Genomic DNA, 72,089 nt, shown 5'->3' with positions numbered 1-72,089 from the left:
TAATCTTTCATGCCATTGCCTGGAACTTTCTACCATTTTCTGAAGTATCTTCTTTATGTTTTTGTTGGCTGCCTCAACTGCTTCATTCGCCTTGGGAAGATATGGGGTAGAATTGCAATGTGTAATCTCAAACTGTTGGCATACCTCTTCCATTAATTTACTGTTAACATTAGCACCATTATTCGTAATGATCACCTTTGGGATTCCGAATCGACAGATGATATTTGAGTGAACAAAATCGACCACTGCTTTCTTGGTCACCGATTTGAAGGTTTTGGCCTCAACCCACTAGGTGAAATAATCAATGGCTACCAGAATGAATCTATGCCCGTTGGATGCTGCCGGCTCAATTGGTCCAATGATATCCATGCCCCAAGCAACGAAGGGCCATGGTGCCGACATCGTGTGCAATTCCGATGGTGGAGAATGAATCAAATCTCCGTGTATCTGGCATTGATGACATTTGCGCACAAAACTGATACAATCTCGCTCCATGGTGAGCCAATAATAACCTGCTCGGAGAATTTTCTTTGCCAGCACATACCCGCTCATATGTGGTCCGCAAACTCCTGAATGCACTTCGGACATGACAGTCGTAGCTTGTCTAGCATCTATGCATCTTAACAACCCAAGGTCTGGTGTTCTTTTATACAAAACTCCTCCACTTAAGAAGAATCCACTTGCCAACCGTTGAATTGTTCTCTTCTGATCCCCCGTGGCTTGCACTGGATATATCCTCACTCTGATGTACTCCTGGATATCATGAAACCATGGTTCGCCATCAAGTTCTTCTTCAATCATGTTGCAATAAGCATGTTGATCTCGTATTTGAATGTGCAAAGGATCGACATAGGCTTTGTCCGGATGGTGCAACATTGACGCTAGGGTAGCTAAAGCATCGACGACCTCATTATGAACTCTAGTAATATGCCTAAACTCTACTGATCAAAACCGTTGACAAAGATCATGCAAACATTGTCGGTATGGTATGAGCTTCAAATCTCGTGTTTCCCATTCTCCTTGAATTTGGTGTACCAGAAGATCCAAGTCTCCCAAGACCAAGACTTCCTGGACATCCATGTCTGCAGCTAGCCTTAAACCCAAAATGCATGCTTCGTACTTAGCCATATTGTTGGTACAATAGAAACGAAGTTGAGCTGTAACAGGATAGTGATGTCCTGTTTCAGAAATAAGCACGGCTCCTATCCCCATTCCTTTCATGTTAGCAGCCCCATCGAAGAAAAGTTTCCAACTTGGTTTTTCGGCCTATTCTAGCTCGTCAATATGCATTACCTCTTCATCAGGAAAATAAGTCCTCAGTGGCTCATACTCTTCATCGACCGGGTTTTCGGCCAAATGATCGGCCAATTCTTGGGCTTTCATTGCAGTCCGAGTCACATAGATTATGTCAAACTCTGTGAGCAAAATTTGCCACTTCGCCAGTCTTCCTGTCGGCATAGGCTTTTGAAAGATATACTTCAATGGATCCAAGCATGAAATGAGGTAAGTAGTGTAGGATGACAAAGAATGTTTCAATTTCTGTGCCACCCAAGTTAGGGCGCAACATGTCCTTTCCAGGTGAGTGTACTTAACCTCATAAGCTGTGAACTTCTTGCTAAGATAGTAGATGGCTTGTTCTTTCCTGCCGGTGACATCATGCTGCCCCAGTACACAGCCAAATGAATTTTCCAGGACAGTCAAGTAAAGAATCAAAGGTCTCCCTGGTTCTGGTGGTACCATCACAGGTGGGTTAGACAAGTATCCCTTTATCTCGTCGAATGCTTCTTGACACTCATCAGTCCACTTGATCGCAGCGTCCTTCTTCAACAACTTGAAAATAGGCTCACAAGTTGTCGTAAGCTGAGCAATAAACCTGCTGATGTAGTTCAACCTTCCTAAAAGACTCATCACTTCAGTATTGTTCCTCGGAGGTGGCAATTCTTGTATGGCTTTGATCTTTGATGGATCTAACTCGATGCCTCGTCGGCTGACTATGAATCCCAACAGTTTTCCGGATGGAACACCAAATGCACACTTGGCGGGGTTAAGCTTGAGGTTGTACCTGCGAAGCCTCTGGAAGAATTTCCTCAAATCCCTGATGTGGTCGGCCTGATGTTCTGATTTTATGATCACATCATCTACATATACCTCAATATCCTTGTGTATCATGTCATGAAACACAGTAGTCATTGCCCTCATATAAGTTGGCCCAGCATTCTTCAAACCAAATGGCATTACCCGGTAGCAATAAGTTCCCCATGGCGTGATGAATGCAGTCTTTTCTACATCTTCTTCATCCATTAGAATCTAATGATACCCGGCGTAGCAATCCACAAAAGATCCAATCTCACGCTTGGCACAATTATCAATAAAAATGTGAATATTGGGTAGTGGGAAGTTATCCTTCGGACTTGCTTTGTTGAGATTGCGGTAATCGATGCATACTCTGATCTTGCCATCCTTCTTCGGCACAGGCACGACATTAGCTAACCAAACAGGATTCCGAGTGACCCGAATAACCTTTGCATCCAACTGCTTGGTAACTTCTTCTTTAATCTTCACACTCATATCAGTTTTGAATTTCCTCAACTTTTTCTTGATGGGAGGAAATGCTGGATCAGTGGGCAATCTGTGGACCACTAAATCAGTGCTTAAACCTGGCATGTCGTCATATGACCACGCAAAAACATCTTTGTACTCGATGAGTGTTTTGATAAACTTCTCCCGGATTTTCGGCTCGAGGTGGACACTTATTTTAGTCTCTCGTACATTGTCTGTGTCCCCTAAATTGACGGCTTCTGTGTCATTCAGGTTGGGTTTGGATTTTTCTTCGAAGTGAATTAACTCCTTACTAATCTCTTCGAAGGTTTCATCCTCATCATCGTATTCTGATTCGTAATCACAATCTACTTCTTGAACTAATATTTCGGAATCAGATTGATTTTTAAGACTGGGCTGAGGATTCCTTATGCATACCATGTCATTAGAACCAGCGTAAAAAGAACTGTATAGAAAATAAAAGAAAACAAAAAGGACAACCATCAGGAATGATGAAGAAAGGGAAATTGTATTTTATTGAATGATAAAAGATAACAAGGTTTGCACACTCAAATAGACTGAAAAATGAAATCCGGATTACAACCCTGGAATAATCCGTACAAACTTAAAGGAAAATCAAAGCAAACTACCAAGACTCCTTCCGAGTAGGGAGAGGAGTAGCCTTCCAATTATTAAGCTTTGTTGTTGGCCCGACAAATTGCACTTCCGCATTGCTAGAACTTTCTCCAATTTCCACCATATTCACACTGTCGAACAACTTCTCAAATCTTTCAATTAACTCCTTGTCCGGATCAATCACAGAACTGGGAATCGGGGTCACTGGGCGACTCCTCGTACCGGACTTGACAAATGATCTGGAAAGACATGGGACCGGCTTTGGAAGGACCCATGCCCTTTGTTTTAATTTCCTGGCTCTTTTTATGTCTGCGGCTGTGGGCTTGAATCCTAGACCAAATGTTCCCAAGTTTTCGGGAAGAGACAGGGGCTGTATGATGCCTTGCAGAGCTGCTCCCAAACCCTTTCCTGGTACAAAATAATTCTTCAACATTTCATACGCTACCATGACTGATGCGGCGGTTATCTTCGAATTTGGGATACACTTTCCTTCTGGAAATTTCTCGACTGACATCGCGTCAAAAAATTGGTAAACCCATGGTCCCTTGTCATCTCCAACTTCAATAAATGGCACAATGGTGTTGCCGTGAGCGCACAAATTATCTTCGCCGTGCACAACTATTTCCTATCTGTCCCATTCAAACTTGACCATCTGATGGAGTGTTGATGGTACTGCTTTAGCGGCATGGATCCATGGTCGCCCTAATAGCAAATTGTAGGAAACAGCTATATCCAGCACTTGGAATTCCATTGTGAATTCTATTGGACCTATAGTCAGTTCCAACATTATGTCCCCGACCGAGTCTTTGCCTCCGCCGTCAAATCCTCGCACACAGATACTGTTCTTTTGGATCCTCTCATCTTCTACTTTCAGCTTGCTTAGAGTGGAGAGAGGACAGATGTTCGCACTTGAACCATTGTCAACCAATACCCGGGTAACCACGGAACCCTCGCATTTTACTGTCAGGTAAAGGGTTTTGTTGTGCTCAGTACCCTCTACGGGCAGTTCATCCTCGGAAAAAGTGACTCTGTTTACTTCAAAAATCTTGTTGGCTATCTTTTCCAGATGGCTTACCGAGATCTTGTCGGGGACATGTGCCTCATTCAAGATTTTCATCAGCGACTGACGGTGCTCATCTGAATAGATTAGCAATGAGAGCAATGAGATATGGGTGGGCATTTTCCTCAACTGTTCTACAACAAAATAGTCGTGCACTTTCATTTTCCTCAAAAATTCCTCTGCCTCTTCTTTAGTTACAGCTTTCTTTACCGGCGTTGGATTATCTTTAGCTCTTCTTAACTCCTCGGGAGTAAAATACCTTCCTGAGCGAGTCAAACCTTGTGCTTCACAAACTTCTTCTTTGATTTCTTTCCCTTTGTAAATCACTGTCACTCGTTCATAATTCCAAGGAACAACCTTGCTGTTGATCACTGGAAGCTGAGTTATTGGTTTTATAATAACAGGCTTTGTGCGAGCCCCCTTCACGACCACAACAGCTTTACTTGCAACCCCTGGTACTACCACTTTAGCTTTCTCGGGTTTCACTGCAACAATGCTTGATGACCCTTTCTCGGCTACCACAACTAGCTTATTGCCTACCCTTTTCAACTGGACCATTGATTTCCCACTAGTTACCTTTTCCTTTGAGCTAGTTTTACTGGAACGGATCATCATTACCGTCTGCGAGGGCTTCTTGGGATCCCCTTCTATGTGTATCAACTCAATCATATGGGTCTCATGGTGAGTTGGCAGTGGATTCTGATTGATATTTGGTGCTTCTGGGGCCTGAACCTCGATCCGATGAGTATCAATAAGCTCTTGCACAGCTATTTTCAGTTTCCAACACTTCTCTGTATCATGCTCCGGGGCTCCTGAACAGTACTCACAACTCACCGAATGGTCAAGATTTCTAGGAGGAGGATTTGGCATTTTAGGCTCAATTGGATTCAGCATGTCCAATTGTCTCAACCTGTGGAAAAGACTGGTATATGATTCCCCCAGTGGAGTGAAAGTCTTTTGCTTCTGTAACCTCTCATTCTTGAAGGCTTAGTTTTGTCGGAAACCCGTTCCGGGGGGATTCTGTAGGCTCTTGGGGATGGATATGTGTTTTGTGAAGCTGGGTATGGATTTTTTGGAGCCGGCGTACGCCATTGTACGTGTGCCAGAGTTTGGGTATAAGTTTGTGCATGATGGACGGAAAAATGGGGATCTGGCGGTGGGTAGTAATGTTGTGGAGGGATATATGGAGTGTGGGGGTAATTTTTGTGGTAGGGTCGTGGTTGGCTATAGTAGGGTGACGGGCCTCTAGATCCGAACCAGGCTCCGGACTCAACATTCGTGACATCTTCTTTCTTCTTCTTCCCAAGTACACCCTCAGTGTCGCTTTGAATGGCCTGAGTGGTTGCCTTGATCGCTGAATAACTCATGATTTTGTTGGACTTAAGCCCCTCCTCGACCATGCCTCCCATTTTTACAACCTCATTAAAAGACTTGCCAATTGCGGACACCAAATGACCAAAGTAAGTTGGCTCCAAAGCCTGCAAAAAGTAATCAACCATCTCGCTCTCTTTCATTGGGGGATCTACCCTTGCTGCTTGCTCCCTCCACCGGAAACCATATTCTCTAAAGCTTTCACTGTGCTTCTTCTCTAGTTTAGTCAAAGATAGTCGGTCTGGAATGATCTCAAGATTATACTAAAAGTGACAAGCGAATGCTTGTGCCAGATCATCACATGTGTACCATATTCCGTGATCTTGGCAGGTGTACCACTCCAATGTTGCTCCGCTCAAACTCTGACTGAAGTAAGTCATTAGCAATTCATCCTTTCCTCCGGCTCCCTCATCTTACTGCAAAAACCTCTCAAATGAGCCACCGGATCACCGTGTCCGTTGTACAAGTCGAATTTGGGCATTTTGAACCCTGCCGGTAGTTGTACATTTGGGAATAAACACAGGTCTTTGTAATCCACGCTTACCTGATCTCCTACCCTCTCATATCCCTGAAGGATTGTTCTATGCTTTTTATTTTTCTGAACATCTCCTCATGTTCAGAATTTTTGGCTGGTCTCTCAGCTTCTCTCGGGAGATCAGAACGTGGATCATAGGGGTAGGTTTCAGGAGCTTTGAAGGTGGGCTCCGGGGGATAATACTGGTTGTCCTGAGTTTGGAACATAGGTTCACTCGGGGATCTATGGAGTGCAGCTGGTGGAGATGCCACAAAGACAGGGGTGACTGGCGGAGGAGGGTATGGAATTGATTTTGGTGGCGGAGCTTGTGGCATATGAGAAGTAGTGCCATGGTAGTGTTGATAAATGGGAAAACCTGGATCGGTGGCGGGATGATCCTGAGACTGAGCTAATGGTGGGGTAAAAGTCGGGTTGGATGGGTAAGACGGCGGTGATTGCCCTTTGGACCAGGCTTGGTACATTTCGGTCATCTGTTGCTTAATTTTGAGCATCTCCTCTTTCATTTTATTGACGTCCAACTCCTCTACCTCAACACTAGTGTCGACATCCGGGATAGACATGATTTCTGGTATTGGTCCCTTTGATCTGGTTTGGTAATTATAATGTGTCAGTATCCTCTAAATAAACTAACTGCTTGAATTCTCTGGAAAACAACAAACTTGTTAGTTTTTAGAGTTTAACACATATGCAATTACACGCTGGGATGCAATGCACCTAGGCAATTAACCATTCTCTACCATGCATTTGCTTCGGTTGCGTGCGTCATTCCGACCTCTCATAATTGTGCCCCTTCCTTTATTCCATCCTCCTTTATTTATTTTTCATTTCCCCTTTTTCTTTTTAGTGGTGGTCGAATCCTATAGAGATTGGCTACGTATCATGTCCCTGCATGAATCAGACTGTGCGTAGTTCTAGCAGATAAGTGTGAAAGTAAATAAAATATTTTTGGGATTTTCAGCTTTTATAAAAACAGATGCTTCGATCATAAAGACTCAATACTAAAAAATTTCAAAAGACTAATAGACTCTGATGCAAAGACAAAATACAGACTCTGAAATTAAGCTATCATACTTTAAAGAAATACAGACTCAAAACAGAGAGAAAATATAAACCCAACATGCCTTAAGACTCTGACAGAAAAGGAAATACAGACTCAAACTGAAAATCATGAGTACATCAATGCTCCTGGTGTCCGTGGGACATCATTCGGTCTCGCCATGTGCCTATGTGCAAGATCCCTTTGAAGTCGGTCCAACCTGTACATTATTTGTTTAACAAAGGTCATCACCTCTGCAAAGAATGTAGTGCGAGTCATATCCTCACAAATGTGGCACTTCATAACGATGTAGTCAGCGATGTTTCTAATTCTCTCTCTTATGACGCCCTTTTCTTGTAACAAACGCCCAATCTACTGGGCCCTGGCCTCCAAAGTTTGCTTGGCTACATAGTTTTGTTCCTGAAGTTGTTGCAACTCTATTTCTAACTGCGTCAATGTTGTGTAACAGTGTTCCCTTTCAACCTTGAAGTCTTTTGCCTGCTTGATCATTTTGTTTTCCATGGCGATGACCCTTTTCTTCAACCCCGCGACCTCATCATCGTACCTTTCTATTAACTGCTTAACCAGGCATACCCGTTCATCTACATTTTTAGCCAATTGTTTTTGAGCCCTGGCCAGTTCACTTTCTGCTTTGTTCAAATAGAAACTATAGTTGCTTACTTTCTGCTTTAGGTTAGCTACGAGCTTTTCATCTTTGTTACTTCAGACTGGATTTTCTGCTGCTACTTTCAGTTTCTGCATTTGAGCTCGAAGGGCCTCATTTTCTTTGGCTAGCCTTTTCTTTTCACCCTCATCCGCCGCTGCTTGTAAGCCATTCTCGAATTGAAGGTCTTTGACTTGCTTCTCCAACTTTACTATCGTGTCCTTGTACTCGTTTTCCTTGGCCAACCAAGCCCATGGTTCTTGCGATGCCTCGACGAATTCCTGAATGTGCGGTTTTTTGGCCGGTCTTTCTGATTCGGCCCTTGCAGTGTTCTTCTTTCTATACCAGGCAAGGTAGGCGGGTGAGACCTCTCCTTTAGATAGGTTCCGCACTCGGGTGCTTGCCGTCAAATATTGGCACTCATTCCAAATAGAACGAACCGTTTCTTCGTGAAATTGGCTGTCGGAGCTAATCTCAACCGCGTGGATACTGAGATCTTCATCTGGATGCATCACCTGACACCTTCCTAATTGTCTCATCACTCGGTAGGGAGCGTAAGGCTGAATACCTCGAAGACCCATTAGGAGGAAGTAAGGACCTGTGGCGGGTATATACACAATTTCTTCAACAGGAAGCCAACCTAGTGTCCATTCTATTTGTCCCATAGTGATTGCGCGAAGGCGGGCTATCCATTCTCCAAACCCCTCCAGTAACTTGAACCCTGAAACCCTTGTGTTGAATTCTTCAATGCAGCTTTTCTCTGTGGATCCATAACTCATATACTGAGGGTGGTGGCACAAGTGCTCGATCATCCACATTTGTAGTAGCAAATTGCATCCCTCGAAGAAGTCTGCCCCAGCTTTACAAGCTGTGAGAGCTCGGTATATCTCAGACAATATCATAGGGGCGAGAGTGCTCTTGGCGTTGGTAACCAGGACCTTGACAACTCCAGCCACCCACAAATCGATATCCCCGTCTTTTCGGGGAAACACCACAAGGCCTAAGAATGCTACCATGAAAGTGAAACGCCTATGCTCGTCCCATTTTGTTCGGTTTCCTTTACTACAAACCTCGCTTTCTGGATCATTGAACCCTCCTACATGCCCGTACTTCTGGTATATAAAACGTAGAGTGGAAAAAACCCCTTCCAACTCGGAATATGGGATTCCCTTGTTTATATTTAGCAAATCCATGAATTTGTGAGAGTTGACGGCCCTTGGAGCGATCAGATACTTATGTCTTAAACCTGCAGTACTTTTCATATAACTGTTACCGGCAAATTCTGACTCGTGCTCATTCTGCATGTTTATTGGGGTGTTTTAGGCAAGATTTAAGACTTATTTGACTCAAAATAAAATTAACACACATTTTTCAAAAATAAAAACCTGATTTCGCAAATACGGCCTTTCAGCACTTCGAGAACAAAGATTTTAAGGCTGTGTTGGCTCATTGGTGAAAACCTTGAAAAACAAATGACCACAGGTGGCTGTTCTTGCAAAAACGGCCTTCCGGCGCCCTTTTTAAGGACATTCGGCTATTTCTGACAAGAATGGCATCACCCTAACTATTTTTCAAATAAAAGTAAAATTTTGTTCTTTTGGCTATTTTTGCAAAAAGGAAGTTGGACCCGATGAGGGTTGCCTATGTATCTCACACCCTGTGAGAATCAAACCGGCGTAGTTCGGACAAATAAAATGAACTATTTTCGAAAACAAAACTCCTTTCTCATTTTTAAAAAATTCGGCAGAGTTTCAACTCCATTTGGACACTGGTTTTTCTTTAAACATGTGATTCACTCTCTTAACCCTCTACATTGCTATTTTTTTCCCAAATTCTCTCCTTTCATTCCAAAGCCGGTCAACATGCAAATTCGAAGCAAATAAATGCGCAAGTAGCAAGTAAGATGCATCAAGATGGTCTTTTTATTTCGAGTGCACCTGTCCTAGACAGACCCAACCCTTGTGTTGAGTCTCCAAAATCAGAATGCACATGGTGCAAACAAACGTTCCTACTAGGGATCCGGCATGAGATATTGTTATACTAGGTTTAAAAATCTAGGTTTATTTGTTCTAGACCTGGCTTACCCGAGCGGACAACTCGAGCCGAGGGGGCTGCGTACCGGTAACCAAAAGATCATCCGGCTTTGCAACTTGTCCGAACCTCGTTCTATTTGGGATTTGACACTAACAGAAAGAAGTCACGACCAGCGTGCACTCCTCAGGAGGGAGAAGGGAGGGGTTTCGTAGCAGTTTATATATACAGTTCAGATAATATCAAAGCGGTAAAAAGCAACAATTAGCACATCAGGCCCAAACATGTAATAAAATCAGATAATGAATAAAGCCAAATAATAACAATTATTCTAAGCTCGAATTCTGAACCCTGAACCAGAGATTCTGGGTTCGTCCCCAGCAGAGTCGCCAGAGCTGTCACACCTCCTTTTTCACTACACCCCCCGGAAGGGATGTATAAAAGAGTTTTTTCCAACTTAAAGTGACAATCGAAACGGGATTATTTTATTAAAAATTCAGAGTCGCCACTTGGGAGATTTATGGTGTCCCATGTCACCGGTTCCAATCCCGAATCGAGGAAAAGATTGACCATGTTTAATAATCCGCGAACCAGAAATCCGAGTAAGGAATTCTGTTAACCCGGGAGAAGGTGTTAGGCATTCCCGAGTTCCGTGGTTCTAGCACGGTCGCTTAACTTTTATAATTGACTTAACTATCTGATTTTTATACATGTTTTGGCCTATGGTACATTTATCTTATTAACCGCTTTAATTATTTTTAACAAAAATTACAACGTCGTTTAAAATACGTCTCGAACCATGCCACATAAATGCACCCGAGGCTCTCGACATATTTTATCTAATATTATTGAAATTTGGATTTGGATCACATAAATGCGCACCCGAGTTTATGAAAGTAAATTATTAAAATAACGCGCCTAAGGTAACTACGCGTTTGCAATTTGCGAGGGCCATGGAATTTTAACTAAACGGCACGCCTCGAATTCTAATGATCAGTACAAGATTAATTAAAGGAGGGCCATGCAATTATTATTATTATTTTTTTGTTCGGCATAACACACCTTAATTCTAAATTAAAAGGATTAATTTAACTACATTCTGAATTTTAAACTATTTGTATTATTTAGAATGGCCCACCTCCAATCTTCTTTTAAAGGAGCTGATTGATTAAGGAAGGCTTAAAAAGAGTTCAAATTTATTTTAGGCTAATGTTCAAACTAATTTTAATAATTAGTGGACTATCATTGAGTGAAACCATGCCTTTTGGTTGTTTAAAAGGGCATGAGCTGGCTGTAGGCCCAATTGTTGTGCGCCGGCTTCTAGACAAGCGTAAGAACAAAGCTGGGCTCAACCTGAGGACCAGATTGAAAATAACATCGATAATGGGATGACTTAGGTGTAACTGGGCCAAAGACAACAGCCCAATTGCACAGCCTGAGCGGGGTCACTTGGAATTCACATTGGGAAAGGGTAATAGGAGATAAAACGGTCAGGCCCCGGCAAGACCCAACTAACTACACTACACACAGCAACATACCAACTGAACTTCGAAAGTCATATTGCAAGAATAGCCGAGTTACCGATTATTGAAACAATGTTATACTTCACACTAACCATATGGTCCAAATTATAAAACTACTTGTCAATCTTAAAAATGATTTACTAAACATGCTATTCATCACGCTAATATCACCTTTTAAGATTCATTCAAAGATCAAACATTGTAACATCCACATTTGTACTCATACTTACAATATTAGCGCTGAATTCTTTTCGTCTAAAACCAAGTCTTGAAGGAATAATCTCAACTAATTTCTACTAAGCATAATTACTGCTAGGTGCGATAAGATTAAGAAAACTCATTATGGGCTGATTATCCCTACTAGTTTGAAAATAATTCAATCAAAATCTCTCCAAAGAAAATGCTACGCTATACAACAATCTGTGCTGTAATCAGTCCAAATTAAGTACATGGCTAAAAAATAGTTCATAGACAGTTCAAATGTACTATCTAAACATAGATGATTATAGTAAAGTTCGAGAAATTAAGGTTGCTTCAATAAAGAACAAACAAGTGAATCTTTGAAGAAGTATATGCTATTGTTCAGTGAACATTCATCTATGACTAGTTAAACCAATTACAAGGCTTCCAAATACACTTCTCATATTAGCAAGATCCAAATAAGTACCTGGATGTTGAAAGAACAAAGAAAAGATGAGGATTCAGCAGTGAACAACAACGGAAATCCACCCAGATTCAGCCAGTAATAACAGTGAAATCAGCTCAGCAGGAAGAAACCAATCCTCAAGTTTAAACTTACTCTTTCAATTCCCCAAAATCATTCCATTTTTAAACCTCACATAGAATCAGAAACTGTGCAGTAATGAAAACTTCAAGATTCAAAACAGGAAACTCAATGGAACAGTATTATCTACTCGTTTGTCTTTTCTGTATTTCAGCTCTTAAAAAAACTTAAGCTCTCTCTCTTGCTTCCCTCAATTCAGTACCTATCTTCCTCTATCTCCCTCTCAATGCCTATCTCTCTCTTTTAGGTCTGTATCTGTTTCCCTCTCTCAGAAAGTTCCTAGCTATATACTTCATAAACTATCCCTTTCCAGCTCCTCTTTTTTTTTTACAATTGCATTATTTCAGCTTTTTGAAATGTTCCCCCATGTTACCTTACTTTCCAACTCCTAAAAGGGCATTAAGCTGACCATTATCAGTCTCCTTTTCATTTTTAATTCACTCCACTAACCTAATGTTTTTAATTAATTCAGTAGTGCGCCACTACCATTTGTTAGCAGACTTAATTAATGACCACTTGCATTAAACTTATACTAGTCAGTCGATTATTACACTCATTTAAACAAGAAGTTATACCAAACTATTAATCTAATCCTAATCATTCTGACTAAGTGAAAAACGAGATATGATTTCAGAGTCTTTAAACAAACTGATCACACAAACCTAATGAAACTAGGAACAAATTCACCAATATTCTGAAAAACAAAACAACGAACATAAGATAGTTTATACCAGAATGATTAGTCGAGTTTTCACTTGGAATCGACTAGAGAAAAGAAAAAGAGACGAGGAAAGACGAACATCAGAATAACACCAATAAACTATAAATATAAAAATAGGACAGAAAACTCACCGGTCAATAGTAACTGAAGAAAAACTTCGAATCTTCAATTCTTAAACTAAATTTGGACTTTAACTGTGTGTTCTTATCAAGAACACGCAGATAAAGTCCAAATTAGCTTAAAGCATCAACGAATCTTGACTCTACAGTTTTAGGTTTAAAACTTAGATTCATTATTCGACAACTTCTGGTTTGATTAACGGACCGTGGATTAGGGAAGAGGGGAGTGAGGTGGCTGTAGGGTATTAATTTGGGAGGGATTGGGGGCGCCGCCGCCACCGGAGAAAGTTAGGGCGGCGCTAGGGTTCATCCCTTTGATTCAATATTTGAAGAGTTCCAGGGGTATTCGAAAGAATTGGAGCAGGAATTTGGGAAGAGGAGGTCGAGGGGGTTCTGGGGTGTATTTTTTGGGGGTGATTGGGCCACCGGAACCGCCGTGAGGCGATTTCCGGTGGGAGGAGGAGGGTGGTGTGCGGCGGTGTATGTGTTGGGTCTCTAAAGAGAGACGAGTGGGTGGGGTTTGGTATATTAGAAATGAGGAGTTAACTAGAGCCATTGGATTAATGGGGATCGATGATCCAGATCAACTAGGAAGGGGGAAAACGGGGTCGTTTGGAGTTTAATGGAAACCGGATACGGGGAAACGGGTTGGGGCGGGTAACGGGTAAAGCTCGGGACCGTTCGATCAAAGGAGATCAACGGCCCTGATCAAAGCATGTCCAAACGACGTCGTTTGGTTCTGGTAGGGGCAGACCGGGTAATGAACAGGTTTTGGGCCGGTTTGGGGTGGGTTTGGGTGTATTTGATTTGGGCTTTGGGGATTAAATTGAGTTTGGCCCAATTAGATTTCCTTTTCTCTTATGAATTCTTTTTCTACCTAAATTGTCTTCAAAATTAAAACCAAAAAATCCTAACTCAAATTATAAAACCAAAATTGACTTAAAATACTAATCTACTTTAAATAATATTTATCACAAGTAATTAAATACTAAAAGATAAAATAATCACACAATTTGACATTAAACACTTTAAAAATGCAAAATACGTTATTTTTTGATTCTTTCATTTTTGTAAAAATAAATAATTTACTACTCAACTAAAAAAATTATAAAAATTAAATCCTAAATGTAAATGCAATCTATTTATTTTTTATTTATTTTTTGTATTTTTCATTTATTTAAACATATAAACACGCACGAACTCATGCAAATAATAACAAAAAATACTATAAAAAATCCACAAAATTGCAAACAACGGAAAAAATTATTTTATTTTGAATTTTTTGGGAGTGATTCTCATAGGGCAAAAATCACGTGCTCACAATGGTTATGCATATTTTTGATTTATTACTCTATTTTTATAAGTTTACCGGTAGGCTACTACTATTTTTCCGCAGATACAATAATTGATTAGCAGTCTATTGTGTAACGGATGGCCATTGGTATTTGCTGCAAATGAAGAAAAGAATAATGACAGAGAAACCCAAAAAATTTCTAACACCACTTTGTAGATTAAGTTAATGGTTGGAGATGAAAACGCTTTGGTGGTGTTAAATATCCAATCCCACGTTCACGGCAGCCATAATACACCATTTATTAGGACCCCAATTAAATAGCCAATTTAATTTTCAGTTCACAAAAAATAATTTGGCAAAAGTATCATACATTTTAGGTAGAAGTTAATTTAGAGGGTATTTTGATCGTTTAGCTTTTAAAGGATATTTTAGTAAAATAATTTCATACTAAGGTCTTCACACTTATAATATAGTATGATATGATATGATAGATTCTAGTAAGCTTTCAAAATTATTCTTTAAAGACATCATTTTTATTTTTGGGAATCTTTAGGCACGAGCTTGTTCACAAGAATCCCTTTAATATTTGTGATTGACAATCAAATCACGGTCACATGTACAACTTTGTAACTCATTTTAATCAACCATATATACTCAAATAAGACCTTTTTTAATGTACATAAATGAATGTGTTCTCATCATTTTTTCCGCCCATACATCCTTTTACAATTGATAATTTTTTAATACATAATTTCCTTGACAGAATTGAAGCTCTTTCCCCCAATATTTTCGAAGCTAATAAAAATTTTGGTAAGTGAATTCTTTCTAAGGGATTTTCTTATCTTTTGTTTGGATGATTGTTACATATCGTTTCGTAATATATCATATTGTATTGTATTGTATCATTTGATGAAAATAATGTTTGGATAGATTGTATTGTTTGCTGTCGTGTTTTATAATATCACACACCAACAATATGAAGAATAAGTTTGCAATATTATATTAAAAAAAATTATGATACGGTATATAAAAAGGTAGGGTAAATGATAAAATAAAATTATTTATTAATATATAATAAAGGGTGATTGAAAGAAAAAGACAAGGTAACGACGCAACCACACCAAATCGGTTGTTACATAAAGTGGCACATTTCTTCGTTACGTAATGACAGATTTAACGATACGATACATTAAAATTTAAGTAACAATCAAAACAAATATCGTATTTAAAGTAACAATACGACACAACACAATAGGTAACAACCATCCAAACAAGCTGTAAAACTCATTCATTGTCACGACTCGGATTTTCCACCCTCGGGATTCGTGATGGCGCATACTTGTAGAAGCTAGGCAAGCTGCGACATATAGAAATTCTAACTCTTTCATTTTAATCCTTTTTACGCTTTTGATTTAACAGTTAATCAACATTTAAATATTAACGATAAACAGAACAAGCGGAAGACTTAAACAACTAAAGATAACCAAGCCAGTACTACAATGCCAATATACTCCTCTACCCGGAATCTGGTGTCACAATATTCACGGACGGTCTATGAGTACTACATACAAATATTTGAAAGAAATACAATCTGTCTCGAAATCTAATGAAAACAGAGTACATAATAAAGTAGAAGAGAGCGTCAGGCTTGCGGATGCCTGCAGGACTACCTCGGGATCTCTGGCTGGACTGAAGGCAGGCTCTCCAAGTGCTACTGTCCAAAAGCTGCTCCGGAATCTGCACATAGTGCAGAGTGTAGCATTAGCACAACCGACCCCATGTGCTGGTAAGTGTCTGGCCTAACCCCGACGAGGTAGTGACGAGGCTAGGACCACACTCCAGATAAACTTGTGCAGTTATATAATATACAGCGGAAAATAAACAGGAATAAATAATTAACATGGGAGGGGGTACATGCTACGGGGGAAATATCAAATCCAGCAGAAACTTAAGAGAAATATAGGGAACAATTCAAGATCTACAACAAAACAATAATAACACGGTTGCGGCGCGCAACTCGATCCCTATAATTTAACACTGTTACAGCGTGCAACCCGATCCAACTGCATCACTGTTGCGGCGTGCGACCCGATCCAATATAACATTGTTGCAGCTTGCAACCCGATCCAATATAACATTGTTGCGGCGTGCAACCCGTTCCATATATTTATATACCTTTAGCAACAACCATACCAAGAGTCCCGGCAAGGGATCAACAATAAACTACACTATCCCGGCAAGGGATTCGACAGTAAAAGTAAATACGTCCCGACAAGGAAAAAAACAGTTATAACCAATCTTAACCCAACTTCTACTCATCTCAGCTAATATCAATACTCAATCATAAGTAATTTCCGCGAAAACAAACTTAATCCTTGCTCAGTATCGAGAATCATCAATTAAAACATCCGTAGTATCATTTAAGAACACAACAAATTACAATTTAAGACTCACAGTCATGCTCGACACCAACATATAGATACTCGTCACCATGCCTATATGTCATACTCAGCAAGAAGCAAATAGCAAATAGCAAATAGTACACAACTCCTAATCCCTCAAGCTAAGGTTAGACCAAACACTTACTTCGAACTTCCACGGCCAACTCAAGCCTCAAACACCGTCTTTCCTTTTGAATTTAACTCCAAATCAATTGTATCTAGACATAATCGACTTAATAACATCAATAAACGCTAAACAATTCAATTCCAATGCTTAATTATAGCTTTCCCATCATTTTTCTCAAAAAGTCAAAAATTGACCCCGGGCTCGCTTGGTCAAAATACGAGGTTCGGACCAAGATTCGACCACCCATTCACCCACGAGCCCGAATATATATTTTATTTTGAAATTCGACCCCAAAATGAGGTCAAATTCCCAAATAATCAAAAAGCCCTAACTCTACCTAAATCCCTACTTTTCTACTCTTAATCTCATGTTTTAGGCCTAGAAATCTAGTGGGTGTTGATAAAAATGGAAGAAAATGCGCTTAGGATTACATACCTATGAAGCTATGGTGAAGTTCCTCTTCAAAAATCGCCTAAGAGGTGTGGAGAAGATGAAGTTTATGAAAAATGGTGGAATTCCCGTAATGCATTATGTTTTTGAAACTTAAAATAACTGGGCGAATTTGGTCTTCGCGTTCGCGATGAGTTAGGCCTAAGAGACTTTCGCGTTCGCGTAAGTGGGCTCGCGATCGCGGAGTACTAACTCCTCGAGCCCTCGCATTCGCGTCCAGGCGGGCGCATTCGCGTAAGTATAATACCCCTCCCCCTGCCCAAGCTCATAAGTCATCGCGTTCGCGTGTGCTGGGTCGCGTTCGCGAAGGGTATCCCCCCTTAGCCTCGCGTTCGCGTCACCAGCTTCGCGTTCACGAAGAAGAAATTTGGCACCTGGGAGATTTGCCTTACGTGTTCGCGAGTGTGCCCACGCGAACGCGAAGAGAAAAATCCCTGGGCACTGAACAGCAAAAACCTGCAACTTTTATGAGTTTAAAAACCTTCCGAAACACACCCGAGCCCTCGGGGCTCCAAACCAAACATACGTACTAACTCAAAAACATCATATGAACTTATCCGTGTGATCAAATCGCCAAATTAACCCCTTAAACAACGAATTAAACCTCAAAATCAATGAAATATTTCAAAACTTCTTAAAACATAAAATTTTGCATTTAAGGTTCGAATCACGTCAAACGGATTCCGTTTCTTACCAAACTTCACAGAATTATCTTAAATCACATATAAAACCTGTACCGAGCGCCGGAACTAAAATACCGGGCCGATACCAACATGTTCTAATCAAAATTCATTTCCAAATCCTTTAAACAATTTCTAAAAACAATTTTCTTTAAAGAATTCATTTCTCGGGCTTGGGACCTCGGAATTCGATTCCGGGCATACGCCCAAGTCTTATATTTTCCTATGGACCCTCCGGGACCGTCAAATTATGGGTCCGGGTCCGTTTTCCCAAATCGTTGACCGAAGTCAAACTAATTCATTTTATAGTCAAAATTTATCTTTTTTCACCGATTTTCTCATATAAGCTTTCCGGCTACGCGTCCGGACTGTGCAAGCAAATCGAGGTGATGCTGAAGGAGATTTTTAAAGTTTCGAAACGCAAAAGTTCATTTTAAAACAAGACTAGAGTATTTAAAATGGACGTTTCTTGAGAAAAAATTTCCCAAAGTAATAAATTCCATTTTTTCGCAAAAGAAGATTTTTTTTAAAAACAAATTCATCGCTATTTCCGGGGCAAAGCTGATATTTAAATCCACACTCCAAACTAACGTTCCCTCTCTATCACCCCCCCCCCCATAGGTCCCAACAGTGGAAAACGGACGGGTCGGGTCTGATATGATTGGTCGAAAACGGGTAATGAAAAACGGATAAAATAATCCGACCCGACCCATATTTAATACGGATAAAAACGGGTTAACCGGCGGATAATATGAGTAACCATATTATCCATGACTTTGCATATGATCACTTTTGGGAGAATTCTTCGTCTCCCTAACTTGAGAAATCCCCAATTTTTTAGGCTTTACAAATGTAAAAATTAGATCCAATAGTTACCCCATTGGTTATCCATTTTTTAAATGAATAATATGGTTATTATTCATATTTGACCCGTTTTTAAAAAGTTTATTATCCAACTCATTTTTAGTGGATAATATGGGTGGTTAACTATTTTTTTAACCATTTTACCACCCCTAGTCCCAACCGTCCCCTGCACTTTCTTTAAATAGGCAAAAGTCACTCTCCTCTCTATGTATCTGTCTCAAAATTAAGGCTGCAAGCCTGCAATTATTAGTTGTGCATGAATCAGATCAGATCTAACATATTTCAGATTCGGATTTCTAAAAAATGCAATCCGAATTCAATCCGAACTTCGGATCAGATCGGATTCTAAAGTTCGGATCGGATCAGATTATTATGCTTCAAAGTTGTAAATTCATATATATTTTCTTTGTAAAAGAGGCAATACAGTAAGAAAAATTCATGTTTCTGCAATTATGAGAGTACTATGGTGCCATTAAAGTTTAGGTAATAACTTGGAGGAAGATGTAAAGGAAGTATCGACTAACCGAAATTAAAGTTTAGTATTTATACATGTCCTAATAATTTCGGATTTCGGATCGGATCGGATCCGAAATTGAACGGATCGGTTCGAATTTCGGGTATCCGATCCAAATGAACAACCCTAATTACTAAGGACCTTAATATTAGCAATTCAATTTGTTCCTCAAACTCCCACCACTTGTCACAAATCTTTACTAAGAAAGATCACCCTCTCTTAGGGTGGTGGGGAGGGGATGGGCTAATGGTGTTGTGAAAGTTTCAAGAATGATAAGATAGAATTTATGATTTGGGACAGAGGGGTCTTTAATAGAATCTTTTCTTGAATTTTTGGACAAACATGGATACTAATTACTTTACTATTCCCTCTTATTCAAAATAAGTAATTTTTTGGTTGTTTTCACACATATTAAGAAATTCACCTTTTAACATTAATTAGTAATGAAATTGACCATATTAGCCTTTACTATTTCTTCAATTAAACATTCCTAACACATACTTCATCATTAATTACTCCAAAGGCAATGTAGGAAAAAAATAATTAATTCATTGTTGAAATCTGAAAAAATCACTTATTTTGGATCACAAGAAAAAAAGCCAAAAAATCACTTATTTTGGATCGGAGGGAGTATTATTTAGAAACGGGAGTTGGGGTGTACGAACAGGGCAACTTAGTAATTATGAATGTCTGTCATGGGCTTTCTGGTACTTTCATTTTTAATTACTGTCTTTTAGGTTTTCCTCATGTCACCGACACATGTTAGCCTTTTTTTTTCTCTCTGCGACACCTGTCTTCTATTCCACTTCATTTCGATGTTTCTAATTCTTTCTTGGTTCTTCAGGGCATTATTGCTCTGTAAATTTTCTTTTGCTTTCATTTTTTGTCCTTCCTTAAACGATGGAACAAAGATAACTAAACAAGACATATATTGCATGCCTGTCTTTGCTGGTAAGTTTTCCTATGATCTTATTTCTATTTTAATGCACATTGTTATTGTTAATGAGATTTTAATGGGTATCTGATACTTCCTCAGTTTTTTTGGAATTTTTGCTTGATTTTCACACTCATGGCGTTAGTTGTATCAGATTTACACACTTATGCACCGAGAGTGTTTAATAATATGCCAAAGCCACTAATTGTCTTAAACTTTTTCTCATTTGCTTGCCTTCTGTTAGATTTTTGTTTTTCTTTCTTTTTAAATATAATTTCTCACAGAAATATGAGAAGCTGAAATTAAAACCTCTGCAAGATAATCTTAAAAGCGCCTGGTATTAGAGATTACTTTTGATAGTTATAGCTATAAGTTTATTAGCGCACATTGACATGTAGTAAGATTTCTCCATGAATTTAGTTGTTTCCTCTGTATAAGCGTTATGTATTCTGGCTTACGTATCTTTGTGCGACATCAGGTTCATATAAATGACTTTTAGTACTACTGCATTGTGCAAATTCAAAGAATTTGATCATATAAGTGAAACCACTAACTATATTTTATTTTATTTCTTTTTCAACATATTCTCCACAACATTCTGATCTATCATTTAACAACTCAAATGCTACATTGTTAAGTTCTTATTAGTTGTATCATATGATTTACATGTATGTCATTTGTTGCCATCTGCATTTCCATTAGAATATGTCTACTATTTACCTAACTTTATTTGTGTTAAAAAGAGAATTAAATATACCATATTGGTTTTAGGATTTATATCAACTTACAGATTAATTTGTAAAATTGTAAACAACTTGCAATACTTGCAACATGCATATCCGGAAACGAGGATACTATAGATTTGCTGCGTAGACCTTAAAAGATTGAGGAACATTGAATTGTTAATCGAAATTTGTGACGTCGCGGTAGATATGCACAAATATATCTGAGAGAAAATAATTATTTTTGTCCCATCTACCAATTAAAAGAGTTGGATAAAAAAGGAAACACCATCAATATTCAAATAATACACTTTCCTGATGTATAAATCGGGTAGAAAGCTTTGGGTTTGAGATCTGAATTTGATAACAATAGTATACATTCAAGTGGAAGAGGTAGAGAGGCGAGCTGAGATGTCAAGCTCAAAAATAGTGAATTTTTCAGGTTATCAAAAGATTTGAGTGGTAAGTTTTAAAAGTTATTTCGGTGTTTAAATCATATAAACTAGATTAAACTTTTTGCTATAGTGTTGGGAAACTTGAGACTGGTTTGATTATTGATTCCATAATGTGAAGCAAATAGAGAATTTGTCACAATTCCCCTCTCTTTATTGATGTACTTCAATACTCACTTACATGCTTCTTATTGTTGGAGAAAGTTTGTTTAGCTAACATTCTATTTTGATTTTATAAGAAATGTGTTAGTCTGGCATAGCAAAGTTAAGGTCCTTTCTTTATGGCACTTTAAATATGTTATGAAAAGATAAGGACTCTTTACAGATATATCAAATAACTTTTGTCGTGTATACTTGCCAGGCCATAATTGTTAGTATAACAATTGAGAAAGTCAAAGGAAGATGTTACATGTGAAATGCCTTACTTCCATGAGCAAACAAATAAAATGTAAAGTGAAAGAAAGAAGTATGCATAAAGTTTATGTGAACTGTAACTCTTTAAGTACTACTTTCTATCAATGTATCACTTCTCACGTTAGTGCAACTTTGACCAGAATTTTGTGTTATTCATGTGTTACAGCTTCTCTTTTTTCCTCTAATGCTTGAATTTTTCGTTCTTTCTTTCTTTCATTTTCACTTTTGCCTATGCAGTTTGTTACCTCATTATTTTGATATATCTTTATACAATGGAAAACAAGATTCTTAAGGGGTTTTACACATGTATTCTGGGAGCCAAATTACATTAAATTGAAGAATTCTCAAATGCGCTAAAAACTTTGGATCCAAAATTGTATATATAAGTGTTATAGTTTTGTATAGTGAAAAAGGCGAATAACTTGGTAAATGATTCTCTTTCATTAGGTTGAGTTACAGATAATTGGACTGATAAATTCAGGGTTCACACATAGTTGTTATAAAGGTTGTAATTGCTTAGAGTGCATCAGTTTTCGAGATTGATAAAAATGAGAACTTGGACAAACAATTAAGGCATAATTTATGATCAATAAATATTTGATACATGCCCTTTATAGATTCATAATACACATAGAGTACCATTGCTCGCAGCTGATAAGAATATTGCACTTCAATCCAGTTTTATTGTTCATAACAAGTTAGAACTTTCTATTTTTGTAGTAGAAACTCCTTTTCATGTTGTAGTATAGCCTTTTGGTTGCCTACTAACCAGAATTTCATTGTTTGATGTTTGACTAATAGAACTGAGAAAGAAGGGGAAATTCTTGGTGTGCTCAGCCGGACAATGTAACATCTGAGGACTACTTTGCAATCCTTTTGTTTATCAATTTAAAATATAAAACTCAATAGCTTTTCAATAGCATTTCTGAGTTCCTTTCAAGGGCTTTTGCAGATGTATATGATGTTAAAAATTTTTATTCAGTACAATTGTTTGTTTATTCTAATAATCCAGCAAATTTTTATTTTTCAAAGCACACATCAATTTTACTGTTCGCACGGGCAACCACTACTAGTTACTTGCTAACAAACAGTTGTTAAGGTTGTTTTCGCTTTTGACTTTAAACATGGATCTAGCTAGTAATGCAGTATCGGTCCACATTGGTATTGTTACGTTGGATTTTGTCCTCTATTCAATTGCTCTTCTTATAATCTTCCCTTGGACTCTCTGTTTCATGCTTGCTGATGATTAAGGCTCATAAAATATTTTGTGAGTTCCTTGTTTCTTCTATTCTTTTTTATTTTTCAACTGCATTTTCCCTGTTTTATGATTATTAGATCATAGATATTTTCTTTTTCTTGTTTATGATGCAGAGAAGGAGAAAATAATAAGTTTTCGCGCTTATATAGAGCAATTGTCTTTGCTTTTGTATTTTATAGAGCAATTGTCTTTGCTTTTGTATTTTATAGGACTTTTCTGGATAAAGGTGGTGACCATACCAACTTGCATGCAACTTGACTATTTTATCAGGTACCCTACATTTCACTCATCTACGAAAAAATAATAAATAATCTTTGTCTTTGTTTCCTTAGGGCCCTATTGTTCTTAGCCTGTACTCTCTATTCTTTTTTTTTGGGGGGGGGGGGGGTGGGGGGTGGGGAGGAGGTTCATAATTGGACCTTGAACCCATTTCATATGATCGGAGTTGCCGGTGTATTGGGTGCTCCCCCGGGTAGGGAGTGTGGGTTCTTTTCCAGGTGTGATTGGGTAGGGCAGGGGCGGAACTAGAGTGCCAGGAGCGGGTTCGGCCAAACCCAGTAGCTTCGGTCCATTCCCTGTATTTGTCTTAAAAAATCTATTGAATATATACAAATTATTAATTTAGAACCCAATAACTTAAAACGATTAGAATTACGAACCCATATGCTTGGAATCCTAGAGCCGCCTTCAGTAGAGGGTTATTTTTGGTAATCTTTTTTAGTATAAGCTGACTGGATATGATTTTTTCACAGGTCATGGTTGTAAATTAAAGTACATCTTGTGTGGTGCTTAAATAAGTAAGTTTCATTAGGCTATTCAATATTGCTTATTGAAGTACAAATTTTAATTTCCTTGTGTTTGTTTATGTGAAATCAGGAATTTTTGAAGGTTTTTTTTTTTTGGTAAAAAAGAAACTAATATTATTGCTGCTAAAGTTTGCTACAGTGCATAGCTAAGTTGCTCCGACATGACAGTTTAGGTGCCACACCCGTATCGATACAACACTAATATGGGTGTGGGTATGGGATCCGTATTGGATATGGTCAAACAATTTTGGGTACTTTGACCACAACAGACGAAAACATTCGAGACGAGATACAATTTGTTTCCCGAAATAAGAACCAAAACTTGGGTAAATTTGAAGAAAATAGCATACTTTATCTGGTAAATCAATCATTTACTTATCTACAATTTGAGAAGAAAAAAAAATTCATACTTTACATGCTATACGTAAGTATTCCATAAAATTTCTCATAATTTAGAGATATTTTATATATTTTTATTTTTAAATTATTTTTAGCCGGATCCCCACACCCGTATCCGTACGAGGATCCATATCCTCGAATCTTAGAATTTACATCTCGAAGGATCCGACCTCTAGATTCGCACCCGTGTCGGACACCCACACCCATGTCCGAGCAACTTAGGTGCATAGTTTGATTTGTCTAGGACACATAATTCCTATTCAATCATTTTCATAAGAAAGCAAGAAAAAGGGTACATCATAGAACATTAAGCTTTCAAAAACTTCCAAATTACTTCCATGCTTTGCTAGTCATTCGCTAGCTTGTTAGCTTCCCTTAGTATATGCTGTCACGACCCATTTTCTAAACAAGCCGAGACCGGCACTCGATCACTAAACCTGATCGAGCGAACCATCTCTGCTTATTCAATGTATTATAGCTCCACACTTTATATGCAACAAAGCAATACTCTAACCAAATACTCTTGATTAATTCAAATATTTAAATAAATCAACTCCAAAACTTTATTCATAGTAACTACTGAATTATTGCTAAGTTATTATAAAATAACATATGAATTTCAACCCAATGACTATGTCTATGAAGCCTCTACCGATAAACTGACGCACTGCTCAGGACATGAGATTTCCTGGCCAGTTCTCTAAATAAATAAAGAAATAGCTAAATGAAAATGACTCTAAGAATACTCCACGAACAAAAGCGGAGCTCACCACTATCACTGGAAGGGAAGGAAGTCCTAACTCGTAGCCTGCTCGCCTGCAAATCCGGTTCCTACGTTGTACCGCAGACCAACGTAGGTTCCTAAAAGAGAACGTCAGTACCATCCACTGTACTCAGTGAGTCTCAACAACAGGGGAGAAACTTTAATAACATATACATTACGAGCAAAGGTTCTAAATGCATGTAAAACATAAAGCTTATAAGAATAATTCTAAAATAATTGCATAGTAGCAATTTATGAATATTCTAAAAGAAATTCTTTTCTTTTTTCTTTCTTTAAAAAAAAAATACTTCACTTTATACTTTGGGAGTTCCAACTATCCTGACTTAATTCTGTCTCAGTCACCGTGTGATCGGCACGGGTTCGATCCCAACCTGATCGAATAGGTCCAATCCACGAGGTGCCACTCGCTTCATGGTTCTCAGCGCTCATGTATCATACCTTAGCATGGCTAAGTAAATTCTCAGCAACGAGCCCCTCGGCTCACGTGCTGCACAAGTAGTTTCAGGAAGTCAACGCCTTGGTCAGGACCCTCGGCCTGTACGATGACCCCTTCTTAGAATAAAGGATACTCCCCAAAATCTTTTCTTTCTAAAACTTCTTGTGACTTTTCAAGTCTAAATCTTTTCTTTATAGAATATTATGTACATGCTCATATTGGTGTCCTTAAATGTAAAGCATGACATAAGAATGAAATAAACATATAAAAATATTTTCAAAGATCCTTTCTTCTTCATAATTTTTCAATGAAAATAGCATATAAGAACAACACAAAAATCTGAAAATTTAAGCACATATAGTATAATAGATCATCTAAACTTTTGCTAGAACAATTCTAAATTAATGGGTACTTACTCGCTCTAATTAAATAAAGATAAACTCTTTTAAGCAATTCATCAAACACCTTGTATGCGTGCTTTTGTGAGTTAAACCACTTTAGTAAAGGGTTATATCAACTCACCTCAAAACTTCTCAAGCCAATACGTAGGCCCCAATCCAATTGACACCAGTCAAACAATCGATTCTACAACAACCGATGTATTATAATCAATTTAAAGTACTACACCTAAATATGAAATTTATTGTTGATATAGAGGAAGAAGGGAATTAACTATTCTATTCTTACTACTGTAGAGTAATTGACAACAGGAATATTATATACCTAAGTTCGAGAATTAGTGATTTGTAAAGAACCCTAGGATTTCTGTTGCCTGCGTGCTAGGAAGCCTCTGTTGAGCGAACTGTTCTGTTTTTTTTTGTTTAAGGCAAAAGCCTTTCGTCCCTTTTGGGTGAATGACAGAACGTGGGTATTCTGTTTTTATTAAGGCTTAGAGCCTTTGTTTTCCATTAGCCCTTTTATGGGCTTTTAGGCTTTTTTTTTTTTTTTTTTTTTTTAACTTAACTAATAATTAATGATACTCACTTTTAATAATTAATAATATTAAAATTATTAATCTTTTCATAATTGTATATCCAATTATATATATATAGGCAAGGTAAAAATAATAAAAATGGTAATAATTTATTTCTATACTTAGCGTGTCTCGAAACTTTTAAAAAAATTGAGAAATGTTACAATCTTCCCTCCTTAAAAACATTCGTCCTCGAATGTTGCTATGGCCTTATTCTTAAGCTAACAACCATCCTTTAGGTCTTTGAACCTCTTAAGTTTTCTTACCACTACTCATTCTTCTAAGGGACTCAAAATTTTGGCTAACTCCCTAAATTTTCAAAAATTTCGGCAGAGTTTCCCTTGTAAATTGGACTATCCAAAAAATATCCCTGTCACAAATATCACAACTACACCAACAACAACCAAATATACCATAACAGGCCATTCATAGGCACCATACACAACCCATAAATTAAGTACTCACGCTCCGGCAAGGAGGTACCACAATAACTAACAATTATCTAAAGCACAACAACTCTAGCACAAGTAAATCACTTTAATAAATTAAATATACTATGGCATAAACTAAATTACTACAACAACTAAGTATAATCTAAGAAGGACATAAACACTTGCTAACTTGTATTAATAAATGAAATATAAATGTCAAGTCAAACCTAGGTTCACATACCTTGTTACTCAAATAAATAAGGATACTTCTTCCTCATATCTTCCTCGACCTCCCACGTAGCTTCTTTTGAATCATGATTACTCCACAAAACTTTTACCGATGCTAATTCTTTTGTTCTTAACTTTCTTACTTGCCTATCGAGAATTTCTATAGGTACCTCTTCATAAGTCAGGACTTCCTTAATTTCTATGGTATCGATAGGTATTATATGCGACTCATCATGGATGTACTTTCTAAGCATAGACACATGAAAGACAGGATGAACAGAGGACAACTCAACGGGTAGCGCTGGCTTATAAGCCACATTTCCTTTCTTTTCTAGAATTTCATAAGGTCCGATAAATCTAGGGCTAAGTTTCCCTTTCTTACCAAACCATAACTTCTTTCATTGGTGAAACTTTCAAAAACACCTTATCACCAACCATGAACTCTAACTCACGATGCCTCTTGTCAGAATAAGACTTTTGACGACTCTGTGCCGCTTTAAGTCTTTCTCTAATTAGCTGAACTTTCTCCAAGGCCTCACAAACAAACTCTGGACCAATCAACGGCACCTCTGCTGGTTCAAACCAACCCACCGGAGACCTACATCTCCGCCCATACAATGTTTCATAAGGAGCCATACCAATGCTGGCCTGGTAGCTGTTATTGTAAGCAAATTCTATTAGTGGCAAGTGATCATCCCAATTACCTCCAAAATCTATAACACACGCACGCATCATATCTTCGAGAGTCTGAATGGTCCTTTCTGCCTGGCCATCGGTCTGTGGATGAAAAGCGGTGCTTAAATTGACCTTGGTACCTAATCTTTTCTGAAATGCCTGCCAAAAATTTGTCGTGAACTGAGGGCCTCTGTCAGATATGATTGAAACTGGAGTACCATGCAATCGGACTATTTCTTTTATGTACAACCGCGCATATTGCTCTGCGGAGTCTGTCGTCTTTACTGGTAGGAAATGCGCGGACTTTGTCAGTCGGTCTACAATAACCCAAATTGAATCATGTTTACGGTATGTGCGAGGTAGACCTACTACGAAATCCATATTAATCATCTCCCACTTCCACTGTGGTATCTCTATATCTTGAGCTAGGCCACCAGGCCTCTGATGCTCGGCTTTGACTTGCTGACAATTTAAACATTTAGCCACATGATCTGCTACTTGTTTCTTCATGCCTTTCCACCAATACAACTCTTTCAAATCTAGATACATTTTGGTAGCACCTGGGTGGATAGAGTATCTCGAACTGTGAGCCTCCTCCATTATGGCCTTCCTAAGACCATCTACATCAGGCACACATAACCGATCATTCAACTTCAAAACTTCGTCACTTCCTAGAGTGAAAGCAGTGATTTCTTTGCTTCTGACTCCTTTTAATTTCACTAAGTACGGATCTTCGTCTTGCTTAGCCTTAACATGCGCAACAAGGGAGGATTGCGCTAAGGCATAAGCAGTTATGTCACCTTCTTCGGTCTCATCCAATCTAATTCCATCATTTGCTAGTTTTTGAATTTCTCGACCCAAAGATCGCCTTTGTACTGCAAGATGGGCCAAGACACCCATTGACTTCCTACTAAGTGCATCTGCTACCACATTAGCTTTGCCCGGGTGATAAAGGATATTGATGTCATAATCCTTCAATAGCTCGAGCCACCTTCTCTGTCTCAAATTTAGTTCTTTTTGCTTGAAAATGTACTGGAGGCTTTTGTGATCTGTAAACACTTCAGAATGCTCACCATAAAGGTAGTGTCGCCATATTTTTAATGCAAACACCACTGCTGCAAGCTCCAAGTCGTGTGTGGGGTAGTTCTTTTCATGATTCTTTAACTGCCTGGAAGCATAAGCAATAACTTTTCCATTTTGCATAAGAACACAACCAAGGCCCACTCTGGAGGCATCACAATACACTGTGAACCCACCCGAACCTGTTGGCAAGGTTAGCACAGGTGCAGTGGTCAACCTCTTCTTTAACTCTTGAAAACTCTGCTCACAAGCGTCTGACCATTGGAACTTAACTGCTTTCTGAGTCAACTTAGTTAATGGAGCTGCAAGTGAGGAAAACCCCTCTACAAACCTTCTATAGTAGCCAGCTAACCCCAAGAAACTCCTGATTTCGGTTGGCGTTGTCGGCCTGGGCCAGTTCTTGACTGCTTCTGTCTTCTGAGGGTCTACTTTTATTCCTTCACTAGATACCACGTGTCCTAAGAATGCTACTGACTGCAACCAGAACTCACATTTTGAAAACTTGGCATAAAGCTCATTCTCCTTCAAGGTCTGCAAGGCTATTCTAAGGTGTTCTGCATGTTCTTCCTTGCTCTTAGAGTATACCAAAATATCGTCTATAAACACGATAATAAAGGTATCCAAGAATGGCTTGAAAACTCTGTTCATGAGGTCCATGAATGCAGCTGGAGCATTTGTCAACCCGAAGTACATTACTAGAAATTCATAGTGCCCGTAGCGAGTTCTAAAGGCTGTTTTAGATATATCCTCCTTTCTGATTCTCAACTGATGGTATCCCGACCTCAAGTCTATTTTTGAAAAGTACTTTGCACCCTGAAGTTGATCAAATAAATTATCAATTCTTGGCAGTGGGTACTTGTTCTTAATGGTAACTTTATTCAACTGCCGATAGTGGACACACATTCTGAGAGACCCATCTTTCTTTTTGACAAACAGGACCGGGGCACCCCACGGTGAAACACTCGGCCTGATGAAGCCCTTGTCAAGAAGGTCTTTCAACTGTTCTCTCAACTCATTAAGTTCTGCTGGAGCCATCCTATAGGGAGGTATAGATATGGGCTGAGTGCCTGACATGAGATCAATGCCAAAGTCTATGATTCTTTCGGGAGGAAGTCCGGGAAGGTCATATGGGAAAACTTCTGGAAATTCTCTAACAATTGGCACTGACTGAAGAGCTGGTGGTTCTGATTCTGGATTAATAATGTGAGCCAAATAGGCGAGACACCCCTTACCGATCATTCGTTGTGCCTTAAGATAAGAAATAAACTTACCTACAAGCGATGCTGAACTACCCTTCCACTCTAAGACTTCTTCATTTGGAAATTGGAACCTGACTATCTTGGCATGACAATCTAACATGGCATAGCAGGAAGACAACCAATCCATACCCATGATCACATCAAAATCCACCATTTCTAACTCTATGAGATTAGCTTTGGTGTTGCGACCTTGGACTGAAACTGTACAGCCTCTATAGACTCTGGTGACTTTCACTGACTCGCCAACTGGAGTAGATACTAGGAATGGCTCACTAAGTTGTTCAGGTTCTAGTCCGAGGTTAATTGCAAAGTATGGAGTCACATATGAAAATGTTGAACCTGGATCCATTATGGCATAAGCATTATGTGAGCAGACTAAAAGTATACCTGTAATAACTTCTGCAGATGCCTCTGCACTCTGACGATCAAGTGTAGCAAATAAACGGGGTTGTCCCCCTCCCTGAGTAACTCGGTCTGCACCTCTGCCTGCTCCATGCCCGGACTGATTATGAGAACCACGAGCCTGAGGTGGTGCAACTGCAGTAGCTGAGGAACTAGAAGGACGAGTTGATCCACCACTGAAATTACGTTGCAACTTTGGGCAGTTGGCCTTTATATGACCAATGTCTCCACAATGGTAGCAACCATGAAACCCGAGCTTGCACTGACCTGAATGTTGCCGCTTACATGTTCCACAAAGACTTTGCTGGTGTGAATGTTGCTCAGCATGACTCTGGCTATGTGAGGATGATGTCCTAAAATTCTGATTCTGGCGAGACTGATTTCCATTACTCTGAGTATGTCTGAAGGAAGACCCACCACCTGACTGATGACTGAACTGATCTGGTGCTAATGACTCCTTATTAGAGGAATTCCTTCCGCCTCTGCTGGATGTACCATTAAACCTGCCCGTTGTCCGGGATTTCTTGTTATGCTCTTTCTCTTCTCTCCTTTGTTGTCTGTCTTTTTCTAAGTGTTTGGCGAACCCCACAACAGATGAGAAAGCTGTCATTCCCACCGCTGCAGCTGATGTCGTATCCTTAATGTGGTAAGCCAAACCGCCAACAAACCTGCGAATCTTTGCTTTTTCTATCTTAACCATGTGAGGAGCATGCTTAGCTAACCTTATGAATTCCATGTAGTACTCTTGCACACTTTTATTCCCTTGCGTGAGTTGTTCGAACTCTGTAGCCTTAGCTGCTATATCTTCTTCTGGGATAAAGTTAGCCATGAAGGCCTCTTCAAATTCTTCCCAAGTAGGTGGATCATCATCTTCATCTCTCTCTTTTTCCCACATCTCAAACCAAGCGCCAGCCACATCTCTAAGCTGGTAAGCAGCCAACTCCACAGCTTTGTCATCAAATACTTTCATCACTCGGAGGGCTTTCTTAACACCCTCCATCCATAACATTGGATCTTCATCAACTATAGAACCATGGAACACTTGAGGACTCAACTTCAGAAATTCATTCACTCTTGAGGGCTCAGAATTGTTCTGCCTATTTGTTTGAGGTGGAATCTTATCTCTTTTCTCGTTCTGGTTGGCCATAAAGGCCTTAAACATCTCCATAGCACTGTTGACTGCATTAAACATCTGACCCACCTCTGGGGATATAGTTGTTTGAGTCGGAGCTGCTGTTGGGGTTGGCGTTGGATCCTGAGGTACTTGCTCATCATGCTCCACCCCTTCTTCATGTTCAACCTGGGGTACTTGAACCCCCTTGTGGATTTACCCTTCCTTTTCTGAGTTCGAGCCTTTTTAGTTATGCCTTGAGCCACAATAGTAGCAATAGTTTCTTGAGCCGCATCCTGAGTGTCGGTGTCAGAGTTACGAGTACGAGTCATTTCTGCGAGTTTTGGAGAAAAGAATACATTAGATAATTTCTTAGAGGTAGGCTCTACTGCACGATCTAAAGTATGAAAAAAAAGATTTTTCCTAAATGCTTGTAGCCTCATGTTTATAAGTATGGCGCGCTTCATACACATAAACAAGACTCTACTAACACGGCTTCATAGACCCCTAGGACTCCATAAACCTGAGGCTCTGATACCAAGTTTGTCACGACCCATTTTCTAAACAAGCCGAGACCGGCACTCGATCACTAAACCTGATCGAGCGAACCATCTCTGCTTATTCAATGTATTATAGCTCCACACTTTATATGCAACAAAGCAATACTCTAACCAAATACTCTTGATTAATTCAAATATTTAAATAAATTAACTCCAAAACTTTATTCATAGTAACTACTGAATTATTGCTAAGTTATTATAAAATAACATATGAATTTCAACCCAATGACTATGTCTATGAAGCCTCTACCGATAAACTGACGCACTGCTCAGGACATGAGATTTCCTGGCCAGTTCTCTAAATAAATAAAGAAATAGCTAAATGAAAATGACTCTAAGAATACTCCACGAACAAAAGCGGAGCTCACCACTATCACTGGAAGGGAAGGAAGTCCTAACTCGTAGCCTGCTCGCCTGCAAATCCGGTTCCTACGTTGTACCGCAGACCAACGTAGGTTCCCAAAAGAGAACGTCAGTACCATCCACTGTACTCAGTGAGTCTCAACAACAGGGGGAGAAACTTTAATAACATATACATTACGAGCAAAGGTTCTAAATGCATGTAAAACATAAAGCTTATAAGAATAATTCTAAAATAATTGCATAGTAGCAATTTATGAATATTCTAAAAGAAATTCTTTTCTTTTTTCTTTCTTTAAAAAAAAAATACTTCACTTTATACTTTGAGAGTTCCAACTATCCTGACTTAATTCTGTCTCAGTCACCGTGTGATCGGCACGGGTTCGATCCCAACCTGATCGAATAGGTCCAATCCACGAGGTGCCACTCGCTTCATGGTTCTCAGCGCTCATGTATCATACCTTAGCATGGCTAAGTAAATTCTCAGCAACGAGACCCTCGGCTCACGTGCTGCACAAATAGTTTCAGGAAGTCAACGCCTTGGTCAGGACCCTCGGCCTGTACGATGACCCCTTCTTAGAATAAAGGATACTCCCCAAAATCTTTTCTTTCTAAAACTTCTTCTTGTGACTTTTCAAGTCTAAATCTTTTCTTTATAGAATATTATGTACATGCTCATATTGGTGTCCTTAAATGTAAAGCATGACATAAGAATGAAATAAACATATAAAAATATTTTCAAAGATCCTTTCTTCTTCATAATTTTTCAATGAAAATAGCATATAAGAACAACACAAAAATCTGAAAATTTAAGCACATATAGTATAATAGATCATCTAAACTTTTGCTAGAACAATTCTAAATTAATGGGTACTTACTCGCTCTAATTAAATAAAGATAAACTCTTTTAAGCAATTCATCAAACACCTTGTATGCGTGTTTTTGTGAGTTAAACCACTTTAGTAAAGGGTTATATCAACTCACCTCAAAACTTCTCAAGCCAATACGTAGGCCCCAATCCAATTGACACCAGTCAAACAATCGATTCTACAACAACCGGTGTATTATAATCAATTTAAAGTACTACACCTAAATATGAAATTTATTGTTGATATAGAGGAAGAAGAGAATTAACTATTCTATTCTTACTACTGTAGAGTAATTGACAACGGGAATATTATATACCTGAATTCGAGAATTAGTGATTTGTAAAGAACCCTAGGATTTCTGTTGCCTACGTGCTAGGAAGCCTCTGTTGAGCGAACTGTTCTGTTTTTTTTTTGTTTAAGGCAAAAGCCTTTCGTCCCAAACGTGGGTATTCTGTTTTTATTAAGGCTTAGAGCCTTTGTTTTCCATTAGCCCTTTTATGGGCTTTTAGGCTTTTTTTTTTTTTTTTTAACTTAACTAATAATTAATGATACTCACTTTTAATAATTAATAATATTAAAGTTATTAATATTTTCATAATTGTATATCCAGTTATATATATATATAGGCAAGGTAAAAATAATAAAAATGGTAATAATTTATTTCTATACTTAGCGTGTCTCGAAACTTTTAAAAAAATTGAGAAATGTTACATATGCTTTAAATCCGAACTTCCTTCCTCAAGCATTAACCACCTGCAATCCATTTGAATTCTTGGTTTTGGGATTAATTATATTTTCCTTGAATATAGTCCAGGAAAGCATAAGAGGAAAGAGCAAAATCTTATTCTGTTTCTTTGTGATTTGATATGATTTGGATAATTTAAAACTGCTAAGAGAATCATTATGGATGCAGTACATACCTCAGAAAACAAAGTTGTAGTTTTTGCATATAAGAATCTCTCTTCCTCAGTTTCTGTTCAAGGTGACATAAGTTGTATTCCAAAGAAGTTGTTTCTTTTTTCTTCTGATTCTGATGGATTATCTTCTTGAAAATAGTCGTTGTAGACCTCACGTCGTTTGAGATGGAAAATGAGAAACATGATGATTCTTCTCCTATAGGAATTATTGAAGCGTGCATCAGAAACCAGGAGAATGGCTCCGATTCTCCTAAAGCTAAACCCTCATGTTCTCACTTCTGCTTGTCAAATTCACAGATGCCCTCTCCATGGCACGAATTCTTCAAAATGTGGAAGAGAAGCTCCATCAAGAGACTACCTACCTTTCCACCTTTAGCCGTTTCGAGGATATCGAGATGGAAAAGCAGAAGTGTGAGGGAGAGTGTAGCAACAGGTTTCTATCACTTCAAATCCTCCTGGAAGAACTTCAGCCTATCTGACCTAAAAAATATGCTACGAATAATTTTAGCGAAGGTTTGTAATCTAGTTTAGCATCTCTCTGTTTTTCGCATTCAGGCTAATACATTTCCATATGATTATATTTAATACTTTTTCTTGAGCATAAATGTGTATCCTAGAGTTGATCTCCTTGTTTGACAGAAAACTTGATTGGCAGAGGAGGGTATGCTGAAGTTTATAAGAGTTGTTTGCCTGATGGTCATCTTGTCGCGGCTAAGCGCCTCAATAAAGATACACTAAAGGATGCCTTTTTTTTTTTGTCTTTTCAGGCTCAAAGGATAAACTAGATTGGGCTGCCAGGTACAAAATAACTTTTGGTATAGCAAATGGCCTACTTTACCTTCACGAAAATTGCTAAAGGCGGATTATACACAGAGATATTAAAGCTGATAACATTCTACTTACGGAGGATTTTGTGCCTCAGGTACTATACTTGCATTTAAGATTGATAATTAAGGGAAGAAAAGATTATATCCAACATATATGTTGAGATCATCTGTGTTACATAAGTAGGTTTTTCCATAGTTGCTCTGCATATATATGTTTTTTCATATTAGCCTGAATGCTGTGAAGAGAGATGTTAAAACAGATCACGTACCTTCGCTAAAATTAATGGTAGCATTCTTCAGGTCAGATAGGTGAAGTTCTTCCACGATTATTTGAGTGGATAGGAACCTATTGGTACATTTCCCTCACACTTCTGCTTTCTCTTCTTGATATCCTAGGAACGGCTAAAAGTGGGAAGGAAGCTAGTCTCTTGATGGAACCGCTTCCACATTTTGAAGAACTTATGCCAGGGATAGGGAATAGTGAATTCGACAAGCAGATTTGAGAATCAGAGGGTTAGCTTTAGGTGAATTAGAGTCATTACTCAGCTTCTTATGCATGCTCCAATAACTCCTCTTGGAAGAATATATTCTCTGCTTGTATATGGTCAAAAGTACTTAACTTTAAGACTGACAATTAAGTGCTACACAGTAAATTTCTTAACTTTGTAGGTTAGGAGACCTTGGCTCATAAATGATTGAATGTGATTGTTGGTTTGTGGTGGATTTTGTTAATGATTATTGGCGGTGGATTTTGAGTTGTTGATATAGGCAATAGTTGGAAGAAAGTAAGAAAAAGAACACAAGATGTTTTTAAGACAAGCAAAAGTCAGTCAAGAAGATTAAGATTGTAGCTTGTTATGTATTTTTTTGGTAATGAAGATATTTATTCCGCCCTGTTGTAAGAGTTATTACAAATTGGAACTTTTCTAGGACACAAAGTTCCTAGCTTGTCCAGTTCAAAAGTAGAAACAGCAAAAGGGGGCGGGGAGAAGTACAACATAGGATTTCCAAAAAAGTTCGATTTGCTTCCATGTTTTGCCATAGCGTCAGCCACTCCATTCGCTTCTCTGAAGACGTGAGTGACCTGAGGCTCGCCTGCTCTAGTAAGCATCCATCTGCAATCAATAATCAAATTTTGATACGGACTATTGTCGTTAGTAAGCATGTTAACTAAGATATTGCAATCTGTTTCAACCACTAGTCGCCTAATGTTTTGTTGTATTGTTATTTTTAAACCCTGTATAAGTGCAAGGCCTTCCATGTATATGTTTGTAGTGTGGGGGATGGACATGTTAAAGCCTATAATCCAGCTGCTTTCCCAGTCTCTTCTAACCCCTCCAATGCCACCCCTCCCAGGGTTGCCTAAGCTAGATCCATCTATGTTTAATTTATAAATTCCCCGATCAGGTGGCTTCTATTTTATGTAGATGGTCATCCTGGGGTTAGGACTCTGGAAAGACTCTGTTAACAACTTAAATTCCGTTGCACTCTTAACGATATTTTTTAAGGAAAGGGGAGATTTTTTGTTGTTAAAGATGAAATTGTTTCTGTGAATCCAGATGTGCCAAAGGGTAAAGGGAAGGATATCTGCCTTAGATAAAAATCTGTTGAAAGATGATTTATTGTGGCAAAGGGGTTTTAACCAGTTATGCATAGTAAGCTCATTGCGAGGTTGATCCGGATATTTGTAAGAAATTCCCAATTGGTCCCAAATAGGTTTTGAGTGCCTGTAATTAAAGAACATATGTTCCATGTCTTCTTCTTCGTTTTGGCAAATATTGCAAATGCTGGAGGTAATGATTTTCCTATTATGTAACATTTTGGAGGTGGGTAACCTGTTGTGGACAACTGTCCATAAGAATGCCTTTTTTTGCTTGAAGTATCAAGCTTCCATAACCACGAAAAGTAAGTCAAGTTTCCTTCTTCTTTAGGCTGGGCTTTGATAATGTTGTAGGCAGCCTTCGTCGAGAAGGAACCATTAGGTCCCTCTTCCCAAGCAAATTTATCTATTGCCGACTCACTTTGTTTAATATAAGTGCTAAAAATTTTCCTACGGATGGTTTTAGGTAGTTCGAAAGAGAGGGTATTGATATTGAAAAATCCCTACACTAGAATAGAACTTAGGGATAAATTTAATTCGTTGAGGGGCAGAGGCCCCTGAATGAGGGAACGTAGGGGCCCCGAGTCTATGATCCAGGCATCATGCCAGAGGTTGATGGATTCCCCCATTCCCTACTTCCTAGTGTATGCCCTTTTCGCAGATTTCTCCTCCAATACAGATATTTTTCCAGATGTGAGTTCCTCCTTTTTTCTCTAAATCCTTCCACCTGGAAGGATTCATATTGATGTTGTATCTGTTTTGAAGGACTTGAACCCAAAGAGATTGTTTTTCTCTTGCAAATCTCCATGCCAGAGTTGCATTGAATGATTGGTTCTTCCATTTGGCTTTATACAACCCCAGACCTCCTTCTTTTTTGTCCCTAGTTACTATGTTCCAATTAATAAGGTGACATTTTCTCTTCTCAGATGTGCTCCCCCACAGGAAGTTTCTTTGTATTGTGTCGATAGTTTTTAGGGTAGATTTTGGGAGGCTATATATTTGCATGATATGGTTAGGGATTGCTGCAAGAGTGGATTTTATTAGGGTAGTCCTACCTGCTGTGGTCAGGAGATTTACTTTCCATCCTTGCAGTTTACTGTTAAGGTTATCAATGATAGGTTGGAAATCTTTTTTGGATGGGTTTGAGTTCAGGATTGGGAATCCTAGGTATTTCCCTATTTCATTTGAGAGTTTCATGGATAAACATTGGCTGATGTATTCCTTGTTTCTGGAGGAGGTATTTTTGGAGAACATAATTTTAGACTTATGAAAATTAATGGACTGTCCCGAATAGTTGCAGAATTTATTAAGGGTATCTATTATTGAATTACAGCTTTTCTGGTTGGCTTCTGCCATTAAGATTAAGTCATCTGCAAAGAACAGATGAGATAACTATGGTCCTTTATTAGACAATTTGATGGGTGTCCATCTGCAGCAGTCAATTTCATGATGTATCAGTCTAGATAGCATTTCCATACAGATTATGAAAAAGTATGGGGATAGGGGATCCCCTTGTCTAATCCCCCTTGTTGGTCTAAAAAACTCCGTACTAGACCCGTTTATCAGGATTGAAGTTTGAGTGGTCGAAATGCAGGACATTATAATAGCAATCATATTTTTGGGAAAATTTAAAGATATCAGAGAGAATCTTACGAAAGACCATTCTATTTTGTCGAAGGTTTTTTCCAGGTCTATTTTAATTAACATTTTCCCTTTCTTCCCTTTAGTTCTTTTGAAGTAGGACACTACTTCGTTCACAATGATGGCATTATCAGATGCTCTTCTCCCTTATAGGAAGCTTGTTTGAGTGGGGTGTATGACTTTTGAGAGTAGAGGTTTGATTCTATTAACCAAAGTTTTTTTAATAATTTTGTAAGCAGTGTTGCAGAGGCTTATAGGTCTAAATTATTTTATTGTTTCCGGACTCTTACATTTTGGAATTAAACAGATGTAGGTTTTGTTCATTTCCTCTGTCATTGATTTATTTCGAAAAGTCTCTTTACAAAAATTAATTAAGGCATTTTTTGTTTCATTCCAGAACTTTTGGTAGAAGAAAGGGTGGAGGCCGTCCAGTCCTGACGATTTATAAGGTTTAAAAGAGTCCCGTAGGTCAGGTTCTATGCTCAGTGCAAGGTGGTCCCTAATACTGAGAGTAGTATAGTGAGACACAGGCGTTTGGTTAGTCATGGAGGAAATATGACTAGTTGTAAAGAGATTTTGGAAAAATTCAATAGTATAGCTTGTTATGTCACTTCTCATGTGGAATATACAAATGAGGTAGAAACATTACTTGAATTTATAGAGTCCCTCTAAGTTTAGAAGAGGATATACTTTTCGATTTTTTCTCACATGCTTAACGTTCATGTGATCACATGTATAACGTTCAAATGATACCTCACGTGTATAACCTTCATGTGATACCTCACGTGTATAATGTTCAAATAATATCTCACATTTATTATCAATCTTTTATGACTGTAATTATTACCGGTTAAGAAAGAAACAAATTTATGTTGTATCTCACATGTATAATCTGTCCTTTATGAATATAACTATTATCGGTTAAAGGAGAAAAAATAAATTCATGTGATATCTCACATGTATAATGTTCAAGGCGTAGATAATATTCCAGAACTACTTTTATGACTTTTATCAATATAATTATTACTGTTTGAGAAAAGACAAACTCATGTGATTTCTCACATGTATAACATTCAAAACACATATTTCAAAAGCATTATTTTGAATAAAAGACACAGTTGCATAAAAAAGATTTTTTTGGTGGAGATTAGTAAGACAGATAAAGAGGAAGTGTATTAGTGGGAACACAAAAATGGATAAAAACAAAGATGTCAAGAGTTAAAATAGATTAACATTCAAAACACATGAGATGCGTCAACATTCGTGGGAAAGGGAAATATAAAAGTACAGAGATAGCAGGAAATAAAATATATGAGCACAAACTTATGTGAGACACATTGTTTATAACATTCAAATCACGTGCTTCAAAAGCATCCTTTTGAACGAAAAATAATTTTCATAAAAGAGATTCGTTTAATAGAAATCAGCATGAGATGTGGCCGGGAGAGGTAGTATATTAGCGGAAAAGGGGAAATAAAGAAGAACAAAGATAGCAAGAATCAGGGGCGCATGCAGGAATTTTTCATGAGCGGTGTCGAAATTTTGAAGAATTGAGCAAATGAACAAATAATTGAAACAATATCATATTTTAAAAACATAATTCAAATTATACTAATACAACATAACTCAAAATATATTACTACAACACACTTCAATAAATTCTCCTTTTTTAGAATGTATTCGTAATAGCCCATGATACACTTATCTTAGATATTTTTTGTGAAGAGTTCGTTTGACAAATAGATCTCTATATTCTTCTAAAGTTCCCGTGTATTCGGAGCCTGCCCTATTTTGAAAAAAATATTAAAAGTACACCTATTTACAAGGAATTCAGACTAACTATGCTAGAAGTCACTTGTAAGTTGCTGCAATTTGATTTTAAAATATGGAGATTCTTTGTAGCTGTCACGACCTAATTCCCACAATAAATTGTGATTGCATCCAACGCTACCGTTAAGCAAGCTAAGTGAACCACCAACACAATAATCCATTCATAGAACTTTTTAAATCAAAAACTACATTAATAAAGTGGAATTAAGTTTAGAAGCCATGTTAAAATACTTCCATTCTTACTAACTCACAAAGTATAAACAAACATAAAGCAAAAGAATGATAATGTTAGGTACAACTATGAACATCTACCGAAAATCCTCAAAACTTGGTGTCACAAGTATATGAGTATCTAGTAAAATATACAAAACCACTATAGCTACTGTCTGGAATGAAAATAGGCAAATAAAATAAACACAAGGGGGAAAGAGACTCTGCGGGTCGAGGCATGGATAATAACTCACCACTAAGTCTCCAACATATGCGACTACGCACCCCAGTGACCAACCGATGTACATATCTCAGTACCTGCACATTTAGTGCATAAGTGTAGTATGAGTACGTAAGTTAATGCGTACTCAGTAAGTATCTAGTTTAACCTTGAAGAAGTAGTGAAGAGAGATCGACATCCACACTTACTAGTGGTCCAATAGCAATATATATAAAAGTAGACAGATATGAAACACAACAAGTAGCAACGAAATAAGTAGATATAAATAACATGATTTTCAACATAAGAATAGTATGGGTTGGGGAGGCAGGCCTATTTGGGAGAGTTGTGCTATGCGATCGCAAAAGGACTCACGCGATCGGGGAAGAGGAATCTGCTGAGTAAAGAGAGTCGCGATCGCAGAGCTGGAGCAGGTTGTTCTTCGTGTTTGCATGGGCAGAGTCGCGAAAGCGGTGAATTGTGGAGGCAGACCTGTTTTGGAGAGTTGTGCTATGCAATCGCGGAAGGACTCACGCAATCGCGGAAGAGGAATGTGCTGAGGTTTGGGAAGATTGTGCTTCGCGATCGCAAGTAGGACCACGCGTTCGCATAGGGTAATCTCATGGGCGAGGCAGGTTGGCATTCACGACCGCAAAGAAGGGAGTTGCTGGGTAGACTTGTTTTATTTCGGGTTTTGGTTCATTTCTTCCACTTCTCTCATCGATAGGGTGATTTTTGGAGTTCTTCAAGAGGGGATTTTCATCATCTACGGCAAGGTAAGTAATTCCCACATTTTGTAAGTTAATTACATATATTCTATAAGGATTTAAACATGAAAAGTTATGGAAATTGTGATTTTTTGGTAGAAAATCTAGAATTTGTTATTTTGGAGTTTTGACCACGAAATTGGGGATGGAATTAGAAATAAATTATATATTTGAGTTCGTGGTGTTAAGTAGATTATCTTCAAAAAAATTTGAAATATAGTCACATAGGCCCGAGGGTTGACTTTTCAAGCGGAATTGAGAATTGATATAAATTAATTAATTATGAGTGTTGGGTAATATATTTATTGGTTTTCATGTTGTTTGACTAATCTCAGATTGTTTGGCTTTGAATTGAGGAGTTAGAAAGGCATTGAAGCCGGTCATGAAACTTCAGAGCGAGGTAAGTCTCTTGTCTAACTTTGTGCGGGGGAAACTACCCCATAGGTATCAAATTGTTATGTGCTACTAGTTGTGGGTGTTGTGTACGCACGAGGTGACGAGAGTCCATACGTATCTAAAACATATTTATGTCCATGTAGACTTAGGATTTTATCATGTAATATTTGAATTATTTGAACTCAATTTGCTAGCTTAATTAATTAAATTTATAATTGAAATTGATTTATATATATATTAGGCCGATCTTTATCACCTTGAGTTCTGGGCAAGATATTTGATAAATGCTAAAGGTTATATTCACTTTATGCTCATGCATCTGTGTTGTAAGCACGTGACTCGTAATTCGATAAGTTTCTTCATTTCTTGTTAATCGGGTCGACCGACTCAGTAATATATTGAGATGCATCTCTGGTTCGCGTCAGTCGACCCCGACAGTGTACATGCCACTCTGGATCGGATCGTACGACCTCGGCATAATCGTGCGTTATACTGCTAGCAGTCCGGATATTCACGAGATTCCCCTTCTATTGAGGCCTGGCATTTTTATATGGTATTCTTTATCCGTTTGAGATTGCACTTGATATCTCTGATCTATGGATATAGCATATGAGATTTGAGAAATTTATATCGTTAAAAGAAATATTGGAGGACTATGTATTACATTTTTTATCTCACTACTACTATTGTGCTTCATAAATATTTATGAATTATCATATTGATTTATTAGACCACTAGTAAGTGTCGATGTCGACCCCTTTATCACCACTTATCTGAGGTTAGGCTAGATACTTACTGGGTACTCGTTGATTTACTTCTGCACTAAATGTTCAGGATCTGACAGGTTCATTTGGGCATGTAGGCGCAGATGCTGAGGGGACTTTATGGTGAGTTCTATTTCATGCTACGATTCGCAACATAGAGTCTCCATCATATTTATTTACTTTATTCTATCTATCTTGTATTCCAGACATACGTTGTATTATTATTGTACTTTCTAGTAGATGCCCATGCACTTGTGACACCGAGTTTTAGGATGTTCTAGAATTTGTTTGTGACGTTGCTTCACATTGACACACTTTTACTATTTATTCTATTTGAGTTGAAGTTTTCCACGATTTTAATGCATTAATTTCTTTATCTAATGAGATTTATGATTTCATAAATAATAAAATAAATAATTAAGTTGGTAGTTCACTGCTGACTTGCCTAATGACGACGTTGGGTGCCATCATGACCTATATTGAGATTTGGGTCGTGACAGCTTGGTATCAGAGCTTTAGGTTCAATTAGGTCTCACAAGTTATGAGCAAGTCTAGTAGAGTCTTGTGGATCGGTACGGAGATGTGTCTACTTATCTTCGAGAGGCTACAAGGTTATTAGGAGCACTTCCCTTCTTGATTCCTCATCGTGCGATTTGATTCCTTTGAGGCTTATAACTTTATTTCCTTCCTACTCAATTTTATGCAACATGGAATGCTTGGTATTGAGGAGTTGTAGTGGTACTGCAGATGTGGTGCATGATGTTTTTCCCTGCATACTCGAGCGAGTTATTATCGTCATCTTGTGGAGGGGCGTCTAGTGGTTTCAGCCCAATGTTAGTGTTGCCTACAGATTCGAGGCTATGCACAGTGTATTATGATGTTCATGCGCTATTATCACGCAGTATTGGTGTAAATAGTAGAGTGCTTATGTATGTATCGTTGCAGTGAACCGCTTGAAAGGAAGATTGCTCGGTTCATGGTTTAGAGGTTCGACATTTAACTCCAGCGGAGGAAAGGCAATTGAACTACGGATGTTCAGGCTCTGGTTGATGGAGTAGCGAGACTTGATATTCTCGAACGTGGTGGAATTCTCATTTGTGATATAGTATCGTCCTTGTTGGAACGCATTAAGTCTTATCGGTGTTATGGTCTTCTTTGATTTGCCTCGGGGCAGGGAGTTGTGAAATGGTGCCTAAGAAGCGGTTGTCAGAGATGGCAGGGTGTAACAGTTTCAGAGTCGAATCGGTGTTTCTAATGTTGATGGCTCGAGAAAAATAATTTTCAAGGAGTCTTAGAGTTGGTAGCAGTTTATTAGTTCGAGTGATACAAAGATGGATTTTGATTTGTGGCAGTATTTGGGAAGCGAAGGAAAATGAAGGACATGGTGGGAGGTGTCTCGCAGAGGTTGAATTGCTAGAGGTCGAGTAGTTCGCTTCGGAAGATGGTTAACTCGGAGCGGGAATGTTGGCGTATCGTATAGATTTCGTGGTAGGATGGCCACATGCTTCCAGAAAACGTGGTGCGATTATGGTCATGGTGAATAAGGGACTAAGTCTGAGTATTTCGTTTGAGATGGTGGCTTTGTGCTTCGAAAATAGAATATGACGGAAAGAGTTTGCTTGAGATGCAACATGAATCCGAGTTTTGGAACGTATTGTTGGACCTGCAGTTGATGCTAGTGGGGAATGAATAGGCTCTTACAACTGGTGGATGAGCGTGGGCTCAAGAGGGTTCATTGATTTCGTAGTTGCACCCAAGGCAACATCGTTGGAAGATGTCGATATGGAATTCCACAGGTGGGCTATCTCCTGTGAGCAGGTTAGCGATTGCATGATTTTGATGAAGTTCCTACAAAGAGTTCTACTTACTACCCACCAGGAGGTCGAATGTGTGATTGTGGCTGATAATTCGGAATGTTTCATGAAATATTTTGATAAGAGATTGCAAAAAATTTGGCGGTTAACAGTACGAGATCATGGTAATTGAGAAGGAGGATTCATTGTGGGTTTTAGATTTATATGATTGTTGCTTAAAGCTAAGTGGGGGAGCCCACTGCCTACGGTGGGGTCACGTGGTAATGTGCCTTGGCAGCATTGGGTTATCAATACATTGGTGGATCAGTTAGGACTAAGGAAGGAAAATATCAAGGGAAATTTGGGCAAAAAAGCGCCTTATAGATTCATGTGCAGATTTTGGGATGGCTCAGAGTTTATGCTTCTTATGGACGTGATGTACAAGGAGAAGAATTCATCTGGTTGCTTCTTTGGGAGTGTTCATATGCTGACAGCGCAATAGAGTTTGGTTATACATTCGGGACTAGGTCAGAATGGGTGACTCTCAATAGTGGTTCTTGTGGGTTTAAGAACTTAAGCACGGTGTCTAATGATTTTGGGTTCATTATGTGGTTGAATACCGGAATTTTGTAGCAGAGTGTGAAGAGTACTTGGAAAATTTTCTATGTTATTATCGGGTCTGCAGTGCAGTATCGGAGAAATGGGAGAAACAGCTTCGGATTCGCGGAAGGTCTTTCAGAATGGACGTACCAATTGGAGATACTATTGTGTGCATGAGGAGGGTATGAGATGGTTCATAGGTATCTAGACGATGTGGTCTTGTGATTTGGGTCACTCGGGATGAGTGTTGTTGAGTTTCGTTATGTTTTTTAATGGAGCTATTATTATTTCAAAGGCAAGTCAAGAGGAAATGGGAAGAAGTTGGGTCAGTTAGTAATCGTTTGAACAAGCATGATGGTGGAAACGATCAGTTCCTTCTGTGTGTTAAACTATACATGTGATTCGTGGATGTATGCGTGGGCTTGACATCCACCGTAATTTGGTTGATTTGGAGGTACTGGATGCTGGTGTCCTTGTTATGTGTAAATGGATCCCATTTAGAGTTATAATGGTTTAGATTTTGACTTGAGGGTGGCATTTTCTGCAGTTATAGGATTTCAGTTGCATGTTGCGTAAATGAGGTAAGTAAAAGGTTTCTAGCTAACGAAGTGTTTATTTGGTTCAGGGGTTATGGTGAATACTAACTCTTGCGTAGCAGCATGATAGGTGAAGTGAGCGGTATGGAAATTGGAAGTGGAGGATCAAGGTTGTGGTTCAGTGTTGATAAGAAAGTCCCGAGCTCGGAGGAGCGGTGGAAGATTTCATATATTCAAAGTATGCCGACGCCATCTTAGTGTCGCCTAAGAATGGTGTCCTATGTAAGAGGCACTTTGTATTGATTTGCGGATTCTTGATTTGCATTACAGAATTAGTATGGTTGGTGGTATGGATGTGTAGACTTTGCAATCTGGTACGGAAGGTCGTGGGAGTATATGCCAAGGGAAGATCGTATAAGTGTGACATGTTAGTCCCTTGATTGTTATAGGTTGAAACCAAGTATGGAGATTCCGGTACTATTGCTAATATGAGAGTTCATGCCTGAAAGGCGCTTTATTCATTTGGTTATGGACTGTGGGAGTTTGTTTTGAATTGGAAGGCTGCTCATGTGTGTCATGAATAGGGTCATTGTGGATCCTTGAAAGGTTATTAGCCCAGTATGGGATGATCAGGACCGGCTTGAGGTCTATTGGTAGATCTAATGTGAATATATGCCCTACATCAGGTCGGATGTGTTTATTCGGCATAGCATTGCTTATGGAGGAGTCTTTGGGCGTTGGATGTTATTCATGTCGTTAGTTATTCTACGCGATATTCTATGATGCCTTGTGGGTTATGAGGCGGCTTGATTATTCGCACATATATTGTTATCTCGTGTAGCTTGTGGTGTTATATGAGCGAGATGGCTCTCGAGATGCAGGTCATTTATTGCACCTTAGTCGTGCTTGAATTTTTGTAGCGCATAACACTATCTGTCTCCCCAGGGTTGTATTTATGCACGTGACGTGCTTGTGTTCGATATTCGGGTATTTTATAGGTATGAACATTATGGCGTGATGGATATTCCTTATTGATTGTTATGTGTGGATCGGGTGGCACGCCGCCCCGGGTATGTTGTTTGGATCGGGTAGCACGCCGAAATAGTGTCATGTTTGGATTGGGTCACACGCCGCAACGGTGTCATGTTTGGATCGGGTTACACACCGCAACGGTGTCATGTGTAGATTGGGTCACACGCCGCAACGGTGAGATGTTGAGTACGGTTCCTTATTATCATTTTGTGTGTCTTGTTCCTCATTTCTGAGATAGGTTCATAGCATCTGTTTGGCCGCTCTATTCGTTGTGCGGGCTGAGTAGTTCTGTCACGACCCAGATTTCCCACCCTCGGGAGTCGTGATGGTGCCTACTCGTGAAAGCTAGGCAAGCCGAGCGTTATAGATCTAATTACCCTTTTTCCTTAACCTTTTAACAATTTCAAATTAACATGCGATCAACAACGGAATAATAATAATAAAAGAAATGCGTAAGGCGAAATCTGATAATTAACCAAATACTAGTGCAAAAACTCCAAAATACAACTCTACTCAGAACTAGTATCACAATATCACGGACCATCTACGAATACTACAAACAGTGGTTTGAAAAGAAAGATACAATCTGTCTCTGAAGTAAATGAAAACAGAATATAAAAGATAGAAGGGTACGCCAAGGCCTGCGGACATCTGCAGGACTACCTCGGGTCTCCGTTGGACTGAAGGCAGCAACCTCGCTATGGTCCAAAAGCTCCGGTACCGAGATCTGCACACAGTGCAGAGTGTAGTATCAGCACAACCGACCCCATGTGCTAGTAAGTGTCGAGCCTAACCTCGGAGAAGTAGTGACGAGGCTAGGACAAGACTACCAAATAAACTTGTGCAGTTAAAGCATATACGACAAGCAATAATAACAGAAACTAGCAGTAAAGATGGGAAGGGGAATATGCTGCAGGGAATATCAAGTACCAACAGAATCTCAGGAGAAAAACATAAAAAACATCTTAAATTTCGCATTAGTAAGAATAAGGAAAACAGTAACGAATAATGTCCACTTTTATTCTTTATTGTTGCGGCGCGCAACCCGATCCAAGTCATATAACACTGTTGCGGCGTGCAACCCGATCCCAATATACAAATCAACACCAATCAAAAAGAATCCCGGCAAGGGAACAATAAGGAAACAACAATATCCCGGCAAGGGAATCAACAACAAGAATAAAGACATCCCGGCAAAGAAACCAACAGTAAGAATTAAATACGTCCCGGCAAGGGAATTAGCTATAACCAAACTTGTACCAACAATTAACTTCACAATTGAAACCTCAACTGGAGCCAACGCTCAACAATAAACAAATACCATGAAGATAATCATAATTCTTGCCAACATAGAGAATCAACAATTTAGGCATTTGTAGTACTTATTAAGAAACATAATGATTACAATTTAAGACTCACGGGCATGCTTGACAACGACGTATAGATACTCGTCACCACACCTATACGTTGTACACTACACTAGCACATAGCAAATAAAGCACAATACATATTCCCTCAAGCTAAGGTTAGACCAAACACTTACCTCGAACTTCCACGACCAACTCAAGCCTCAAACACCGCTTTTCCTTTAGAATTCGCCTCCAAGTTACTTGTATCTATCCCAAATTAATTTAACAACATCAATAAATGCTAAAGAATTCATACTAAATGCTTAATTATAGGTTTTCTTTCATTTTTCCCAAAAAGTTAAAAATCGACCCCGGACCCGCTTGGTCAAAACTCGAGGTTCAGACCAAAACCCGATCACCCATTCACCGACGAGCCCGAATATACAATTAGTTTCGAAATTCGACCCCAAAACGAGGTCTAAATTCCAATTATTCAAAAAGCCCTAACTCTACCCAAATTCCCAATTTCTACCAAGAAAATTCTTGATTTTTGTTTAAAAAGTGATGAAAAACGTTGGGTAATTGAAAAAGTGAAGTTTAGAATTGATTACCAACACTTTGGGGATGCATTTGTGTGAAGAAAATTGCCTCTAGGTCTTGGTAATTCGAAAATATGATAAAAAATGAGTTCTGCCCGTTTTTGGTTCTGTTTTAAAAAGACTGGGCAGGCCTTCTTCGCATTCACGAAGGGCCTGTCGCGTTCGCGAAGAGCAGCCTTCCTCAGGCTTACGCGATCGCGAGATCTCGTATGCGTTCGCGAAGGGTAAGCCCCCTAGCCTTCGCGTTCGTGGACAACAATACACATTCGCGTAGAAGAAATGGCAAATTTCCAGCCCACCTCCATTTTACACTACGCGTTCGCGTGACACCGGTCGCGTTCGCATAACATCGGTCGCGTTAGCGATGAGCAACCCCCCAGTGCTCTGTGTTTGCGACTGTGGCTATGCGTTCGCGATGGACAAAACCCTTCCCAACCCAGCTTGTACTTCACATTCGCGTGAGCTGCATCGCGAACGCGAAGAATAACATATCATTACACCAGAAACAGCAAAACAACAGAAAATCCTATGTTCCAAACACCCCGAAATCTATCCAAAACTCACCCAAGCCCTCGAGGCTCCAAACCAAACATGCATACTAACTCAAAAACATCATATGACTTACTCGTGCGATCAAATCACCAAATTAACATCTTTAACAACGAATTTAGCATCAAAATAAAAGAAAAATCTCAAGAACTCTTAAGTTCAAATTTTAACAACCGAGGATCCGATTCACGTCATATCAAGTCCGTTTCTTACCAAATTTTACAGGCTCGACTTAAATACCATATAAGACCTGTATCGGAATCTAAAACCAAGATACGGGCCAGATACCATCAAAATTCAAATATTTTTAAATTTCCAAAAATTCTTATAATTTCAGTTAAACAATTTTCTTCAAAAATTCATCTCTTGGGCTTGGGACCTTGAAATTCAATTCCGCGCATACGCCCAAGTCCCATATTTTTTTACGGACCCTTCGCGACCGTCAAATCTCGGGTCCGGGTCCGTTTAACCAAAATATTGACCGAAGTCAACTTAAATTCCATTTTAAAGGCCAAATTCGCATTTTTATCAGATTTTCACATAAAAGCATTCCGAATATACGCCTGGAATGTGCACGCAAATCGAGATGAGATAAAAGGATTTTTTAAGGCCTTGGAACACAGAATTTACTTGTAAATCAAGTGATGACGTCATCATAAGTTCTTGCTAGATTTTTTTCTTCATTTTAGGTCATATTCGAGTTGTAGCTTGTTGGTGCATTGGTGGCATCATATGAGATTTTTTACTGTATTTGAGGTGGATTATTGCTCGGGCAGTTTGTACAGGGTAAGACGAGGTTATTGAACTTGGAACCAATGCAATCAGACATGTATAATGTATGTTAGAGGGAAAATGTCACTAATCAGAGTAGAATGGGCAATAGTTCTTTCAAACGGTGAGACTCCCTGAGCGGTTGATGTGGCAAGTGATTATGAGTTTCTACATATCACTTTCATCGTGGTTGTATTGCGAGAGTTAGAATAGGGCTTATATGTTAAAAGGTGTATTACGGGCATCGACTTCATGAAATTGCAGCAATTATGGTTGGAGGATGTTATTATTGGGCATACGACTTGTGTGGTGCATGTAGTGATTTTAGAACGGGTGCATGATCATGTTTTTGTATAGGGTGTAGAGATTGATGTGGAATTTGTATGTTAGAATTAGACTTGGTAGAGAATTCCAAATGTTGGAATTTGGTTCTAGGCTTGAGGGCTAAGGTAGCTGGAAGGATCTTCAGTTTGGCTCAGGCTAATGCGCTCGCAAAGGCTATGGTGGCACAGTTAGGTTCACGAGGTGTTAAACAACAATTTTGAGCAACTTCATAATGAATCTTGGCACGTTCGAGGACGAAAATATGTTTAAGTGGGGGAGAATGTAATGACCTGACCGGACATTTTGAGCTCTAGCGTATTGTTCGGCAATTTGAGGCCTTGATTAGCTTTACTTCATGTTTTATAACTTGTACGCGTAGTCAGAATTTAATTTCGGGAAGTTCGGAGTTGACTCAAATGGAAATTCTCAATTTGAAAGCTCTAAGTTGGAATAGTTGACGAAGATTTAACTTTTGAGTAAATGATCTCGGAATCAGGATTTGAAGGTTTCAATTGGTTTGTATGATGATTTCGGACTTGGGCATATGTTCGGGTTGAGTATCGGTGGCCAGGGAGCATTTCAGTGCTTATTGTGGAAAGTTGGCATTTTGAAGGTTTTAGAAATTCCTAAATTTGATATGAAGTGGACTGTGGCATTATCGATGTCAATTTGGAATTCCAAGCCTTGGAATAGGTTCGTATCGTGATTTGTGACGTGTATGTGAAGTTTGGCGTCATTCCAAAATGTTTAAGTATGATTCGGACGCGTTCATCGAAGTTTGAATGTTTGTAAGTTAAAAGAAAGGTTTTGATCATTGATTCATAGATTTAAAGTTATTCATGGCGTTTTGAGCCTTTGGATAAGTTTGGTAAGGTATTGGAACTAGTTGGCATGATTGGACGAAGTCCCGGAGGCCTCGGGTGTGTTTCGGGATGAGTACGGACCATTTCTCTATGTTGCGTAGCTGCTGGTTTTTGGTGTGTTATGTATTCATCGCGATCTCGAAGGTAGGAACGTGATCGCGAAGGGTTAAGTGGATTGGTGGCATTTTTGTTCATCGCGATTGCGTAAAGGGAGTCGCAATCGCGGAGCTGGAACAGGTTGTTCTTCGCGTTCGCAAGGGCAGAGTTGCAAACGCGATGGGTTGTGGAGGCAGGCCAGTTTGGGAGAGTTGTGCAATGCGATCGCGGAAGGACTTACGTTATCGCGGAAGAGGAATCTGCTGACCCCTGGGTAGGCTATGCTTCACGATCGCAAGTAGGACCTCACGTTTGCATAGGGTAATCTCATGGGCGAGGCTGGTTGGCCTTCGTTATCGCGATGAGGTTTTAGGAATCGCGAAGAAGGGAATTGCTAGGCAGACTTGTTTTATTTTAGTTTTTTGGTTCATTTCTTCAACTTCTCTCATGAATTGGGTGATTTTTGGACCTCTTCAAGAGAGGATTTTCATCATCTATGGCAAGGTAAGTTATTCCCACATATTGTAAGTTAATTACATGGATTTTATAACGATTTAAACATGGAAAGTTATGAAAATTGTAGGTTTTTGGTAGAAAATCTAGAATTTAGTATTTTTGGATTTTGACTACGAAATTGGGCGTGGAGTTAGGAATAAATTATATATCTGAGTTAGTGGTGTTATAGTTAATGATTACCTTCAAAAAAATTTAGAATCCGGGCACGTGGGCCCGAGGATTGACTTTGTTGACTTTTTGAGCGGAGATGAGAATTGTTATAAATTAATTAATTATGAGTGTTGAGGTATATTTTATTGGTTTGCATGTTGTTTGACTAGTCTTAGATCATTTGGATTTGAATTAAGGAGTTAGAGAGGCGTTGAAGTCGGTCATGGAACTTCAAAGCGAGGTAAGTCTTCTGTCTAACCATGTGAGGGGGAAACTACCACATAGGTATCAAATTGTTATGTGCTACTAGTTGTGGGTGTTGTGTACGCACGAGGTGAGGAGAGTCTGTACGTACCTAAATCATGTTATGTCCGAATAAACTTAGGATTTTATCATGTAATATTTGAATTATTTGAACACAATTTGCTAGCTTAATTAATTGAATTTATAATTGAAACTGATTTAAGAATATATATATATATATATATATATATATATATATATATATATATACAACACAGATGCATGAGCATAAAGTGAAATACCATTTATCAAATATCTTTCCCACAACTCAAGGTGGTAAAGCTCAATTAATTAAGCATGTGACTCGTAATTAGATAAGTTACTTCCTTTCTTGTGGATCGGGTTGAACGCCTAGATAGTATATTATGATTAAGGGTGTCTAACGGGTGGGCCAGGCTGGGTAGGGAAAAGTTAAAACCGTCCGGGTTTCGAACCGGGACAGTTATGTGTTAGGCGTTACCCGACTTAACGGGTTCGGGTTCATCCAGGTAAAAAATGAACCGTAAGGGTTACGGGTCCAAGGGGCCGGGCCGGGTTAGTTTTTTATTTTTGTATTTTGTATAACTATTGTAATTTATATTAATATAAAGTAAAAATACAAAGAATACAATGAAGATGGAAAAAAATTGCACTTATAAATTGCAAGTGCTACATTTATTTCAAAATTCAAACTTACAAATTGAAAGGTTTACATTTAACAACAAGTAAATTAACGAAAAAAGAGTAAATTCAAAGGTTTTGCATTGCCTTAGACTCTAAAACCTTAAAAAAATTGAAATCTAGCCTTTAAACCGGGTCGGGCCGGTTAATCGGTTCTACAGGGATTTTGGTTGGCTGGGTTTGATCGGTCCGGTAAATCGGATGAATTAAAGTGAACGGACCAACCCCTTAACCCCAGTAACCCAGCCCACCCAGCGCTCTAAGTACCGGGTCGGGCTGGTCCGGGTTTCAACCTGCCTGGGCCGGGCCGGTCCTGGGTCAACCCGGCCAGTTTGACACCTTTAATTGAGATGTATCTCTGGTTCGCGTTGATCGATCCTCGGCAGTGTACATGCAACTCTGGATCGGGTCGTACGATCTCAGCATAATTGTGCGCTATATCACCAGCAATCCGGATATTCACGAGATTCCCCTTCTATTGAGGCCTGGCATTTTTATATGGTATTCCTTATCCGTTTGATATTGCACTTGATATTTCTGATCTGTAGAGATAGCATATGAGATTTGAGAAATTTGTATCGTTAAAAGAAATATTGGAGGACTATGTTAGCTATAGTTTTTATCTCACTACTACTATTGTGCTTCATAAATATTTATGAATTATCATATTGATTTATTGGACCACTAGTAAGTGTCGATGTCGACCCCTCGTCACTACTTCTCTAGGGTTATGCTAGATACTTACTAGGCATGCAATGATTTACGTACTCATGCTGCACGTCTGCGCTAAATGTGCAGGATCTGACAGGTTCATTTGGGCGCATAGACGCAGCTGCTGAGGGACTTTATTCCAGATAGATGTATTATTATTGTACTTTCTAGTAGATGCTCATGCATTTATGACACCGATTTTGGGATGTTCTAGAATTTGTTTGTGGCTTTGCTTAGCATCGACACACTTTTATTCTTTATTCGATTTGAGTTGTGAGTTTTCCATGATTTTAATGCATTAATTTCTTTATCTAATGAGATTTATAATTTCATAAATAATAAAATGAATAATTAAGTTGGTAGTTCACCGTTGGGTTGCCTAACAGTGGCATTGGGCGCCATCACGACCTATTATGTCATTTGGGTCGTGACATCAGATATCACATTTGCGACACCTTGATCGCAATTGCGAAGGGTGGCATATGCGAAGTCAGCATTTGCGACATGTCCCTGGGTCATCAGGCGCCGCATTTGTAAGGGTTCGTAATTGCGAATCAAGGGTCGCATTTGCAACTTTTGCACCTGAACAAAAGGGTTGGAAAATGAGACTTAGCTTTAATTATCATATTTTTGAACCCTAGACTCGGTAGGTGACGATTTTGAGGAGGAATTTTTACATACAACTATTGGATAAGTGATTTTGATCAATTTTCAAATATATTACATGTTATTTATGATATTTAACCTCTAATCCATGGAATTTGAAGAGAATATTTTGGGGAATTTTGTCTATATTTTGAGAAATAAAAATTTTAGTTTTGAGAGTCGAATTGGACTCGGATTTGAAAACAATATATATATATATATATATATATATGGACTCGTAGGGTTATGTGTAGTCGAGATCTACCCTTGAACTCGGGTTTTGACCGAACGAGCCCAGGGTTGACTTTTGGGGAATTATGTAAAAATCGTAGCTTTATTAATCGAAATTGGCTTCTCTTGCATTGTTTTATGATACCAGGTCATTTTTTGTTAAATTTGAGTCATGTGGAGGTGAATTTTAAGGGAAAAGTTATTTTTGAGTGTTGATTTGGCCTAATTGAGGTAAGTATCTTACCTAACCTTGTGTAGAGGAACTATCTTGTAGGATTGAGGTTATTGCACTATTTAAATTATGTGGAAGACGTGTACATGAGCTAACGAGTATGTACACGAACTTATATGTGGATATTGACCGGTTTAGACTCTTAGGTTACTTATAAGCATTTAATTGTAGTTGTTATTACATGTTATTCATTGTTGAGTTACTCTTATTCATTTAGTCGTAGTTGTTATTACATACAATATCTTTCATTGTAGAGCTCATTCTTATGCATTTAATTGAAGTTGTAGTTATTGAGAGTTATTAACATGTTTTTAATCGAAGTTGTTGTTTTTATGGATTACCTTTCATTGTTGAGTTATTTTTCATTTTCTTTTGTTGTTATTGAGATTCTTGGGCACGAGTGGTGTGAGTTGATTATTGTCTGTGATGTGATGTGCATGCGACGGTATAAGGGTGGTTATATTAATGCGCATGCAGCGAAATAAAGGAGATTTATGTGCGTGTTGCTAGTAAGAGAAATTACTTCATTTGAAGCACACGCGACGAAATAAGGGGGCTAAAGCGCATGAAGCTATTTCGGAAAAAATATTTTTAAAATAAGTGCAAGGCTCATGCGGCGATATAAGGAAGATTGTGGTTGTGACTTGTGAAATGTGAATATGAGGTGTGATACCTCGGGGATTCTTGTTGTATATTCTATGTTGGAGCGGCTTGTTGATTTGAACAATTATTGTTTTCCCTTAACTTATTTCACTTGTATTTTGACTATATTTGATCATTTATTATTTTTATCATATGTTCACTCTTTGTTGTCATTTATTACTTTTACTTCCGTTCTTAGCTTATTATTAACATTCTGCTTTGTTGTCATTTATTGTTTTTACTTCCCGTTGTTAGATTATATTAATATTCTGCACATGCTTCTACATCTAGTAAGTGTCTCGACCTGACCTCGTCACTACTCCATCGAGGTTAGTCTTGATAGTTATTGGGTACCTTTGTGGTATAAATATTCTACGCTTCCGCACATTTTTATGCAGATCCAGGTGCATCTGCACATGTCGGATGCTAGTGAGTTGATTCATTTCGCGGAGACTTCAAGCTATACATGCTTGACGCTGGCAGGCCTCAGAGTCACCTTCTAATAATCTTATGCTACTGTTTCTTTTGTTTTTGAAGAGTATTGTAATAGAGATTCTTAGTATATTGTAGTAGAGCTTATGACTTTGTACCACCGATTTTGGGATTGTATGACTATGGTTCTGTTTTGGTTTTGTTATGTTATTTATCAGTTTAAATTAATAGCTTAGTTGTTGTTTCTGCTAAATTCTTAATGCCTGTTAGGCTTACCTAGTCTAAAAGACTAAGTATCATCACGATTCCTAAGGTGGGATTTTGGGGTCGTGACACTGCCCTTGCCCAGAAATCCTTCATCGCGTTCGCGACGCCCACAGCCCCCAACACAGCCTTCGTGGTCAACCCAGCTACGTTCGTGAAGGCCTAAGCCTTCCGGCCCCTCCTGCCTCTTCCTTCTACGCGTTCGCAGAGAGGATCCAGGTCCTTCATCGCGTCGCGGGCCCTCCACAAAACTCACCCGAGCCATCCGGTACCCCATCTAATTATATCAACAAGTCCATAATTATAATCCGGACCTACTCAAAGTCTCGAAACACATAAAATAACATTGAAACCAAGAATCGCACCTTAAAACTAAATTAATCAACTTCTAAACTTCAAACTTCTTCTAACTAACTCCGAACGCGACAAATCATACTTGGATAACTTGGAATGATACCAAATTTCACACACAAGTTCAACATGACAATACAAACCTATTCCCAAGCTCGGAATGCCAAACGGGATCCAATAACGCCAAAGTCTACTTCAACTTAAACTTAGAAAACTCTAAAACCTTCAAAATGCCAACTTCCGACAAGAAGTGTCGAAATGCTCCCGGTCCACTCGAAACTCGATTCGAATATACAACCAAGTCCAAAATTACTATACGGACCTATTGGAATCTTCAAATCCTAATTCTGAGGTCGTTTACTCAGAGTGTTGAATCAAGTCAAACTTGGCCACCTTCGGCCACTATTATGGAATAACTAATTCAACACGAACCCTTCCAAAACCAAACCAAACGCCCCCGCAATTCATATAACAGTAAAAGCACACGCGGGAAGTCTTAAATAAAGGAATGAGGATCTAGAAAGCAAAACAATCAACCGAGTCGTTACAGCTACAGATGTTAACTTTCATTGTCTTCGTTCATTTATGAACCATCACTAAACGAACCATCACCGAACACCGGTAATGCAAGATATATTAGTACATAATGTTTGTGATCAATCAAAAAGATTAGATCAACAACTTATTCTATGTATTGGCCTCAAATTACAGTGAGCAGGATTCACTGTAAATGACGTGCTCCTGTATAATGAAGGTCATGGATCCTCTTTATAACTTGTGTTATCATAATGAGAGCTGGTTTTGAGACATGATTTGGTAGTTCTAGGAATATCTTCTTGGTTATAAGAGATTAGATTACAATTTCTTCCTCTGCTTTATTTGACTTGTCTCAAAATATGCTAAAGTACTCAAATTACAGATGTCGATAGATTAAAAAAAGCCACAGCATCAGTACTCAGCAGAAACAATCTCTAAGATCAAGCTTACACAATCCTGGAAAAAGGAGGAGGGTTATTGTCTTTTAGAAATCAGACGTTCACATTCGTGTTTTCATTCCTCGATATCCTAATCATGGTGAATTTGTTCTCCTCTTTTATAATAAACCTGTAGATACTAAATGTTTCTTATAGTTAGATGGATAGAAAGAGATAATGTGTTGTTCTGTCTATCGGATCTCCTTAAAGGCGGATACCGTGCAGTTGAGGATAATGAAGTCGAGTCTCTGGTTGGACTATATTTGGAGGTAAGATCAAGCTTGCTCTTTCATGGAAGGCATGTTTTGGTGCGGTTTGCATGGCTATAGTTCTATGCTTAGGAATATTGGCAAACATATTCCTAGTCAGCTCCAGCAAGGTGGAAAAGCTTTCATGGATCTGTAGTAGAAACTCCCTGAAATGCAACACTTGCTAAAGGAGAAGAAGGATTAAAACCTGAAACGACAACAACAAATTGATCAATGACAGTTTCTGGGTGTTTAAAAAGAAAGTCAGCATAGAGATACTGTATTATTTTTCTACATTACATATACATTAGACACCAGGCATCATGAGCAAGCATAAAAGTTGCATTCTTAAAAATTTCAGGAAAGGATATATATACACCCACACACATTAAATAGCACAGGGACACAAGGTATCTGATGTACAAAATCAATCTAATGATGCGAGTGCTTGTGTGCCCTACAGCTCGAGAGAATAGAATAAAATGTAGTATTATTATCCAGTAAAAGCTAACTGATAATTGGCATGATGATCAGGAAAGTAGGAAAATCTCATGAGAGCAATGAGCAAAAGGTAATGGATCCATAAACTTCTACATATGAAGGCTATTCAATAGAGCAATCCTCCAAAGTAACAAATTAGAAAACAGGAGAAGGGTACTGACCAAATAGAATGTCAGAAGTATCCTTGTTTTCAGGAAATAGGAAACAACAGCTCATTTGGTGCAAAACATATTTGAGATTAACCTCAAAGGTGCATATCACTCTCATGGAGAGTAGGACGACTAAACATCCACAATATTATCAGTTTCGGGAACTTGACAAATTAAATTTTTAGCAGGACTACCTGTGTAAATCGGGGGAAACAGGATACATAAGGACATGAGCAATACATTATGTACAACTTCCATTCTTAGAAGTAGATGAACGTAAAGGGAAGTACCTCGAGGTATCTAAAGCAGCTGAAAAATCATAAGTTTTTTTTGATAGATGCCGAAAACTTCATCATTGAGATTGTCTCTTTCCGTACCATTTTCATGCATAGGTAGTTTTGTTCAGTCTTCATTCAAAGAAATGAGCCTCTGCATAGCATCATTCCATCAATTATCAAGATCGGAATGGAAATTTTAAATTTTGGACAATATATGAAATCTGCAGCTTTGCAACAAATACAGAAAATGGACAACTCTTTTTCTTTTAATCTCACTTCTTTTTATGAAAATATAATGCACACTTTTTTAAAAAGTTCAAATTTAATATCTTTTGAACTTATTAACAGGCAAAAGGTTGCAAACAATAAAATCCATACAAACTCCAACAACCAACATGAAAATTAAAATTTTAAGTAGTGGATCCTTCCTGAGAAACACTTTCGCGGCACCCACTTCTACCCCTAGGATAAAAAGCAACATACGTAAAGCAGGCAATTTCGCCTCACTGGCTCATTGGTGAACTTCATGTACTTTGTATAAACCAAGCTACTCCTAAGAATTGTCTCTTGAGTCAACCACTACCCAACAAGCATTAAAAAATTAAAAATATTCAGGAGACTTGGAAACAAGAGCTAATTCCCTGAATAACTCAAACAGATAGTGGTAAATGGATTACTCGTCATTCTGATCGCCTACCATCAGACGGACCAATTGTCCTCTGCTATGGCAATCACGTCATGCAATTGCCAAGTTCAAGGCATAGATTCATAGAGTGGTTTACACAGTGCAAGAATTTCCTTAAGATTCGCACAAGAAAAACTTTTCTGTCAGCAAGCTATTCCAGAATGAGATATCATCAAAGAATTTATAACATGCGAAGAAGACAGGGCGAAGCAGGGAAAGATAGCTCACTGGTGGAGTAGGCTAGCGACTCACTGGGGCTTGTGAGAAATGTAGTATGCCTGACAGAACTGAAGTGGGAAATGTAGGACCAAACCTACCTTTTACCCTTAGACCTGCAGTCATGGATTAGAAAAGTTTCTAAGCTTCATTTCCATTGTTAATCTAAAGTTTTAAGACATAGTACCTTTCTTCCACAAAGAGCAATCTCCTGGTTGATGGGTAAGCTTGAACTTTGTAACCAATCACATCAAGACATCCAGCATTAATGAAAATGAGCTTTAGGATCCTATCCAACTACTTCCTGGTTGCTTTAGCACTCCACATTTATTCATCAATTTCCTCACATTAGCAGAGTCCTCCCAGTTCTCTGCACTGGCATAAATATTGGATAAAAGAACATAAACTGTGGGGTTATTCTTTTCGGTCTCAAGCAGAAATCCAGCAGCAATTCTGCCTAGTCTAACATTGCCATAAGCAGCACATGAACTGAATAATGTCCACCAAACAGTGGAATCTACATCAACATGTCTATCTTTTACCAGTTTTTCAGCCTCATCAAGATACCCAGCCCGACCTAGAAGATCGACAATGCAAGAGAAGTGGTCTGTTGTAGGCTCTATACCGTACGTATGAATCATTGAGGTAAAAACTTCAATGCCTTTATCAATTAAGCCTGAATGGCTGCAAGCTGACAGAACTGAGTTAAAGGTGGTGTTATCTGGTTTGACCACACCTAATTCTTGCATCTTCTCAAAACAATGTACAGCTTCCCTGCCTTTCCCGTGCTGTGCATAGGCAGTAATTACTGAGTTCCAAGAAACTATGTCTTTTTCTGTCGTTATCTGGAACACCTTTAGAGACCAGTGCAACATTCCACATTTTGCATACAATGTGATGAGAGCATTTCCTAAGGATATTTCTGAAAACAATCCAGATTTGAGAATGAAAGTGTGAATCTCCTTCCCTTGTTGTAGAGCTGAAATGCTGGCACAAACACTCAAAACGATGCTGAGAGTAAAAGGATTAGGCATTAAACCTTCACTAACAATCTCGGAAAAGAGGTGCAAGCACTCCATGGGTAGTCCATTTAGATGACAACCGGAAATCAATGTATTCCAAGAGATCAAGTTTCTGGGAAACATGTCATGAAAAACTTGATAAGCCTGCTTTATTCCACCATGCTTACAGAATGCAGAGAGCAGTGCATTAGATACTTCAGTTTTCAAGATAAGTGCCTTCTTCAATGCAACACCCAAAATTATTTCAACAACTGCTAGAGATTCTGAGCTTGCTAGTACGCTGCCCATTGTAAACTCGTCTGGCTCTATTCCTTCCCTCTGCATCTGAAGGTATGTGAAAATTGCGGCTCTGTTCAAACTATTTTGGGCATAGCTCGTAATCATGGCATTCCACGACACAATATCCTTCTCCTTTAGCCTTTCAAAAACTAAAGAGACTGCATTCAAGTCCCCGCAACTGGCATACATTGTTATTGTTGCATTAGCAATGGATGTGTAGTTTTCTAAACCTATTCTCACAACTTGAGCATGCAGTTGAGAAGCGATCCTAGTGTATGAACATGAACTCATTATGCTCACAAAAGTGAGCTCAGTGGGTCTCAAGGAAAACTTCTGCATATCCTTGAACATTATTAATGCCTCCTCAGCTCTTTCCATACTCACTAAACCAGCAATCATTGCATTATAAGTTACAGGATCAGGCACTTCATCCCCAGCTTCCTCAAATACTAAAAAAGCATCAAAACCATTCTTACAGTTAAAATACATTGTAACCAAAGCATTAAGCACTGAAGCTCTGGCCAAAAACCCGGTCTTAATGACCATTGAATGCACTTGTCTTCCAAAATCCAATAGCTCCATATTACAAAAACTTAAAACACTAGCAAAAGCATAATTATCATATCTAACACCCAAAAAATGCATTTTTTGAAACAAATTCAAAGCAATCTCGCGATGCCCACTTTCAGCACACCCAGTAATCATTGCATTCCAAACCGCCAAATTCCTTTTCGGCATTTCATCAAACATCTGACAAGCATACTCAACTTCACCCAACTTAGCACACGCAGACAACAATGTAGTCCAAGAATAAACATCTGGGTTTTCAATTTCACTAAAGACTCTTTTCACTGAACTCAAATCTTTTGACTTGGCGTAGAAAGAAAGGAGGGAATTTGATACATGAGAGTATTCTTTAAGCCCTGCATTAATGGCGAAGGCGTGTAGCTGGTTGCCGAAGCTAGCGTGTGTGATGTTGGCGCAGGCGGTGAGGGTGGTCGAAAGGGTGTAATGGTCTGGTCTGAGATGATTGGAAGAGTGAATTTGGTTGAAGAGGTGAAGAGCATCCAAGAATTGGTGGGAACGAGTACGGTTTGAAAGAAGGCAATTGAGTCTGATGAGTTGTTTTGTGGAGCTTTCAGTCAAAGTTTTATTGTAACGGGTGAACTTCATTCTAAATGACTACATCTCAGCTGTTCATCTTCATAGATTAACTGGTCGTCTCGTCAGTTTGCTATTCTGCTCGTTCTTTTCCAATTGCAGATAAAAGGAAGGCATAGTTTGAGTGGAAACCGATTTACTCCTTTGGCTTTCATCCGTTCTACAATGGCGCCGAGCCAAAGTCATGGTTTAAAATTCAGTGAGGACGGAGTTCTATTGCATCAACTATCATTCAGAAGTCTTTCTATACCACTGTACAATGCAACTTGGCATAGACTAGCGCCTTGCATAATTTGGTACTATTTCATATTGATATTATGGTTTGGTATGGTATTTGGTTTAAGTTTTTAAAAAAAATTAGTATTAGGTACAGTATTTTTATATTTACAAAAATATTAAAATACCAATATCATATCAAAATATATAGTAATAAGTTACACAATACACATATTATTGATTATAATATACTAAGTTGCATAATACTTTTCTTTGGTATGCATGTTGAGGTGGCAGCAAAGCTCATGTACTTCTTAGAAAAATGGAGGAACAACGTAGGCTACAGATTTTAACTCTTATTCTCTAGAATGCCAAACATCTTAACATAATACTTTTACAGTTAAGGCGTTTCTTCTCGTGTATTGAATTGCATCTATTGGACTAGTCCTTGTTGTATTCTCTAACTTCAACAATTAGCTCTAAGCAAGTAACAAGATATTTTTAATGATTAAATTTATTCCTTTATGTACCTTTTTTTCTCTATCTATGGGTTGATATTTGTTGGTTTTGGACAAAAAAAAATTCAATTGTTATGTGAGCTTAAAACGTTTTTATTTTTATATTTGTGAGTACTTTAATTAAGACTATTACGGTCTATGATTTTATGCACTAGTTAATATTGAAACCGAACAAACCGAAATTACCGTACCGAATAAATCGAAACTGTAAGAAAAAAAGTTGAACCATATCGAATATAATTAGGTACAGTATTAGTATAGCATTTTAAGAAATCGAATACCAAATTAAAATATTTAAATACCGTACCGACGGACGAACACCCCTGATAGAGAGAATTTTGGCCAAAGAGCCCTGCATGTCTTGATTTAAGACTCTTTGATCATGTTTTTTTTATAACATAGTTGGGCTTAGTTAACAACTGATTAGAATGAATGGAAACTGAACTATAATTTCCAAAACTTGGCCAAATTTTGTTTGTTTAGATGATTGTTATATGTTGTTTTATAACGTATCGTATTGTATTGTATTATATTGCATTGTATTATATTGTTTGATGAGTAGTATAATATTTGGATAAATTGTATCCTTTGTTGTCATTTCATATTGTTATGCATCAACAATATGAAAAATAAGCTTACAATATTACTAAGAAAAAGATACATAATAAAATTATTATATAAAAAGTAGAGTAAAAGATAAAATATAATTATTTAATAATAAGGAAGGGAAAGATGGAAGAAAAAAGCAAAGTAGCGACACCACCAGTCCAAATCTGCCGTTACATGAAATGACACTTTTCTCGTTACGTAACGACGAATTTAACGATATGGTACAATAAAATATAAGTAACAATCAAAATAAATATTGTATTTAAAGAAACAATACGATACAACACAGTAGGTAATAACCATCCAAATGAGCTATCAAAAGATAATTATGGATTCTAAATTAGCCATCAAACTCATAATTTTTTTAGTTAGTGGGTTCGCAATTAATATTTATATGTGTTTAATACAGAGTCTAAGCAAAATTTATAAGCTTTGTCCAAACCCATAACTTATTCTCTAGTTCCTCCCTTGTCCATCTCGATCTCGTCCCTCTTCTCTTCTTTTCTGCCATTTTTATCTAATTCAAACTCCAATCATTGCTAATCACTTCTAATAACCATGTCAAGGCATGGCGATCTCGCATTACTTAGGTAAACTTATCTACTTACTCCCTCCGGTCCACAATGAGTGATTTTTTGGCCTTTTTTTTGTGGTCCAAAATAAGTGATTTTTTTCTAGATTTCAAGAATGAATTAATTATTTTTTCCTACATTGTCTTTGAAGTAAATAATATTGGAGTATGTGTTAGGAGTGTTTAGTGAAGAGATAGTAAAAGTTAATATGGTCAATTTTATTGCTAATTAATGTTAAAAGGTGAATTCCTTAATATGTGTGAAAGCAACCAAAAAATCACTTATTTTGGGCCAGAGGGAGTATTTATTTACTAAACTACCCATGCCCGTGAACAACACAGGTCCAATCTCATAGGAGGAATTTTGAAAATAAGTTGGGAAGGGTATCCGGCTAATAGAAGTGAAAGAATATTTAAAGGAGAAAATCAATAAATTGCACAAGACAAGACAAAATAAGATTTACGTGGTTCGGTAATTTTTGCCTACTCCACGGCCATACAAAGAATAGTTCTTTATTAATTGAAGATAGAAAGAAGAAGTTGAGGGATGATCTGCAAATGAAAATGCACACCCCTTTTATAGGCATTTGAATCCCCTGCCGGCGTAAGCGCTTGCGTCATAAGAATGTTGGCGTAAGCGCTTACATCATAAGAATGTCGGCGTAAGCGCTTACATTATAAGAATGACGATGTAAGCACTTACATCATATTTTCATCTCTTTTTGACTTTTCTTTCTTTTGTTTTGTCTACTTTTCGTTCTTTCATATACAACAACAGGTTTGCTCCTATCAATCTTACCCTCAACCTTATATTACATCAAGAAAGAAATTAAAAAAAAATTGCTATTCTCTTATGGTGCCTTCACACTATCAATCTCGAAAGCTAACTGAGGCAATGTACTGCCTCAGTTTGTTAATACCGACAACTTTAGTCAATATGTCTGACGGGTTCTTTGATCCTGTATCTTCTGCAAGGAAAAAGTTTCTTCACTTATCAACTCTCCGATATGGTGATACCTCAATAGGATATGCTTCGATCTTGCATGAAACACTGGATTCTTGGCAAGATGAATTGCACTCTAGCTAAAGCTCACAATTGTCCTCCTCTTTACCTAGCTTTTTAAAGAAATTCTTGAGCCAAATCATCTCTTTTCCATCTTTTGAGATTTCCATGTACTCTGCTTCAGTGTTAGATAGAGCAACACTTTTCTGAAGTCTGGACATCCAGTTAACAACAGTACCACCCAAGGTGAACACGTAGCTTGTGGTACTTTTTCGACTATCTAGATCGCTGTCTATATTTGCATTAGCAAAACCTTGTAAGATAATATTGCTCTTTTTATAACAAAGTATCATACCTGAGGTGCCTTTGAGATATCACAATATTCATTTTACACATTCCCAATACTCCTCTCTTGGATCTGACATGTATCTACTGACAACCCCAAATACATGGGTTATGTCAGGTCTAGTACAAACCATAACATACATCAAACTTCCTACTGATGAAGCATATGGAACTTTGGACATGTACTTTCTTTATTTATCTGTCTTAGGTGATTGGTCTTTCGACAGATTAAGATGGCTTACGAGTGGAGTGCGTCTGCTCTTTGCATCATGAAGACTGAACCTTCTTAGTACCTTATGTATGTACTTTTCTTGAGAAAACTTTAAGGTTCCTTTCGACGTGTTTCTGCTAATCCTCATCCTAAGCATTCTTAGCTGGTCCAAAGTATTTTATTTCAGACTTCTCCGCAGTTGTTTCTTAACCCAGTTGATCTCATTTATGTTAGATCCTGCAATTAGCATATCATCAACGTACAACAGTAAAATGATATAGGATTCATTAAGATTTTTGATATAACAACAATGGTCCATCTCACATCGTGTGAAACCATTGTTATGCATGAATCTATCAAATTTCTTGTACCATTACCGGGGAGCTTGTTTCAAACCATACAAGCTCTTCTTCAACTTACACACAAGGTTTTCTTTACTAGGAACTTGAAAGCCTTCAGGTTGCTTCATGTAGATGTGTTCTTCAAGTTCACCATGCAAGAAAATAGTTTTAACATCTAGTTGCTCCAAATGCAAATTTTCCGCAGCTATGATACTTAGCACCAACCTGATAGTCGTTAATTTGACCACATGAGAGAAGATATCGGTGTAGTCAATTCCTTCCTTTTGCTGAAAGCCTTTTACTACTAATCGTGCTTTGTATCTCTCCTTACCATCATGCTCTTCCTTGAATCTATACACTCACTTGTTCTGCAATGTCTTTTTTCCTTATGGTAACTTTGTAAGTATCCATGTGTTTATTCTTTTGAAGAGAATTCATCTCTTCTTTCATGGCTAGCTTCCACTTATTAGTCTATCACCTGCATTGCTTCAACAAAATGCTCTGGTTCTCTAGCATCAGTCAACAGTAAATAGTAAAGAGAGAGAGAGAGTTAACCTATCTGGATGATTCGTGACTCTTTTAGCTCTCCTTAATGTAGGTTCAAGAGTAACTGATCCTGAATTTGATTCAAGTCCTGACTCGAGAATTGGTTATGCATTTGATTATATCTCTGGTTCCGATTTCGGTTCTGATCCAGAATCGGCTTCTGGTTCTTCATCTTCAATTTCAGAATCAGTTGTAATCCCTCTAGCCACTTCATTTTCTGAGATTTCTTCTAACTCAACTATTTCAGAAGTTTGTTTTTTGATGCTGGTTGGTTCTACTTCAAGCTTGTCCTTGTACATCACATTTTCATTAAATGTGACATTCCTGTGTCTTAGGATCTTTTTATTCTGATCATCCCAAAATCGATAACCAAAATTATCATCGCCATAGCCAATAAAGAAATATTTCTTGGCTTTAGGATCAAGCTTGTCTCTATCATTAGAGTTTACATGCACATAAGCAACACAACCAAAAAAATTTAGATGTGAGAGAGTTACCTCCTTTCCTGTCCATAACTCCTCAGAAATTTTAAAATTTAGCGGTACAGAGGGTTCCCTATTTATGAGGTAAGCTGTCGTGTTAACAGCCTCGGCCCAAAAATACTTCGACAATCCAGAATATATTCTCAGACTTCTGGCTCGTTTATTCAGGGTTATGTTCATCCTCTCAGCAACGCCATTTTGTTCCGATGTTCCAGGAACTGTCTTGATCATTTTGATCCCATTCTCATACACGAATGCTTTGAACTCTTGAATATCATACTCTCCTCCATTGTCAGACTTCAAACATTTTAACTTTAGACTTGTCCGGCTTTCAACTTCAGCTTTCCATCTTTTAAAGGTAACAAACACATCAGATTTATTTTTTAGAAAATAAACTCATGCCTTTCTTGTGAAATCATCAATGAAGGTGACATAATAGCGTGAGCCTCTCAAAGAAGTTACAGGAGCTGGTCCCCACACATCTGTATGAACTAGTTCCAGCTTCTCTTTCTTTGGCATCCTTCCTACCTTTGAGAAACTAACTCTCTTTTGTTTCTCGTAAATGCAATCTTCGCACAAACCTAATTCAACATATTTTAGGTTTGATACCTTTTCTTTGGATGACAACAACTTCATTCCCTTCTCACTCATATGCCCAAGCCTCCGGTGCCACAATGTTGTATCACGATCATGATCAACTGTTGTTATAGTATCTCTTTGTATTGCAATTGCATACAGTGTTCCCTTCTTGAAGCCTCGTGCCACAACCAAATTTCCTTTGGTTATGTTCCACAATCTGTTACCGAATGTTATTGTATATCCTTCACTATCAATCTTACCTATACATATCAGATTTTTCTTGAGGCCAGAAACATGTCGGGCATTTTGCAATTTCCATAGCATGCCTTGTGAAGTCTTTATGTGAACTTCACCTTTCCCAACAATGTCCACAGATCCGCCGTCTGCTAGATAAAACTTCCCAAATTTTCTAGTAATATAATTATGCAATAATTCTTTGCATGATGTAGAGTGAAAGGATACACCTGAGTTCAAAATTCAAGATTCGACTGGACTGTCTGCACAACAAATTAGTGCATCACCGACTTGTTCAGAAACTACATTTGCTGAATTTTTATCCTTCTTCTTCTTTGGTTCTCTACACTGACTATTATAGTGACCCTTTTTATCGCAATTCCAACAAGTAATGTCTTTATGATTTTTGGATTGCCCTCTTCTCCTTGACTTTGATCTGCCACGACAATGACTCTGTCCTCTTTGGTTGCTTAGCCCCCTACTTTCGGTATTAAAAGCAAATCCTAGGGAATCACTTGATTCTCTTCAGCGAATATCTTCACTTAGAACCAAGTCCTAATATCATTTATTTTGAGTTTGGTGCTTCCCGATGAACTACTAACTGCAGTTACCATTGCAGACCAACTCTCCGATAGAGATGATAGTAGAATCAATGCTCTGCCTTCGTCATCAAATGTTATATTAACAGAACTCAACTGAGTTAATATTATATTAAACTCATTGATATGTTCCGTGACAGATCCACCTTCTGTCATCTTTAAGTTGAACAATCGACGCATCAAATAGACTTTATTTGAAGCAGATGGCTTCTCGTACATATTTGATAACGCCTTCATCGACCTGTAGTGGTCTTCTCGTTAATGATGTTAAGCGCCACATTTCGTGTTAGCGTCAAACGAATTACACCAAGAGCTTGGCGATCTAATATATCCCAATCCTCTTTGGCCATAGTCTCTGGTTTTACCTCGGTCAGAGGTAAGTGTAATTTTTTCTGGTACAAATAATTCTCTTTTTGCATTTTTCAGAATCCAAAATCTTTGCCACTGAACTTGCAACCTTAGCCTTCCCTCCTTCCGATGTCATTTTTCACAAAAAAAAACTATATAAATAGTGCATGTGAATAGTAACGATAATCAATAGTATCTTACTATTCTTGTGAATAATACATGCACTAATACCGTACTTTTCTACCAGAATTACACTGTCTGTGCTCTGATACCAGTTGTTGGGAAGCGTGTCAGGCTAATAAAAGGGAAAGAATATTTAAAGGAGAAAAGTAATAAATTGCACAAGACAAGATTTACGTGGTTCGATAATTTTTGCCTACTCCACGGCCACACAAAGAATAACTCTTTATTAATTGAAGAGAGAAAGAAGAAGTTGATATATGATTTGCAAATGAAAATGCACATTCCTTTTATAGGTATTTGAATGCCTTACCGACGTAAGTGCTTATGTCACAAGAATGCCGACGTAAGCGCTTACATCATAAGAATACCGATATATAAGACTTTTCTTTCTTTTGTTTTATGTACTTTTCTTTCTTTCACGTAAAACAACAGGTTTGCTCCTATCATGATGTGCTATGAATTCGAGTAGATAGTTAGATTGCCAATTTGGCTAGTGTTCGACATTGTTGGCGATCGGCGTACATGCAAGATTCCAACTGAATGATATAAGATTAAACGATAAGGTTTTTGAAATTTATTTCCAATTGAATGAACCAACAGTTGAAAATTCTCGGTGAGCCATCGGTATCATCAAATGAAATGGCTCGACCAAGAAGCCTCTGAATTCCATCAATCTATTTTATTTTATTTTTTGGCTTTTGTTCTTGGACTTGAACTCCACTAGACCTTGAGCAGTTTTTACCCCAAGATACATATGTAGGCTTTTAACTCTTTCTTGGACAGCCATGCCTCGCTTCCATTACATACCTATTGACCCATAAATCCAATTTAGCTCTTCAAATCCTGTTGTTAATTGCCATGAAATCGTGGGAACAGAGCTTGCTTACCTCTTCAAATCCAATTTAGCTCCAGAAAAGAAAGCAAAAATAATTCATCTCCATTCTAATAATCTCAAGAATTTTCTAATAGGACACATAAAGTACAATTGCAATGCGATTAATTTCATGAATAACACATAATTGGAAAAAATAGAAATGCGGTCAAGAAATTTTCACACGATTGTAAAGCTCAAGATTCTAAACGTTGAGACGTCCCTCTTTTGGTCCTACCTATATTTCTTTTCTCCTACTATTTTTTAATGAATTAATCAAAAACCAAATAAAGGTACACCTTATAATAACCCTAAAAAAATACATACATTCTATGATATTCGTAACCACAAACAATGAAACATCAAACACATATATCTCCCGGAAGAGTAAATAAAGGATATAAAAAGGCTGTATTAAAAAATTTCACACGATTAAGTGTCCCAAAGACATATCCATGACTATAAAAGTTTTTATCAATTTGTACTAAAAAGCTTCAATGAAGGATTATTTTTCAAATAGCTAAGGTACACAACTTTGTCCTTAATATATAAAGTAGTGACAAATTACATAATTATATCTATCTATATAAATTATGCTTTATAAAAGAGTAACAGAAGAGATCAAAGGACATATAAAGGCGAAACTAGATAACTAATAGTCAACAGCTTTAAGCTCATAGGAATTTAAAGCCAATATAGTAATTATCAGAGTTTTTAAATTGAGGTACAAAAAAAAAAGGAATGTAAGAGTTCAACCATCAGGTGTCAATAGAGATTACTGAAAATGACTTGAATACTACCATCACATTCCAATGTCAGATAGTTCAGCTAAGGTTCTATGAAACAACCCAGATGATTACACTCAACCAACTGATTGTAAACAAGCAGATTCCAATGATAGTGTGGACAATACAATAGAAACCTAAAAAGAAAGAGGATGAGTACTAGACTGATACAGAATTGCGATGAGAAGTAGAAAAGAAGATTAGAGATGAGAAAACAGCGCTAACACTCAACACTTTTTACATAAGAATACACTACGCCTGATGTTCGGCTATAATTTTATATTTTAGTTCATTACTTACCTTATATTTAGGTGTTTTCATACTAAACTACACTATTTTTGTGCTTAATTGAGTTTATTTTATGTGTAGGTACGTTGAAAACGAAAATGAGAGCAAAGTAGAGATTTTATGTGTATTTTATATACTATAAAAATAGTTTATGGCGATTTAATTATTGGACAATGATTGAAGTTGAGTATTATGAAAGAAGACAAAAAAAAAAAAAAGAAAAAAAAAGACAAGTGACAAAAGAAGAAATTGAAGTAAGAAACGAGAAAGGAGAAAGAATTGAAAAGTTAGACAAACAAAGCACATGAGAAACGAACAGCAGTCTGGCGACGCGAGGGATTTTGCTCGCATTTGAGCTTGCGTCGCCAGGCGGAACGCACGGTCTGTCGCGTGTTTCGGGTTTTAAGCCTATTTTGTCTTCTATTTGATTTTGGACTTGGTTATTTCGTTTGAGTTTTTTTTTCTATACATATAAATAGTCATTAAACACCAATTTTAAGGGAGAGATCGAGATTGGACATATTTGAGAGGGGATTCGACCTAAGGAGGCAAGAACACACTAGGAGCAAGACAGAAAATTCTTCTACGAATTTTTCACTTCCTTCTTCCTATTTTCATTAATAGTTATGAGTTATAATATTGTAGTTATGCATACTATTATGAATAGCTAATTTGTTATCTAGAGTTTTGATAGAACCTTTTGTAAGATAAATTCTAGTTATGTTTTTATATAATTGAGCCATAGTATTTTCTCTATTTGTTCAATCTACGTTATTATTGTGGTTGGTTGAACAACTCTCAATCGACTGTGCCTATTTAGTGTGTATTACTCGGGAGAGAGTGCATATTTAAGTAGTTGTTGAACAACATTACTTCTAACGTATATGAGGGATCAACACATAGGGTTTAAAGGTGGGATTAGGTATAACGAAACCTCGGTGCGATCCGAGTGAGCCGTACTTAATGCCAGCTAGCGTAATTTGGGAAAATATGTCTAGTAAATTATGGTAGTTACTCGTGAGAGAATTACGACACTCAGAGCGCTCATGATCGGTAGAGAATATTTAATCGAAATTATAGAAGACGTAGCGGGAAGGATTCCAACAATTGAGAAAATCATAACTCTAGACCTCCTTAATCTTTTTTTCTAACCCTTAGTATCCTTAGTTATAATCTACTAATTTAATTTGTTAGTTAATTAGATACAAGAATCTTAATATTTATAACATAGGATTTGTTCGAGCTCGTCTTCTTAGCAATATTGAACAACTGTAGCTAAGCCTTAGTTCTCTGTGGGATTCGACTCCGGACTAGTAAACCGGATTATATTTGCAACGATCACTTAATCCTTTTTATAAGGCATAGTTGGGCGTGATCAAATTTTGGCGCTGTTGCCGAGGAACTAATAATGTAGCTGTAGGTGTACATATTTCTTGGTTTTAAGTTTGAACTTTTATTTTTATTTTTTTTTTTGATTTTTTTTTT

At 38.1% G+C, this 72,089-nt stretch overlaps 2 protein-coding genes and 2 long non-coding RNA genes across 14 annotated transcripts; 2 read left to right on the top strand and 2 right to left on the bottom strand.

The window, feature by feature from the left end:
* Positions 1–7,548: 7,548 nt before the first annotated feature.
* On the bottom strand, positions 7,549–8,619 carry LOC138868612 (uncharacterized). Its single transcript, XM_070146176.1, has 3 exons — positions 8,456–8,619; positions 7,906–8,179; positions 7,549–7,860 (listed from the first exon to the last, which is right to left on the bottom strand). The coding sequence occupies exons 1-3, from the start codon at positions 8,617–8,619 to the stop codon at positions 7,549–7,551; spliced, it is 750 nt and encodes a 249-aa protein (XP_070002277.1).
* An 11,539-nt stretch (positions 8,620–20,158) lies between these two features.
* LOC104225800 (uncharacterized) lies at positions 20,159–39,401 on the top strand. 8 transcript variants are annotated; one of them, XR_011407563.1, is made up of 7 exons: positions 20,159–20,339; positions 22,712–23,177; positions 23,378–23,438; positions 23,921–23,965; positions 34,756–34,971; positions 35,226–35,380; positions 35,682–36,004. It is a non-coding gene; the product is annotated as an uncharacterized lncRNA (long non-coding RNA). The 8 variants fall into 8 exon arrangements; XR_710676.2 differs by having other exon boundaries at positions 20,165–20,339; positions 22,712–22,756; XR_011407564.1 differs by lacking the exon at positions 35,682–36,004 and adding an exon at positions 38,924–39,401 and having other exon boundaries at positions 22,712–23,438.
* A 2,497-nt stretch (positions 39,402–41,898) lies between these two features.
* On the top strand, positions 41,899–53,694 carry LOC104225802 (uncharacterized). The gene is made up of 3 exons (XR_710678.2): positions 41,899–41,953; positions 42,784–42,836; positions 53,653–53,694. It is a non-coding gene; the product is annotated as an uncharacterized lncRNA (long non-coding RNA).
* Positions 53,695–57,193: 3,499 nt separating this feature from the next.
* On the bottom strand, positions 57,194–62,146 carry LOC104225803 (pentatricopeptide repeat-containing protein At3g49740). 4 transcript variants are annotated; one of them, XM_009777666.2, is made up of 5 exons: positions 59,601–62,146; positions 59,426–59,529; positions 58,525–58,663; positions 58,247–58,428; positions 57,194–57,792 (listed from the first exon to the last, which is right to left on the bottom strand). In XM_009777666.2, the coding sequence occupies exon 1, from the start codon at positions 61,885–61,887 to the stop codon at positions 59,695–59,697; it is 2,193 nt and encodes a 730-aa protein (XP_009775968.1). In that variant the 5' UTR covers positions 61,888–62,146; the 3' UTR covers positions 57,194–57,792; positions 58,247–58,428; positions 58,525–58,663; positions 59,426–59,529; positions 59,601–59,694. The 4 variants fall into 4 exon arrangements, with proteins under 4 accessions (XP_009775968.1, XP_009775967.1, XP_009775969.1 ...); XM_009777665.2 differs by lacking the exon at positions 58,247–58,428; XM_009777667.2 differs by lacking the exon at positions 58,247–58,428 and having other exon boundaries at positions 59,450–59,529.
* Between the last annotated feature and the right edge of the window lie 9,943 nt (positions 62,147–72,089).

This window comes from Nicotiana sylvestris, chromosome 5, assembly GCF_000393655.2.
Source record: "Nicotiana sylvestris chromosome 5, ASM39365v2, whole genome shotgun sequence".
Classification (NCBI taxonomy): Eukaryota; Viridiplantae; Streptophyta; class Magnoliopsida; order Solanales; family Solanaceae; genus Nicotiana; species Nicotiana sylvestris.
This window is presented reverse-complemented; position numbering and strand designations above follow the sequence as displayed.

Excerpts from the sequence above, each read along its gene's own strand:
- LOC138868612 (XM_070146176.1), bottom strand. The coding sequence starts at position 8,619 with ATGAGTTATGGATCCACAGAGAAAAGCTGCATTGAAGAATTCAACACA. Across the intron at positions 8,180-8,455 it reads CTTCCTGTTGAAGAAATTGT|AAAGAAGAACACTGCAAGGG; the intron begins GTATATACCCGC and ends TGCCTGGTATAG. Across the intron at positions 7,861-7,905 it reads AAGTAGCAGCAGAAAATCCA|AAAGTAAGCAACTATAGTTT; the intron begins GTCTGAAGTAAC and ends AACCTAAAGCAG.
- LOC104225803 (XM_009777666.2), bottom strand. The coding sequence starts at position 61,887 with ATGAAGTTCACCCGTTACAATAAAACTTTGACTGAAAGCTCCACAAAA.